The sequence below is a fragment of the Adiantum capillus-veneris genome, chromosome 28, assembly GCF_014529385.1.
Source record: "Adiantum capillus-veneris isolate H3 chromosome 28, ASM1452938v2, whole genome shotgun sequence".
Classification (NCBI taxonomy): domain Eukaryota; kingdom Viridiplantae; phylum Streptophyta; class Polypodiopsida; order Polypodiales; family Pteridaceae; genus Adiantum; species Adiantum capillus-veneris.
Window position 1 is genome coordinate 24812178 of NC_140958.1, and position 60948 is coordinate 24873125.

The 60948-nt window shown below is 40.9% G+C and overlaps 1 protein-coding gene across 1 annotated transcript; it reads left to right on the forward strand.

Annotated features, from left to right (window-relative positions):
* The first annotated feature begins 42165 nt into the window (after positions 1-42165).
* Positions 42166-52918, forward strand: LOC147420189 (RNA-binding KH domain-containing protein RCF3-like). Its single transcript, XM_086503854.1, has 8 exons — positions 42166-43452; positions 50328-50720; positions 50800-51051; positions 51128-51412; positions 51505-51599; positions 51769-51877; positions 51971-52119; positions 52487-52918. Exons 1-7 carry the CDS (start codon positions 42310-42312, stop codon positions 52103-52105), a joined length of 2412 nt encoding a protein of 803 aa, XP_086359980.1. The 5' UTR covers positions 42166-42309; the 3' UTR covers positions 52106-52119; positions 52487-52918.
* Positions 52919-60948: the final 8030 nt, after the last annotated feature.

Below are 60948 nucleotides of genomic sequence, written 5' to 3' on the forward strand. Positions count from 1 at the left end.
CACAGTGGTGCAACACGTACGGAGTTATGCCATGAAAGGTAAAGCAAGCTTGTCTTTGGGAGGAGACCAAGGCAGTGCGGTAGAGGATGATTCTCTATCTTCTTTGGTCGAGGATGAAGTGGAAGAGCAGGCAAATGCAATTGATAAAGCGGTGATGCTGATTGATCTTGAAGGGCCAATCAATGATGAAGGGCTTGATGATGCTAGAATTGAGCTCAAAAAGGAGGTGCAAGAGAACACGGATCCAATGGTGGAACCAATGCAGCGGGTGTGCTCCATGGCAGATGAAGAAGATTCCCAAGATATGTTTAAGCTTTTTAAGGAGGTATACAACTCATGGTGAAAGATATGGTTGTAAGTGTAGCTATGCAGTATGTTATCCATTGGATACGGGGTTCCCTTGAGAGGAGCTCTATTTTACATCGTTGGGAGGGAGTGTCAAGAGTGTTGGTTGGTATAGATGATGTGGTTGCAGAACCAGATGCATTGGTTGGTTCGGGTAATATGTTTGTAGAGCCATATATGTTGATGAGACAGGGTGTTATTCGAAGAGGTGCTAAGGTATTGTGGGCCTATTGTGTGCATGGATGGTTACGTTTTTTAGTAAATCACTATTGGAGGTTGATGCCGGCACATGAAAGTGAACAGAGCCAGGTGTGTGATCCAAGAGGACATACTATGTGATGCAGGGGGTGGGGCAAACCACTTAAGGTTTGGTAGCAGCAAGCAAGACATAGGGCCTTGTACATACAGTAGTGTTTTTTAGTTCTCTCAAGGTTTCTTCTAGTTTTGTAGTTTCTAGGGGAATAAAGGCTTTTTTTTTTGTTGAACATGAATTTTCAACAAGGGGGTTGGGCAACGATGGTGTAGCCAAAAAGTGTCGATGCCAGAAAGCGTAAAAAGAAGTACCAAAGGTGCTTTCAGATGTGTGTCCGGATGTCAAAGCATATATGAAGATCTAGTGCCAACAAAGGAGTTCGTGATGTGTATGACTTATGTGGGTATGTGAATCAAAGTAGAGGTTTGATGCTTTGAAGAAGGTTATTCATATGGAAAACCTCTCTGGACATGAAGAGTAAACAGTTAATTCAAGATTGTGTATGACTTATGTGGCTATGTGAATCAAAGTAGAGGTTTGATGCTTTGAAGAAGGTTATTCATATGGAAAACCTCTCAGGACATGAAGAGTAAGTCAAGGAGTGAAGGCCATTTGGTTAGTGATAAAAAACGAAAGTGGATGTGTGATTGAGCTTCTCTGCAGGAGGACATCCGAAAAGTACTATTTTGTAAATGTTCTACAAAACCGTTTTTTCTAAAAACAGTCCGAGCGATTTGAAGGAAAACGTCATTTTGGACGTTTTTGCATCTCATGCACATAGATTAGTTCAGCACCGTTTGGAATATATTTTAGTTTTCTTAAACTGTTGCTTTTTCAGGCTGCAGAAAGGAAAGAGAAGGAGATAGAGCTCTAAGAGAGCCTTCTTTGTATGCTCCATCATAGCCAATCAATTGTTGGGAAAGACACAAGCTTCGATTGCATCGTCTCTGATGTGGTCTCCCCCATCCCTTCTTCTATTCGCTTCTCTTCTGCACAGGTTTGTCGTCTGGTGTGTTTCTTTGTGGATATGGGTGTTGTGATTCCATCTGAGCTATAGAGAGGTGTGTGTGTGTGTGTGTGTGTGTGTGTGTGTGTGTGTGTGTGTGTGTGTGTGTGTGTGTGTGTGTGTGTGTGTGTGTGTGTGTGTGTGTGTGTGTGTGTGTGTGTGTTGTCATGTGTGTTTCCCTTTCCCCCCTTCCAACGTGTCTGATAAGCCTCCAAAAATGGGCTAGAAGACAAGAGAAAGGGATGTGTACTATAATCAAAGTGGCTTGAGAACCATTGCTTATTGACACACGCACGCGCGCGCACACACACACACACACACACACACACACACACACACAACCCTTAAAAGAAAGAGGTAGATTTTCCACATATGAGTAAGAGTTATAGAACCAAAGAAAAGTTCTAAAATTGGATAAATTACCTAAAGAGAACTGCTGAGAGAAATTTTTAAATATCTCACAATAAAAGACCAATTGCAAGTGGTTATCAAAAATGGAAAAATCAACAACTTTTGTGTTGTGATGAGTAAAAGAGGCTCAAAATCGTAGATTTTTTGCTGCATAAAAGAAGCACGCACACAAGCTGTAGAGCAAGGCTTCTTGCTCTCAAAAGGCTTGATCTTGTACATCTCACTCATGAAACTCTCCATAGCTATCATAGTTTCTATACATCACCAACAACAAGTACTATTCTTGTACACATTTTTTCCCCTCTCTCTCTCTCTCTCTCTCTCTCTCTCTCTCTCTCTCTCTCTCTCTCTCTCTCTCTCTCTCTCTCTCTCTCTCTCTCTCTCTAGTTCTCTTGGCTCAATGAGCATTTCAAGGGCTTTGAATTGAGATCATGGAGCACATGTTATGATAACAAATCATAGACTATAATTTCTCTTCGATTCTGAAATTCCATTGTGTGTGGCAAATTTGTATTGATCAAAGCACTCTCTTCAGAGAGGTAACAAATACAATGCTTTTGGAGGGGGGTCGGCTGCAACCTCAAGTGGTGTTGATTGTCTTGTCTATCTCTCTCCTTTAGTTATCAATATTTGTGCATTCTTGTGTGTAGATCTAGATTCACATGTGTATCAAAGGAATCAATAACCATGCAAGGAAAACAGATAAATCATCTATTTTAATCTAGTCAATTTTCATTGTTGTGACCAAATCTTTGACACAAGTAGCCATCCACTAGGGTTGCTATGTGTTTCAAGTAATTATAACTTGCTACATTAACAAGTCTTAATGGATACTTGACCATTTTTTGCCACCAAAAAATATTTCTGATACACTATGTTAAATGGTCGTTAAAAATGGACTTGACCAACACCTTGGGACTTGCCACGGCACATATTGAAATTTTGTTGTAAACCTAGGGGGTTCACCTTTCAAAAATACGTACAAATGTGCATTCAAGAGGTGTTTTTAAAAGCCTTCTACCTACCTAGACACACACACACACACACACACACACACACACACACTTTATCACAAATTAAAAGACCCCTCTTCCTTCATAAACTTGTAATATTTTTTAATTTTCCATTTTTAAACTCCTCTTGTACATGTAATTTTGTAATTGTTTGGTATATAAAAAACCCCTCCGGGAACTCATGAGCTACACTTACATATTACTTATGTGTGGACAGATCTTGATAACATTCTACAACACAAGTAAGAAGGACCTTCAGGTGCCTTAGCTCCAACCCTTGATTTGTTTAGTCTAAACTTTGTAAGTTTTGAGACCATATTATTTCACCCATGGGTCTCACAATATGTGCCAATTGATTTCTCATGCCACTTTAGATTAGCCTTTTTCAAGCGGTAGGGCCCACCTTGGATGAGGTCTAGAGTGTGCCCATTGTCAAGCTTTTCTCTTCTTTCCTAGTGATGCTATGACTATTATCATTTATCAAAATTTATAATGATGGCACATTATCATTTTTGGATATTGATATATGTTAGCTATTCTCACATTTGGCTAGTGCTATCTCTCATTCAATCAAGAATACACATACACATTTGGCTAGTGCTACCGCTCATTCAATCAATAGTACACATACACATATTGATCATGCGGCATCTTTTTGTTCAACCTTTGCTTAATTAGCATCAAGAAAACTTCTTCTTGCTACCAACAAGCGGATCGAGCTCAAGAGGGAGTTCAAGTTATCTAAGTTGTCAACACCTACTAATAAAGGAGCTATTGGTTTTGATTTGATAGGCTTGTGAGCCTTGTAATAGTGTTGTTGCTAGAATTTAAATAGTGTTTTCACTCAAAGGTTGTTTCCATAATGGCTTCAAGAGGTTGTTCTTGCAAGTCAATGTCCGACATATCCAATCCAAGTTTTGCTCCCATGTGAGAGTAGTATAAAAGGTATTGGCGAGGTAATTTGGCACCAAAAAGATCCAAATAATGAGATTAAATGCATTTTTGGAACCTACCAAAGAGAAGAGTAGTTGAGCATCATGTAGATCAATTCGAGTTTCCATAGGGGTTTGAGATCAATGAAGAGAAAGAGAGGAGGTTGTCAAAGATCTATATTTCAAAACTATTTTAAAGATACAAGGGGCTCTCATCTCTATGAGGTCCAATTTAAGCAATTCACCACCTTTGGTGTCCTCCATGTGCAACAAAGATGGGTCTAATAACCATGATATTGCTCTCCCCCTTTCAAATACAAGCCCAACATTGTCCGACAACAAGGATTGGAACTTGAATGGAATGTCTTGCAACCTTTCCCGTGAACGTTTGTAAGAAGCATGGAATATACATGCTCTCATCACATGCACACAATTGAATATTTTCATAGGTGCATTGGGATATTTTGTGTATATCTTACTCTCAATTCAACGTGACACCCATACCTTGCATGTTGAGAGCCTATGCATCCTATGAGGTGATTGCATTGCAATATAACTTAAGTGGAATAAGCATGGAAAACCATGAGACAATAATCCTCGATAATAAAAAGAATATCGTGTTGCCAAAATCTTGATTTACCTCTTACATTCTCTAATCAACATCAAGGAGTGGGTCTGCATTTGAGCCTTGCTTGGCTAGTTACATGAGTAACTTTCATGTGCATCTATCAAGTATGCATCATGCAAAAATTAATGAACAAGTTGAATCACCTTGACTTCTTTTTGAGCCTTGCTCTACTCTAACTAATGGAATGCATTTTAGACCATTTGTGATTTGTATTGCCTTGCTCTACTATTATCATGACTTGCTTGATGACCGATTGGTAAGCTTGGAAAGCATTGTACTTAAATAAATTCATATTATATGAGATTTTCACTTATGATAATCACATATATATTGTCATTGATAGCCAAGATGTATATGCCAACCATTAAAACTTGTCAATAAACTCATCGCATCATTCATGGATGGCCGAAGGCCTTGCCAACCATAAAAACTTAAAATTTGAGTTGCATATTGCAAGCATAAACACATTAGACCTGAGTGCTAAGAAACCCTCAATCTAAGAATTAGAGCATGCCTTGCATATGCATAAAATGCAAATTTTGGGTCTTGAATTTTGATTTCTCACATGCACTTGGGTGCTAAAGCCAAATTAAAGAATTTGTGACTTGTAGGCATATGAAAGTTTTCTACTATGAAAAATGGTCCCTTCCTTCCATTGCAGTGTGTGTGTGTGAGAGAGAGAGGGAGAGAGATTTTATTATCATCCTTTGAGGTCAAATATGACCTATGGGGCCAAAGTTTTATGTGATGTAGTATGTGTGTGGCTAATGAGTGATTCTTGATAGTCTCAATGGAGAGCCCACACTGTGGCTGGGAGAGGAAAGTGTGTAGGTCTAAGTCATGGTTAAAAATGTGACGGAAGCACGTACAGATGTGACCAAAAGTTGAGCACTCTAGTAGTGTGTGGTACTCAAATTGTCGAATTTGCAGTGAGCATAGTGTGCACACTTGATTTGACTCTTCTCCATTTCCCCAACGCCCTATGGGAGCTAAGTCGAATGGATAGAATAGTGCATATCACAGACAAGGGGATAGGCTCAAGCATGTAAGGGTGAATACGGTTTTCTCTTTCAGCAAAGAACATGATTTTGTAGTTGGGGGCAATATGGGTGGTGTAATGTATAAAGTGTGAACCCCCATATTTGTCCCAAGCCGTAATACATTGGCATTGTAGAAAAGCTTCATTCACTTGGGAGTCTATTGAGGCATCATGTAGCAAGTGTAATGCACCCCATTTTCCAAACCACTTCTTTATATCTTGCATCCATCCCATGCTCAAGATCTTGCTTTTATGTGTCTTTTGAACTTTTTTTTCTTGCTTCCCATGCAATTGTAGGAAGTTGATGCGAGGGGTTTTGACACATCTTTATCATGTACTCCACAACCCTTTCCATTCCCATAACCTCAATTGGAAGAGATCCCGACTCAAGAAGTAGGAACAATACAATCTCTTGCCTTTCAATTGACTTTCCTCCATGAGAACACGAAGAGTAACAAGATGATCAATGATGCTATGGCATCGACAAGAACCCGCTTGTCTTTTTGTACGCTTTTCCATTCTCTTCAGCCCAATCACTCAATTTTATCTCCATTATGCACCCAAAAACTTTTCCATAAGAGACCCAATCATTATAGTCCGATAGCTATTTACACCCCCTCCTTTATGCAAATGCTTGACCCAATTAGTACTCCAATCACAAGGCATACCATGTTGGTTGATATGCAAGGTTGAACATATCACACATCCACTCATGTGTAAAGTCTCCTATCCGTTTAATAATTTTGGCTTGATACCTTGAAGATCTCCCGCTTAGCGAGTGGCTAACTTTTCAAGCCCACATCACACATCCTCAATAGTAAAGAAAGAGGGCATACATGGGATTGAATCATAAAAAATGGAATTCTTCCAACATTTTGCTGCTCATAAAGTTGCCTACAAGATTCAAGTTACCAAAAATCTCAACCCTCTTGGCCCTCAAGTTTCTCCAAAATCTTCCACATACATGTGCCTTTTCTTGGAATTGAAAAAATTGATGTTTTACTTCCCATCTTCTTCTCTTCTTTTGAGTCATTTCCTTGTTGCATGCAAATGACTTTGATAGTTGTCTTTTCCCATAGTTGCATCAAGATTTATCAAGCATCTTGACATTCTTTGTCAAACCACTTTTTGCGTGATCTATCTTTGTTGATACCATGGACATGCTTATGGAAAATCATTCTTCAACACAAGAGCAAATGACTGTTGAAATCTTCCCGTTTAGATTCCACTGATGCATGTTCAAGCTTTGTCATCCATAACTTTTACTCAACCATCCATCAAAGCTAGAGGTAATAAAAGGATGGCCTAAGCCAAGGAATCTACTCGAGCTACGAAGATTTATTGGTATGTGTGCATACTATAGATAGTTCATAGAGAAATTCTCTCTAATAGCAGGACCATTACATAACTTAACGAAAAAGAATGTTAGGTATACATGGACCGCAAAAGAGCAAAAATCTTTTACAAGCTCAAAGAGAAGCTTATCCCCCAACCTGTGCTTACACTGTCAAATCTCTCAAAGCCATTTGAGGTCCAACGTGATGCTTGTGGCAATTGCATTGCATCAGTTTTTCTATAAGAAGAGCATGCCATAGAATACAAGAGTCAAAGGCTTAACTCTGATGAGCGAGTATTGGGCATATATTAAAAGGAGCTTCTAGCTGTTTACATGCCATATACTCATGGAAGCACTATCTTTTGGGGACTCCATTCATCCTACGCACTGATCACCAAAGCCTCAAGTATTTTATGATGCAACCACCCTCTCCGCCAAACAAATGACGTGGATAAATTTTCTTTCGCAATTTAATTTTCATATTGCTCACATTGCTGGCAAACACAATCAAGTGGCCGATGCACTATCATGATGGCCAAGAGAAAATGTGGTATCTATAGCAACTCACAATCATCTATGTTTTATGATAGATGAGTATGCTACTGACCCCCCGATATCAAGGATGTGATTTCAGCCCTTGCATTAGGGAAGAAAGAGGAACCATTAACCTTGGAGGATGGTTATCTTCTCTATGACAATAGGCTATGTGCTAGTAACTCACTTTGTGAAAAAGTAATGTATGAATCCCATGCTTCTCCTTATGCAAGACATAGAGGGATTCAACCTACTCTTTGAGGAGTAGAGACCTACTTCTATTGTCCCACAATGAAAATAGACATACAAGAGTATGTTTCAAAATGGGTGGTATGCCAAAAGTATGACAGGGGGAAGCAACCTGGATTATTCCATCCATTGCAATTCCTGATTCAACATGGTAGAGAATATCCATGGATTTTATCTTTGGATTGCCCAAGTCTATCCATGGGAATACATGAATATGGACAATAGTTAGACATATTTAGCAAACAAGTACATTTTATACATGTCAAAAAGACTATTAAGGCACACCAAATGGCAACCCTCTTCATATCTCAGATATTCAAATACCATGGCTTGCCAACATCTATAGTGTCGGATCGAGATCCTAGAATGACTAGTAATTTTTGGAAGGGTCTCTTTGAAAACCTAGGCACAAGGTTAAATTTCTCTTCGGCCTATCCCCCACAAACGGATGGTCAAAGTGAGATAGCTAACCTTACAAATCTAGATCTACTAAAAACCTATGTCATGAAAGTAGATTGTAATGGGAACGGCCTATGAACTTTGAGAATAGTGGAATGAAGATAATTAAAGTGAGCATTTTTGGGAGATCACTTTAAGAACATAGAGGATGAACTTAATTGATGGTAGCGACATAAACACAGTACTTAATTAACTTGGCATGAACAATACTTTTGCAAGAGAGAGAGTATTAGAGAACATGACAATAGTTGACCGGATTTACTTGGAGCCGGTCCCCCCTCCAAAAGGCGTTTATATTATAGATTGTCCCATCAAGAGAGACTTTGTTACAATACAATCTTTGTGTTCCCTGTGACCTTGGTGATGCTATGAAGATGGAAAGCTTCATGCATCACGAGCTTAACATAAACTTTGCAAAAAGCATTAACTATCCCAAGCCTTAGTCCCAAGGCCTCAAACACCTTCGAAGGTGGAGAGAGCTAGCGGGGAATGACGGTAGGGAAGAGGAAGAAGAAACATTCCATAAGAGAAAGAAATAGTTCCTCACTTATCATCACTCTTCTTGCTTAGCATATCATAATAGAATAGTAATGAAGATGAAGAAGATGGCAAGATTAAGCATTGAAGCATGGCTCTTGGTTGGATTTTCATTCCATAGCCAAGAGTGTTGGTGTAGGCTCTCCACTTCTCAACAAGCTTGGAGAAGGATATGGAGCTCTTGCACTTTGCACTCCACACAATGAGAGAATGTGTATGTGTGTGGGAGAGTATACCCCCCTCTCTTGCTTGGTCCACACATTTCTCTCTCCCTCTCTCTCTAGTAATATTTAATTATATCATTTGGGACATGTGTTCTCTTTTTTCTCTTTGAGACAAAAAACTTAATTATTTATTTTTATGTATCTAAATTCTCATTGGACCTCTTTAAAACCTATCCAATAGCATTCAAGCACATCATGAGGGCCACATGTGGAGGATCATTTAAACATGTGTCTTTTATGCTTAATAAGTCATTTGGTTGAATTCAATACTTCAAGGACCTAATCTATCAACAAGCAAGCATGTGTCTTTTATGCTTCTTAAGTCATTTGTTTTGAATTGAATACTTCAAGCCTTATTTAATCAAGCATGGAAACGTGCATGCCTCATGAGAATTTATCTTTGAATCTAACATTTAAAAAACCTATTAACATGTGTCTTTTATGTTTATTAAGTCATTTGGTTGAATTCAATACTTCAAGGACCTAGTCAATCAACAAGCAAACATGTGTCTTTTATGCTTCTTAAGTCATTTGTTTTGAATTGAATACTTCAAGCCTTATTCAATCAAGCATGGAAACGTTCATCCCTCGTGAGAATTTATCTTTGAATTTAACATTTAAAAAACCTTAGTCATTTTGGCATAAAAATCACCTCAAGCTTTGGGCAAAGTTCCCACAACCACTTTAAGCATCTTAGCACTTCATGCTTGGGTAGAATTCCCACCTCGAGGTTAGCCCTAGCTTGCGTAAGGTCAAAGGATTTTTTAACACTAACTTTTGGAGGTCTTTAATGAAGCTAACCCTAAGGTCTTTAAGCTCCAATAGATGCATGTTCCTCTTTGATAGACTACCTCCTTTTGGATCCCTATTGAGATGTAACCATCTCTCCTCTTGGTCCCTTGTTGAGGTAAATCTAGAAGCACTTATTGCACATTGCTCTTTGATAGAGCGTCTCCTTTTGGACCCTATTGAGATGCAACCATTTCTCATTTTGGTCTCCTATTGAGATAGGTCTAGAAGCACATATCTGTATCCTAACTCTTGTTCCCCTTTTATCTTCCCATATTCAGTGATCAGTTTAATATGAGAAAATAATTTGGTAAAGTTAAATATTATATTTTATGACAAGATCAACTCTCACAATGGAAAAAGTACTTACCCCTTGTAGAGTATGCGTACAATAACACCGTACACACTTTCTACAAGGAACTCACCTTTCGAGGTCATAAAGGGAAGATCTAAAAGTCCCTTGCTACTTAAGGTACATGGAAAGATCTTCATTGTGCTCATGAGTATAGTTGAAATCTTGCTGCTAAAAAGCACAGAACAGCATTAGCTTTTAAGAAAAAAAATTGGGTCTTGCTAAATTTCCCAAGGCTAGATTAAGGCAAACTACGGGCAAGAATCCTACGAGCCACTAGAAGTATTGTACTAAGTTAGATAAAGATACTACGGTCCTTTTCAAATTCTTAAGCCAATCAACAAGAGGACTTATCAATTAAATTTTCCCAATCATTGGCTCATACAAAATGCTTTTCATGTGAGCCTACTCAATCCTTGCAATGGAGAGCCACCAACATAACCAATAAATGAAGACCCTCCAGAGATCAAGAATCAAGAAGAGGTGCTACAACCCAAATCCATCCTTTGACATAAAAGACAAGGTGCTAAGACATGGTAAGATTATCTGACAGTATCTTATCAAGTTCAAGAATTATCCTTTTGAAGATGCTAGATGGATGCAAGGAACACAGCCTAAGGATGATATGAACCTTGTCAATGCTTACAATGCTACACTAGAGTAAGAAAATGTAAATTCATTTTAAATGAACAACGGTTTTTTCTTATAAGACTCTCTCTTTTCCTTTTTTTGTGCACAAATTTAACAAGTCCCAAACATCAAGCAGAATTTGTCACTCTACTTTGGAAGTATGATATGGACTAAAGAGAAGACATGCTTGCGGCAACTGAGTCTCTCAAGCACCAAATGGATTAGTCATCCATTCTAGAATGATGTCGTAGGGACAAAAGGGATCCTTTGCCCGCTAGCAAATCATGGACTAATGACTAGGTTTACCTTCTCCACCTCATTGTCGAGGATGACTATGATTTCAAGAGAGAGGTAATGTTGTCATAAAACTTAATATCTAACTATACCAATTTATTTTCTCATACTAAACTGATCATTTAAAATGGGAAGATAAAAGGGATCAAGAGTTAGAATATTAATATGTGCTGCTAGATCTATTCTCAACATGGGACCAAGAGGAGAGATAAAGCTTAACTCAAAAGGGTCCAAATGGAGAGGGGCTACCAAAGGAGCAATGTGCACTTAATGGATCTTTTAAAGACCTTGGATTAAGCTTCATTAAAGCCTACAAGGGTTAGTGTTAAAAGCCCTTAGGCTTAGGACCAAAGGGGTACTATTGCCTATGGTAAATATTTTAAGCCTTTGTAGATTTGGACTATGGTCACCAACTGGATGAAAGTGGCCAAGTGGACACTCCCACTTGCATGGGGCAAGCCTCATTGCTGGGGATGAGAGAGAACACACAAACACACACACACTCTACAAGAGCTCCTCATTTTCAAATAAGGCATATAGGACACATGTCAAGCTCCTATGCCCCCAATGAAGCCTGAATCCTATTGGATGGCCTATGGCAAGGACCAATGAGAATTAAGCTTGAGTAAATTGTTCTTTAACAATTTAGAAAAAACCTAGAACTGATGAGATTTAAGACCCCTAATTCCTATTGGATAGTCTACCAAGGGGTCTAATGAGAATTAAGCAACCCTTAAGCTAACTTAATTCCTATTGGCAAGTTGACCTAAAGGACCAATACAAATTTAGGCTCATTTAATTGATAATCTAAGTTCTCTCTCAAAAGGGGAAAGGAGGATACTTGTCACAATTCTACACCCCTTGCTTGAAATGAACTTAGTCTCTCATTGGCTTGGCCCTGGCATGGACCAATGAGGTGCAAGCTAGAGCTAGGAGAGAGAGCGGTCCACCAAGCAAGAGAAAGCTCTCAAATTTTTCACACACACACACACACTTTCTCATGTGTTGAGCAAGAACTCCATCTCCTTCTCCAAGCTTGAGAAGTAGAGAGCCTACACCAAGACCTCTTGGCTATGGAATGCAAATCCAATCAAGAGTCAAGCTTCAATGACATGCTCATTTTCTCTATGATCTTTATTACTATGCTAACCTAAGCTCTAAGAGTAATCTATGGTAAGGAGAATACTTCTTTTTTGTATGCTACATCTTATTCCTCTTTACTTCCCTAACTCCTTGCCAGCTCTCTCCACCTTTGAAGGTGTTTGAGGTCTTGGGATTGAGGCCGGGGACAAGTTTATGCTATTGCAAGTGAGTTTAATTGTTGTTTTGGGCATAATATTGGTGCATGAAGCTTTCCATCTTCATGGCATCAACAAGATCTCAAGGAGCACAAAGAATGTATTGTACAAAGTCTCTCTTTATGGGAGAACATATAATACAAAAGCCTTTTGGAGGGGGGATCGGTGCCAAGTAAATTCGGTCCTCAACTATTGTCAATTTCTCTAATTCTCTCTCTTTTACAAGTATTGTTCATGCCAAGCTAATTAGGTGTCATGTTTATATTGCTATATTTAATCAAGTACTTCCTCTTTATCTTCATGAGGAATTCTCCTAATGAAATTCTCACTACTATCATTTTAATTCCACTACAATCAATTTTTTTAGCCTAATTTTGCTACATTGGTATCAAAGCTATTGGTTTTTCTTTTCTTATCTAAGAGGAGAGGTCCTAAAAGCTTTTCACGAGAGGTTTCTAAGCTACCAAAGCATAAGTTAGCGTACACCTAAATTTTGCTAGCATGGCTGACAATAATAAAGAGAGTAGAATGAATATTGATGACTTTGATTTTGCAAATGAAGTTTCTACTAATGATGCCCCTATGCTTGTGGATTATTTTTTCACCAGGCTACAATAATACATGAGCAACCCCGCTCTACAAACAACTTTGCACCCATGGGATTCTCCAAACTCCCCAAGAAGAGAGACTACTTAGGAAGCCTCCCGGTAAGACTTCCAAAAGAAGACTTTTTCCGGTGAGAGAAGAGGAGGAACCCTATGAAAGAGAAAGAAGTGAGTCTCCAAACCCTTTGAAAGATGTGGCTCCATGACGACGATAGTCACGAAGATCTCCAACTCCTCCTAAGAGGAAAAGATCACCGCATAGTCCCTCTCCTCGAAGTCCCAAGAGGGAAGAGAAGAGTCAAAGGAAGAAAAAGGAGAGAAAGAGGTCACGCTCTTCTCCATCTTCATCACCTTCTTCCTTGAAGAGAAAGAGGTCACCATCTTCTTCATCCTCATCACCTTCCTCTTCTTTCGATGAAAGTAGTGGCATATCCCATAAAGAGCCTAGAAGGAGAGGGCATCGGAAGTCTTATGCAGCTTGGAAAAGTTCCAAGAAGCTCAAGAAGTTTAAGGAGGAAGAAAAGAATATCTATTTTCTCACCTATGATGGCACCTTTGGTGCTACGGACAAAGTCTTGGCTTTCATCCAGCAATTTGATGCGGCCTTTGGAGATCATGGCTTCATGGAGCCCTCTAAGCTAGACATGTAGCTATGCATTTTCAAAAGTCCGCCAGACAATGGTGGGCTAGTCTACAAGCTAATGGCAAAGCTCCAAGGATGAGGATAGCCCTAAGAGCTTCCATAATGAAGCAGTTTCTTGCAAGCGATGCCAAAGACAAAGTTCTTACCGAATGGCAAAGTTTGAAAGTGTCTCCCTATGAGTCTATCTAGAAGTATGTGGACAAGTTTTGAGATTTGCATCTCAAAGACACTATCTACAAAAAGATAGACTTTGGAGAACAAAACCAACAATTTTGCAATGGGCTATCTAAAGACATGCTCCAATATGTCAATTCTCAAAGGCCTAGGACCATCTGTACGGTCATACAGCATACTATGGTCGCTTCACGAATTAATTTCCAACAAGGGGCTAAAAGGAATTCTAAGCCAATGGAAACTAAAAACCAAAATGAGCCTAAAGAGAAGAACGATGCTCAAAATTCTTCTAAAGGCAGCTCTAGCAACAACAACAAAAAAGGTAATGTGAAAGGAGTCTACAAAGATAAGAATAGACTCTCCCTTGAAGAGCTAGAGCGGTTTTCCAAAGACAATAAGTTCTTGAAGTGCAGGGAGCAAGGACATGACTATCGCACTTGCCTCCAAAAAAAGCGTGCAATGAGCCAACAAAAGCTTTTATGGATTGAAACTCCAAAAGGAGGTGCTCATTGCAAACGATCTCCCCTTTCCTATGCTTGAGGAAAGGTGAGAGAGACTGATGCCTTTATCCTTTTTGACCCTGGCTCAACGAACAACTTTATATCAACGCAATTGGCTACCAAGTTAGGCATACAAACTTTTGAGATGGGAGACACTGGGACTACCGATGGGGCTTTCAAGGGACAAAATGCCTCCATTACTCCCTTGATTGGGAAATTGAAGCTTCATGTCCAAAGCTACATCGACAAAGAGGACTTTTTCATCTCCCCTCCCCAGCACGAGGAGTCCAATGAAATTAAGTAGCCCACAAGGTAGCTTAATTCATTGGCCAATTGACCTAGAGGACCAATAATAATTTAGCCTCATTTAAATGATAATCTAAGTTCTCTCTCAAAGGGGAAAGGAGGACACTTGTCACAATACTACACCCCTTGCTTGAAATGAACTCAGTCTCTCATTGGCTAGGCCTTGGCATGGACCAACGAGGTGCAAGCTAGAGCTAGGAGAGAGAGAGAGAGGGGTCGACCAAGCAAGACAAAGCTCTCATTTTCACACACGCACGCACACACACACACACACACACACTTTCTCATGTGTTGAGCACGAAATCCATCTCCTTCTCCAAGATTGCGAAGTAGAGAGACTACACCAACACCAATTGGCTATGGAATGCAAATCCAATCAAGAGTCAAGCTTCAATGGCATGCTCAATTTCTCCACCATCTTCATTACTATGATAATCTAAGCTCTAAGAGTAATGCTAAGGAGGTTGCTTCTTTCTTGTATGCTACATCTTCTTCCTCTTCACTTCCCTCACTCCCTGCCAGCTCTCTCCACCTTTGAAGGTGTTTGAGGTCTTGGGATTGAGGCCAGGGATAAGTGTAATGGAATTGGCCTATTTAACTTGAGAGTAGCGGAAATTAATGAGAGTACTTTTGAAAAATGACTTTGTGAGCATAGCGGGTGAACATAGTTGAAGACAGCAACATAATCATAGCAATTAGTTAACTTAGCATGAACAATACTTTTGCAAGAGAGAGAATTTAGAGAACATGACAACAATTCAGGACCGGATTATGTGGAGCCGGTCCCCCCTCCAATAGGCATTTGTATTATGATTTCTCCCATTAAGAGAGACTTGTTACAATACAATCTTTGTGTTCCTTGTGACCTAGGTGATGCAATGAAGATGGAAAGCTTCATGCATCACAAGCATAACATAAACTTGAAGAAAGATTTAACTATCCCAAGCCTCAGTCCCAAGACCTCAAACACCTTCGAAGGTGGAGAGAGCTAGCAGGGAATGAGGGTAGGGAAGAGGAAGAAGAAACATTTCATAGGAGAAAGAATTAGTTCCTCACTTATCATAACTCCTGTTGCTAGCATACATAATAGCATAGTAATGAAGAAGAAGGAGATGGCAAGCTTAAGCATTGAAGCATGGCTCTTGGTTGGATTTGCACTCCATAGCCAAGAGTGTTGGTGTAGGCTCTCAACCTCTACTTGATTGGAGAAGGAGAGGGAGCTCTTGCACTTTGCATAGCACACAATGAGAGTGTTTGTGAGTGTGTGTGGATGAGTATACCCCCTAAGCAACCCCCTACCTTGCTTGGGTCAACCCCCCCTTGTAGCTCATGCTTGAAGCTCATTGGACCCCTCCAGGCCTAGCCAATCATAAGCAGGAGGCATTACAAGCAGCAAGGGTAGCCTTGAGACAAGTGTCCCCCTTTCCCCTTTGAGAGAGAGGGCTAGATAAATGCTAAATCAATTAATTAAATCTCCTAATTTATTATTGGACCCCTTGGGTGGCCAACCAATAGGCTTCAGGCACACCATGAGGGCAACATGAGGAGGAACTTGACAAGTGTCCCTTTTGCTTTCTTTGTACCATGCATGCCTTGTGTGAGTGTGTGGGTGTTCTCTCTCATCCCCCCTCATGTAGGGCTCGCCCCCTCCTTGTAGGGATTGAATCTTTGACTTTTTGACACCTCAAGCCCCTCATGCATAGGCCCAATTCCCACCACAAGCTTGGCTCCTAAGCACTTTAAGCTTGGGCTGAGTTCTCACCTCAAGTGCAACCCTAGCATCTTAAGCATGTGAAGCACCTCAAGCACCTTAGTCATCAAGCATGACAAGCAGGACAAGCATCTCGAGCTGGGTCGGGTTCCCGCGCCTCAAGCTCAGCCCTAGCTTACCTAAGGTCAAAGGACTTTACACACATTATTGGAGGTCTTCAATGAAGCTAACCCTAAAGTCTTATGCTCCATTGGTTAGCCTTGCTCTGTGATAGACCATCTCTCATTTGGGCCCCTTTACCATTGGCCCCGTGTTGAGATAGATCTATAAGCACATGTCTATCTCTTAACACTTGTTCCCGTTTATTCTCCCACATTAAGTGATCAATTTAATATGAGAAAATCATTTGGGTTAGTTAGATATTAGATATTAGATTTTATGACAATAAGTTTATGATGTTGCAAGTGAGTTTAATTGTTGTTTTTGGCATAATATTGGTGCATGAAGCTTTCCATCTTCATGGCATCAACTAGCTCTCAAGGAGCACAAAGAATGTATTATACAAAGTCTCTCTTTATGGGAGAACATATAATACAAAAGCCTTTGGAGGGGGGACCGGCTCCAAGTAAATCCAGTCCTCAAATGTTGTCAATTTCTCTAATTCTCTCTCTTTTACAAGTATTGTTCATGCCAAGCTTACTAGGTGTCACGTTTATATTACTATCTTTAATCAAGTACTTCCTCTCTATCTTCATTAGGAATAATCTTAATGAAATGCTCATTATCGTCACTTTAATTCAGCTACAATCAATGTTATTAGCCTAATTCCGTTATGTTGATGTTAGAGATATTGGTTTCTCTTTTCTTTTCTAAGAGGAGAGGTCTTAAAAGCTTTTCACGAGAGGTTTCTAAGCTACCAAATAATAAGTTAGCATACACCTAAATTTTGTTAGCATGGCTTACAATAATAAAGCCTAGAATGAATATTGATGACTTTGATTTTGCACATGAAGTGCTACTAATGATGCCCCTATGCTTGTGAATTATCTTGTCACTAGGCTAGAACAAGCCATAAGCAACCCTGCTCTACAAGGTGAAGTTGTCCAACAACTTCGCACCCGTGGGATTCTCCAAACTTCCCAAGAAGAGAGCCTACTTAGGAAGCCTCTCGGTGAGACTTCCAAAAGAAGACTTTTTCCGGTGAGAGAAGAGGAGAAACCCTATGAAAGAGAAAGAAGTGAGTCTCCAAACCCTTTGGAAGATGTGGCTCCACGATGACTACAATCACAAAGAGATCCGACTCCTTCTAATAGGAAAAGATCACCGCATAGTCCCTCTCCTCGAAATCCCAAGAGGGAAGAGAGGAGTCAAAGGAAGAAAAAGGAGAGAAAGAGGTCACCCTCTTCTCCATCTTCATTACCTTCTTCCTTGAAGAGAAAGAGTTCATCCTCTTCTTCATCCTCATCACCTTCCTCTTCTGTCGATGAAAGTAGTGGCGTATCCCCTAAAGAGCCTAGAAGGAGAGGGCATCGAAAGTCTTATGCCGCTTGGAAAAGGTCTAGCAAGCTCAAGAAGTTCAAGGACGGAGAAAAGAACATCTCTTTTTTCACCTATGATGGAACCTTTGGTGCTACGGAGCACAAAGTCTTGGCCTTCATCTAGCAATTTGATGCGCCCCTTGGAGATCAGGGCTTCACGGAGCCCTCTAAGCTACAACATGTAGCTATGCATTTTCAAAAGTCCGCCAGACAATGGTGGGCTAATGTACGAGCTAATGGCAAAGCTCCAAGAACGAGGATAGCCCTAAGAGCTTCCATAATGAAGTAGTTTCTTGCACAAGCAATGCCAAAGACAAAGTTCTTACCGAATGGAGAATTTTAAAGGTGTCTCCCTATGAGTCTATCCACAAGTATGTGGACAAGTTTTGGGATTTGCATCTTAAAGCCAATGTCTAAAAAAAGATAGATTTTGAAGAACAAAAACGATATTTTGCACTAGGCTATCTAAAGACATGGTCCAATATGTCAATTCTCAAAGGCCTAGGACCATCTCTGTCGTCATACATCATACTATGGTCGCTTCACGAATGAATTTCCAACAAGGGGCTAAAAGGAATTCTAAGCCAATGGAAACTAAAAACCAAAATGAGCCTAAAGAGAAGAACAATGCTCAAAATTCTTCTAAAGGCAACTCTAGAAACAACAACAAAAAAGCTAATGTGAAAGGAGTCTACAAAGGTAAGAATAGACTCTCCCTTGAAGAGCTAGAGCTTTTTTCCAAAGACAGTACGTGCTTGAAGTGCAGGGAGCAAGGACATGGCTATCGCACTTGCCTCCAAAGAAATGCGCGCAATGAGCCACCAAGGGCTTTTATGGATTGAAACTCCAAAAGGGGGTGCTCATTGCAGACGATCTCCCCTTTCCTATGCTTGGGGAAAGGTGAGAGATATTGATGCCTTTATCCTTTTTGACCCTATCTCAATGAACAACTTTATATCAACGCAATTGGCTACCAAGTTAGGCATACAAGCTTTTGAGATGGGAGACACTAGGACTACCGATGGGGCTTTCAAGGGACAAAATGCCTCCATTACTCCCTTGATTGGGAAATTGAGGCTTCATGTCCAAAGCTACGTCAACAAAGAGGAATTTTTCATCTCCCCTCTCCAGCATGAGGATGCCATCCTAGGGGCACCATGGTTCCATCGCATGGATGCCAATATGAAGTTCCCTGAAAGGAGAATATATTCAAGTACAGGGAAAAGAACAAGTACATAGATGCTAATGAGTTGGGTAACACCATACCCCTTGTAAATACACCTACTTTTGATAAGTCAATGAAAAGCTGAATTTCCATGTACATGATTTTTGTTAAGGAATCTCTAAATTATCCTAATGTTTTACTATATAAAAATGGTCACAATCAAGAGAACTTAGAGTTGTCTAATTTCCTAAGTAAATTCCAAGATGTTTTTATTGATGATATCCCTATAGAGTGACCTCCAAAACGAGGGGATGATGATCATGCAATAGAGATTCTACCAAGAAGCTCACCACCTAATAAGCCTCCTTATCGAGTTTCACAAGCTCAACAAGAGGAGATCATGAGGCAAGTCCATGAACTGGTAGAAAAAGGGATGGTAATGCCTAGCTCTTCACCATTTTGTTCACCGGTCCTCTTAGTCCAAAAGAAAGACGGCACATATCGTATGTGTGTCAACTATAGAGCACTAAATAGAATCACTATCAAAAATAGATTTCCCATGCCACAAGTAGAAGATTATTTGATAAATTACCAGGGTCTACCTACTTTAATAGGATTGACCTTAAAAGTGGCTATCATCAAATAAGGGTAGTCAATGAAGATATTGTAAACAACACTTTTTGCGCAAAATTTGGTCTTTATGAATATCTTGTCATGCCTTTTGGCTTGACAAATGCTCCGGCCACATTCAACCACTTAATGGAGAAAATCTTTAGGCCCTACTGCAAGTTTACTGGAGTATTCTTTGATGATATCATTATCTACTTCAATTCTATCGAGGAGCATAAGCAACATCTCCATATAATTTTTCAAGTTCTGAGAAAGAATAAAATTTTCATTAATAAAAAGGAAACTGAATTTTTCCCACAAGAGATTCAATACTTATGTCACATTATCTCTCAGATGGCATCCGAATGGACCCATCAAAGCTAGAGGTAATAAAAATATGGCCTAATCCAAGGAATCTACACGAGCTACGAAGCTTTATTGGTATGTGTACATACGATAGATGCTTCATAGAGAAATTCTCGCTAATAGCGAGACCATTACATAACTTAACGAAAAAGAACGTTAGGTATACATGGACTGCAAAAGAGCGAAAATCCTTTACAAGCTCAAAGAGAAGCTTATATCTCAACCTGTGCTTACACTAGCGGATCTCTCAAAGCCATTTGAGGTCCAACGTGATGCTTGTGGCGATTGCATTGCAGCAATTTTGCTATAAGAAGGACAAGCCATAGCATACGAGAGTCAAAGACTTAACTCTGATGAGCGAGTATTGGGCATATATTAAAAGGAGCTACTAGTTGTTCTACATGCCCTATACTCATGGAAGCTCTATCTTTTGGGGACTCCATTCATCCTACACACTGATCACCAAAGCCTCAAGTATTTTATGACGCAAACCAAGCTCTCCGCCAGACAAATGACGTGGGTAAATTTTCTTTCACAATTTGATTTTCATATTGCTCACATTGCTGGCAAACACAATCAAGCGGCCGATGCATTATCATGATGGCCAAGAGCAAATGTGGTATCTATAGCACCTCACAATCATCTATGTTTTATGCTAGATGAGTATGCTACTGACCCCCCGATATCAAGGATGTGATTTCAGCCCTTGCATTAGGGAAGAAAGAAGAACCATTAACCTTGGAGGATGGTTATCTTCTCTACAACAATAGGCTATGTGCTCCTAACTCACTTCATGAAAAAATAATGTATTAATCCCTTGCTTCTCCTTATGCAGAGCATAGAGGGATTCAACCTACTCTTCGAGTAGTAGAGACCTACTTCTATTGGCCCACTATGAAAGTAGGCATGCAAGAGTATGTTTCAAAATGCATGGTATGCCAAAAGTATGATAGAGAAACCTAGATTATTCCAGCCATTGCAATCTCTGATTCACCATGGGAGAGCATATCCATGGATTTTAGCTTTGGATTGCCCAAGTATATCCATGGGAATACATGAATATGGACAATAGTCAACATGTTTAGCAAACAAGTATATTTTATACATGTCAAAAAGACTATTAAGGCACACCAAATGGCAACCCTCTTCATATCCCAGATTTTCAAATACCATGGCTTGCCTACATCTATAGTGTCGGATCGAGGTCCTAGAATGACCAGTAATTTTTGGAAGGGTTTCTTTGAGAACCTAGGCACAAGGTTAAATTTCTCTTCGGCTTATCACCCACAAACGGATGGCCAAAGTGAGATAGCTAACCTTATGATTCTAGATCTACTAAAAACCTATGTCATGGAAGTAGATCAACTCTCACAATGGGAAAAGTACTTAACCCTTGTAGAGTATGCGTACAATAACACCGTACACACTTCTATAGGAAAGGCACCTTTCGAGGTCATAGAGGGAAGATCTAAAAGTCCCTTGCTACTTAGGGTACATGGGAAGAGCTTCGCGGCTAGGCGGCTGAGTATAGTTGAGATCTATAAGAATCTTTTAGAAAGATAAAAGAGGCTATATCCATCTTACAACAAAGGCAAAAGGATGCTGCTAATAAGCACGGAAGAGCCTTAGCTTTTAAGGAAAATGATTGGGTCTTGCTAAATCCTCCAAGGGTGGATTAAGCATACAACATGCCAAAATACCAATGAATATATCTAAATCAAGTTTTTTTTTGGGTATGTTAATTTCTATCAAAGGCAAGAATCCTACAGGCCACCAGAAGTATTATTCTAAGTAAGCATAAAGATACTACAGTCCTTTTCAAATTCTTAAGCCAATCAACAAGATGGCTTAAGAATTAAAAGGTATTCCTAATGGCTTCAAAAAGATTAAAAGGTGCTCCTAATCAAAGATTCCACTAAAAAACAAGAAACACAATGCGTTAATCTATAGCACGTAACGACAGGCAATGACAAAGCACATAGATTTGCAACAATATTACCTAAGAAAGATGAATACAACACTGAGAGAGAGAGAGAGAGAGAGAGAGAGAGAGAGAGAGAGAGAGAGAGAGAGAGAGAGAGGAGAAGGGGGGGGGGGGGGGGGGGTGGAGGGGAACGCTAAAGAGAACTTAGAAGAAAATGCTAAAGGAAAAATGAAAGAGCAGAGAAACACCTATTTATATGGACACAAAATGTCTTTTGACTTTCAATCTTCATTTGTCCTTTGACTTTCCACCTTCATCTGTCTTTTCATTTCCTAAACTCACCCTTCACTTATGCACTTAATATGTTTTAAAGAATTTTTATTTTTCTGAGATTGGGGAGACCTAATGGATTATCAATTAAAGTTTCCCAATCATTGGCTCATACACAATGCTTTTCATGTGAGCCTACTCAATCCTTACAATGGAGAGCCACCAACACAACCAATAAATGAAGACCCTCCAGAGATCGAGAATCAAGAAGAGGTGCTACAACCCAAATCCATCCTTTGACATAAAAGACAAGGTGCTAAGACATGGTAAGATTATCTGACGGTATCTTATTAAGTTCATGAACTATCCTTTTGAAGATGCTAGATGGATGCAAGGAACATAGCCTAAGGATAATACGAACCTTGTCAATGCTTACAATGCTACACTAGAGTAAGAAAATGTAAATGCATTTCAAATGAACAATGTTTTTGTCTTAAAGGACTCTCTTTTCCTTTTTTTGTGCACAAATTTAATGAGTATGCATGCTTAGGATCATGTTCGTGGCGACGACGTCTCCCAAACACCAAGTAGAATTTGCCACTCTACTTTAGAAGTATGATATGGACTAAAGAGTAGACATGCTTGCGGGCACCTGAGTCTCTCAAGCACCAAATGGATTAGTCATCCATTTTGGAATGATGTTGTAGGGAAGAAAGGGATCCTTTACCCACTAGCAAACCATGGACTAATGACTAAGGTTTACCTTCTCTACCTCATAGTCGAGGACGACTATGATTTCAAGAGAGAGGTAATGTCATAAAATCTAATATCTAACTATCCCAAATGATTTTCTCATACTAAACTGATCATTTAATATGGGAAGATAAAAGGGAGCAAGAGCTAGAATATTAATATGTGCTGTTAGATCTATTCTCAACATGGGACCGAGAGGAGATATAAAGCTTATCTAAAAAAGGGTCCAAATGGAGAGGAGTCTAGGAAAGAGCAATGTGCACTTAATGGAGATTTAAAAGACCTTGGGTTAAGATTCATTAAAGCCTCCAAGGGTTAGTGTTAAAAGCCTTTAGGCTTAGGACCAAAGGGGTGACTATTGCCCGTGGTAGATATTTTGAACCTTTGTAAATATGGACTATGGTCACCAAGTGGATGCAAGTGGCCAAGTGGAAACTCCCACTTGCATGGGGCAAGTCCTCATTGTAGGGGATGAGAGAGAACACACACACACACACACACACACACACACTACAAGAGCTCCCGGTTTTCACCTAAGGCATACAGGACACATGTCACAAGCTCCTAGACATGTTGTCCATAATGAAGCCTGAATCCTATTGGATGGCCTATGGCAAGGACCAATGAGAATTAATCTTGAGTAAATTGAGACTTAACAATTTAGAAAAAACCTATCAAAAGTACCAATGAGATTTAAGACCCCTAATTTCTATTGGACAATCTACCAAGGGGTCCAATGAGAATTAAGCAGCCCATAAGCTAGCTTAATTCCTATTGGCCAGTTGAGCTAGAGGACCAATAAGAATTTAGCCTCATTTAAATGATAATCTAAGTTCTCTCTCAAAAGGAGAAAGGAGGACACTTATCACAATGCTACACCCAACTCAGTCTCTCATTGGCTAGGCCCTAGCATGGACCAATGACATGGAAGCTAGAGCTAGGAGAGAGAGAGAGGAGTCGACCAAGCAAGTGCAAGCTCTCATTTTTCTCTCTCTCTCTCACACACACACTTTCTCATGTGTAATTGAGCAAGAACTCCATCTCCTTCTCCAAGCTTGAGAAGTAGAGAGCCTACAGCAATACCTCTTGGCTATGGAATGTAAATCCAATCAAGAGTCAAGCTTCAATGGCATGCTCAGCTTCTCTACCATCTTCATTACTATGCTGAGCTAAGCTCTAAGAGTAATCTATGGTAAGGAGAATTCTTCTTTCTCGTATGCTACATCTTCTTCCTCTTCACTTCCCTCACTCTCTGCCAGCCCTCTCCACCTTTGAAGGTGTTTGAGGTCTTGGGATTGGGGCCGGGGACAAGTTTATGCTATTGCAAGTGAGTTTAATTGTTGTTTTGGGCACAATATTGGTGCATGAAGCTTTCCATCTTCATGGCATCAACAAGGTCTCAAGGATCACAAAGAATGTATTGTACAAAGTCTCTCTTTATGGGAGAACATATAATACAAAAGGTTTTTGGAGGGGGGACCGGCTCCAAGTAAATCGGGTCCTCAAGTGTTGTCAATTTCTCTAATTCTCTCAAATTTTACAGTATTGTTGATGCCAAGCTAACTAGTTGTCAGGTTTATTTTGCTATTTAGAATCAAGTACTTCTTCTAAATCTTCATTTGGAATTCTCTTAATGAAATACTGACTATCACCATTTTAATTCCGCTATAATCAATGTCATTAGCCTTATTTCGTTACAATGAAGATGGTTGTAAGGTGTGTCTTAGGCCTTATGTGCCAAAAGGGTGAAGCAACGTTTAGAAGTGCTCATGGAATTCTTTTGGGAATCAAATGTTCTTTTATGGACTAAGATGAATTAACAACGAGCCATGAATGCTTCTGAAAGTGTGCGGGATGCCAGCTAAACGGGAGATGTGGGCTAACTCGAACATGGCTTGATGACCCCTAATTATCCACACACACACACCTCTTAAGGAGGAATGGTGGATACTCCTCAAGAGGGAAGTAGTGTGTAAAGAGCTAAAGGAGAGAAGCAAAAGAGGGTAAAAAACGTGAAATATTGTTGCAGTGGAGGTCAATCACATCCTACAGATCAAGGCTTCTTCCTCTCAAAAGGCTCACTCCTCTCTCTCTCTCTCTCTCTCTCTCTCTCTCTCTCTCTCTCTCTCTCTCTCTCTCTCTCTCTCTCTCTCTCTCTATGCTCTGCTATGGCTCTCTTGAGTCTCTTTGAACTCTACGCATCTATGCTATCATTTTCAGTTAGAGCATCATATTGTTCTTAAGTGCTTAGCTTTTGATTGTAATGAAGCTTTGTTTCCTTAAAGTTTCAGTCAAGACCTTTCTCTTTTAGCCACATCATGGACTTTGAATTGCTAGCCTCAACTATATAATCTTCAAGCATTGAGGTAATGATTAGCTTAGCACACATAACACGTGACTTGACCTTCAAAGACCATATACCATCTCTCTCTCTCTCTCTCTCTCTCTCTCTCTCTCTCTCTCTCTCTCTCTCTCTCTCTCTCTCTCTCTCTCTCTCTCTGAATTTTGTTTACATTAATCACATCATATCAAATTGCACTTATGTCACAATTGTGCCATAAATTGCAAACATCTCTCCCTCAGCTTCCCATCAGAGACACTGAGACAATTCTCCATTATCTTTTTCTTAATGATCTCCCAGGGATAGTGACTCTACAAAGTGAGACTTTTTCAAAGCATGCATAATTCCTAGCATTCCAAATGAAAAAAAAGTAACCATACTCTCAAAGACTGCATACAGAACTGCATAGCATCATCAGGATATTTTCACAAACCAAAAGTCATAGAGAAAATAGACAATTTAACAGGGACCCAATTCTGCACATGCTGAAGAATCCACAACCACCATTGCCTTACATTTTTACAATTCCAAAATGTATGTTTAAGAGTTTTCGTAGCCTTACAATTAGGACATTTCCCATTTGTAATACATTTTTAAAGCAGTAGTTCTCCATAGGGAAGAGAACCTGTGAGCAGTCTCCACATGAACACTTTGTGCTTGTTTGAGCAAGGGAGACTCCGTAAGGTAGCTAGTCTCTGTATCCACCGGTCTTGTGATTTGTTAAATCTCCAGTATCTATTACATCTGACCGATATGTCCACATCTGGTATAAGCAAATTGCAAAATAGAGTTGTAGAAGACTTCCACCAATCGTCTGCATTCCCTAGGAGGTGCCAGTCTCTGAATCTCTCCCATAGGTTCTCTGTAATGGGAAATTGCAGCCTGAAAGTTAAAATACACAAATTGTCCAACTTGTTCTAAAAACATTGGAAAGTCTGAACTGTCTTCTGGCTGCAGAAAAGGGAACAAACAATCCCTAAGAGTCCAACATTTGTTCAATGCATGCGATACCTTGTGTAAACATCTGAATGGATGGTTTTTTAATAATCAAAGCAGGAGGATCTCTAAAGACAAAACTCCAAAAGACATTTTCTTTGGCAAGAGAGTTCCCTGTATACCTAAGTCGACCTCGCCATATCAAGTTAGAGCATGTATGTTTCCAGGAGCTGATCATCAGCTGAGCAGTGAGACATTTTGTCTTAAGAGGAGCATGTGAGAACAATTTATCCCAACCACACATATTCCATGTCCCATGAAAGTACACCACTGACAAAGATATAATTTCCCATATACATCTAGACCAAATACTATCTCTTTTGAACATATGTTTACCATAGTAGCTCATCTAGCATGATTGGGTGCTTGCAAGTTTAGTACTCCCAAGCTCCCTTGGTTCTTAAGACATACAACAAAGTCCCATTTGATAAAGGCACGGGTTTCCCTTTATTCCCCTAGAGAAATTTTGTTAGCAAAGTTTGTATCTGACCTAAATGAGTCTTTTTCCAGTCCAGCAATGGCAAGTAATACAATAGATAGGGAACCAAAATAGCCTGTATAATTCTGACCCTGACATGCAACGGCCACTCATCACAATACCATGCAACCATTTTAGTTTGGACTCTAAATAGTACCCACTGAACCAGCTGATTGTTGGGTGTGCGTGTTACCATATACATGTGGTAGTGATGTGTGTGAACACACTAGGACCGCCGGGGCATTTTTTCCCTCTTTAGGAGGTTTTTTCCCTCGTGCATTGTATATACGCCCATCACTCTAGGGCTATCTATCTTTCTATTGCACACTAAGTAACACACTCTCTATTGTGTGCCTTGAGCTTCCTTCGTCTTCTCCAAGCTGTGTGTGTTTCTCTGCAACGCTAATTCCAACAATTGGTATCAGAGCAGGTCAAGTCCTCCCGGGCTTAGTCGCCAGCTGCTCCAGCACACGCCTGCTCACTTTCTCCGATTTCAGTGAGCTTTGGCGAGCGTTCGCAGGTTGACAAATATTTTGGGTAAGCTCAAAGAGCTTGGTCTGCTCAGAATTTTGATTTGGGCTCATTTCGGCCTCCGTTTCCACTACGGGCAGTACTGCACAGGCTATTTCGTCATTTTGTGCAGATTTTCTGTCAGTGTCGTTTTCTGCATAACAGGTGCCTTATAGTCTTCTACGGTTTGTGCTATATAGCACAAGTTGTTCCCGCTCCATTTCTCCAATTTTTGGGCAGTTTTCACATCAGGTGCAGCATTTACCATGGCTGACAACAACAACACAGATGTGTTCAAGATGTTTGCTGCTGAGGACAGGTTGGATGGGGACAACTACCCTATGTGGGCTTATATGATGCAACATGTTCTTGTGTCAAAAGGTGTCTGGAACATTGTGCAGGGCATTGATGTACGTCCTGGTTCTGAAGATGTAGGCGATATTGAGGATGTTGCAGGTCTTGCTGCAAGGATTGCAGCTGTTAGAGTTGTTTTGCCTACGGCAGAACAAGCTCGTTGGGATGTTAAGGATGCGCAGGCTCATGCATTGATTGCGTTGTCTGTGAAGCGCACCATTATTCCTCACATCCGTTCAGCAAAATCTGCAAAACAGGCTTGGGATATTCTAGCAGGTCTTTATGCAAGCCGCAATGAGGCTAAAATTGCTTTGCTGCGTAAAGAGCTAGAGTCGAAGATTATGCATGAGGAAGATGATATGGACACTTTCCTTGCTAGTGTCAAGGATATCAATGAGCAACTCATTTCTGCAGGTGAAGTCATTTCGGACAGTTCCCTTGTGCAGACTGTTCTTGATGCCTTACCAGATTCCTACCAGACTTTTGCTAGTACTTGGAGACTGATGACCCAAGGAAATCCTGAAGTTGTCAAGTTTGATGCATTATGCACATTGCTGTTGCAAGAGTCACTTTCTAGAAAAAACAGGACTAGGCAGTGTGCAGTTGAACAGGCTTTTATTGCTTCTCAAAGAAAGGGTGGTAACAGTAATGCAGCCACTTCTTATGGTTCTGCTGCGAGTGGCAAAAATTATGTTCCTAATGCTTCTGCTGGCAGCACTTCGTCTGGCAATTCTGGTGATAAGGGCAAAAAGAAGATGCGTTGCCATTATTGTAAAGCCAATGATCACTATATCAAGTCGTGTCCTAAGTTGAAGGCCAAAGAGGCTAAGAAGAAAGAGGGTGGTTCCACTGCAAATGCTGGTTCCACTACAAATGCAGCCATTGTTGAGTCTTCTGTGAAAGGAGATTGTGATGCTGATGTTGATGCAGAATGGGCTTTTGACGCAGAGTGCACTTACAATCCTGTTGTCCATGATGCATGCTTGTCAGTTGCTGCAGATTCACATTTGTGGTATTTCGACAGTGGTGCTACAAAGCACATTACCTCACATCGTGAATTGTTTACCTCTCTCGAGTCTGTCCCTCATGGGAATTCAGTCACTTGTGCCAACAACGCCTCTTATCCAGTTCAGGGAGTTGGAAAGATTGTGCTCACTGCTGCTAATGGCAGTTCCTTCACACTTGTTGATGCACTTTATGTACCTGGGATCAAGAAGAATCTCTTGTCTATATCCGCACTTGCTAGACTTGGACTTGTAGTCAAATTTGTGGATGACAGATGTACAGTTCATGATCTCAGTTTTGGTGATGAAATTGTTGCATCTGGGCTTTTGTGCCGTGGGCTGTATAAGCTCACTTTATATGACAAGTGTGGACAAAATTTTGCAAATGCTGTTGCAGATTCAAGGGCTATTTCAGATGCAAAACTTTGGCATGCACGTTTTGGTCATCTGAATTTTGCCAGTTTGCTGCGTTTGCAGAAATCTGATATGGTTGCTTCTTTGCCGCCTCTTGAAGCACCTGTCAAACATGTTTGTGAAGGCTGTATTCTGGGTAAAATGCAGCGTTCTAAGTTTCCAAAGGATGGTTCAGTTAGGGCCACATGCAGGTTGCAGCTTGTGCATAGTGATGTTTGTGGGCCCATGCAAACTCCGTCCTTGGGCAATTACCTGTACTTCGTGACTTTCATTGATGATTACTCCAGGCATGCATGGGTATTTCCGCTTAAAGCGAAGTCCGAAGTTTTTATGTGCTTCAAACAATTTTTGGCTATGGCTGAAAATGTCTCAAAATGTACTATGGGCACCCTCCGTTCCGATCGAGGGGGGGAGTATATGTCTCATGAATTTAATGCATTTCTGGCTAGTCGTGGGATAAAACACCAATGTACAGTGCCTTATACACCTCAACAAAATGGTGTTGCTGAGAGGAAAAACAGGTCACTAACGGAAATGGCACGATGTATGGTCAAAAGTCAAGCTTTGCCGCATTCTTTTTGGCTTGAGGCCATCATGTGTGCCACTTATGTACTTAACAGGTGTCCTACGAAAGCTTTGCAGTCTATTACTCCATATGAAGCATGGCATGATAGAAAACCTTCTATTGAGCACATGCGTGTTTTTGGATGTTTGGCATATGCTTTGGTGCCACAAGTGCAGCGCAGAAAATTGGATGATAAGGCTGTCAAATGTATTTTTGTTGGTTATAGTGCTGAAAGCAAAGGTTACAGGTTGTATCATCCGCAAACAAAACGTATTCTGGTTTCACGGGATGTAGTGTTTGTGGAAGACTCTGTTCAGCCCTTGCTGTCATGTACTAGAGACAGTAATGTAAGCTCACAGGACATTTATGACACTTTGTTGCCTCTTTTCAGTGGTGGAAATACGAATGTAAGTTCCAATGAGGCAAATGTACAGCCTATGGGGGTTTCTGAAAATGTTTTAGAACAGCCTATTACTGATGCAGATGTACATGATGTACTTGATGAGGAAAGGGCTGAAAATGAGCAGGCTAGAGGTATGCCAAAATGGCTGGTGCACACTTTGCGTGACAGTAAATTGGATGCACCTTTATCTAGTCGTACTCGTTCAGGCTCTCGCCATGCATCTTATGCATCAGATTGTTATGCTTTGGCTGTGTCTAGTTTACATGATGTTGAGGAGCCTCTGTCTTTTGATGAAGCACAGAATTCAGAAAATTGGATTGCTGCCATGAAATCAGAATATGATGCACTTATAGAGAATGACACATGGACTTTATGTGATTTGCCTCCTGGCAAAAAGGCCATTGGTACGAAGTGGGTTTACAAGTTGAAACGCAAGCCGGATGGTGAGATCGATCGCCATAAGGCTCGACTTGTTGCAAAGGGTTATGCACAACAAAAAGGCATAGATTATGAAGAGACTTTTGCTCCCACTTGTCGTATGACTACTGTGCGTTTTCTATGTGCATTGGCAGCTCATTTTGGTTGGGATGTACATCAATCAGACATTGTTACTGCTTTCTTGAATGGTGACATATTTGAGGAAGTTTATGTAACGCAGCCTCGCGGTTTTGTCATAAAAGGACAAGAGGACAAAGTGTGCAAATGTAAGAAGGCTTTGTATGGGTTGAAGAAATCTCCTCGTGCTTGGTATGAGAAAGCTGACACTCATTTGGTTAAACGAGGCTTTCGTAACAGTCCAACAGAAAGCACATTGTATGTAAAGCGTGAGGATGATGTATTTCTCATTGTGGTTCTTTATGTTGATGATTTGCTGATCACCGGACCAAATGAGAGACATATTGCTGAATTTAAGACTGATTTGAATGCTACTTTCAAGATGAAAGATTTGGGGATGTTGCATCATTACTTGGGTATACAGTTTAAGCAGTGTGATGGTGGTATTGCCTTGTGTCAGAAAAGTTACATAGAGACATTGCTATGTAAGTTTGGACTTGAGGATTGCAAACCTATTGCCACTCCCATGGAAACAGGTTTGAAATTGAGTCTACATGATGCTGGCGATCCTGCTGATGTCACTCTTTACCAAACTGCTATTGGCTGCCTCATTTATGTATGCAACACGAGGCCAGATATTCAGTTTGCAGTCTCGCAGGTCAGCAGATTTATGCATAGCCCAGGGTCTAAGCATTGGCAGGCTGTCAAGAGGATTTTCCGCTACCTTAGTGGCACTTTACATCTTGGCTTGTTTTATCCCAAGGGGGGATCATTGCTGCCAGACTTACATGCTTTTTCGGACTCAGATTGGGCTGGTTGTTTTGACACGCGAGTGTCCACAAGTGGTTTTTGTTTCATGCTTGGCAGTTCATGTATATAATGGTTGAGCAAGAAGCAACCTACTGTGGCCACTTCGAGTTGTGAGGCTGAGTACAGGGCAGTCTTCACAACTACGGTTGAGTGTGTATGGCTCAGACGCCTTATGGCTGACTTGGGTGTTGGACAGGACACTGCCAACACTATCTACACTGACAGTCAGAGCGCATTGGCAGTTGTGAGGAACCCAGTTTTTCATGCTCGCACAAAGCACATTGAGGTGCATTACCACTATGTCAGGGAGAGGCTCTCAGCAGGAGAGATCAGCTTGGCTTATGTGCCAACACAGGACAACCTTGCAGATCTTTTCACAAAGGCATTGTCTCGTGAGAAGCTTGAAGCTTTCCGCAAAGCTTTGGGCTTACTCCCCTTTGTGGACTGATCCTGTCCTCAGGGCATGGCACTTCCCTTTACTCATGTGCCAGCTCTCGTTCACCGCATCACTCCAGGGGGGATTTGTTACCATATACATGTGGTAGTGATGTGTGTGAACACACTAGGACCGCCGGGGCATTTTTTCCCTCTTTAGGAGGTTTTTTCCCCCGTGCATTGTATATACGCCCATCACTCTAGGGCTATCTATCTTTCTATTGCACACTAAGTAACACACTCTCTATTGTGTGCCTTGAGCTTCCTTCGTCTTCTCCAAGCTGTGTGTGTTTCTCTGCAACCCTAATTCCAACAGTGCGCACCCCTATAGGGTACTCCAAATAGCTGACAATATGACCTTTGTGAACTCTCTTGCCAGCCCAAATGAGATTGTCAAACTGATCAGCATTTATATCAATAAGTACATATTTCTGCAGGTTCAAGTTCATAGCAGCAACCAGAGAAAACAGAGCGAGGTTAGACATGCATTTAGTCAAGTTTAGATTTGTAGCTTGTAAACAGATCACAATGTCATCAACAAAACCAAGAGCCAGCAGTTGTTCTTTGGTCAATTTTAGACCAATAATCCCCCCTAAAGCTGCTTGTTTCTCTAGAAAGCAGAAAAATGGATGAGTACTAACTGGAAAAAAAAGAGGACTTAATGGGCACCCTTGCCTCACTGATATTTGAATATGAACAAGGTTTGAAAGTCGACCATTCACTATGATCCTTGACCCAGCAAGAAGATGCAGGCACTCATTTTGGCCCCAAAACCCAACTTTTGCATAATGGCATGAATGAAGTCCCAAGCTATACTATCAAAGGCTTTGGCATAATCCAGTTGTAGCAATACTGTGTTGAGGTTATTCTTGATAGCATATTCAGCCCCCAATTGTACATCCATAATGTTATCCATGATAGATATGCCCCCAATAAACCTAGTTTGATTCATATGAATATGTTTCCTTGATAGAGGAGACAGACTTATGGCCACTGACTTAGCCAGAATCTTATACAACAAACCCATCATGGTTATGGGTCTCCATTGGGAGAGAGTTGAGCATAACTTTTTCTTAGGAATGAGTTTTAATCCTTTCTTTGAGATGGGGGTCCATAGATTCTGATGCCCAGATAGCATCAATGGCTTGCTTAACCAAACATTTGAGTCTAGGCCAAAAATACATCAAGAATTCCTTAGAAAGCACACAGGCTCCGGGGTTTTTATCATTCCCCAACTTGGTGACATCATAGTCAAAGCAGCCCTCAAGCCTCTGGGCATATCAATTATTAATGCAAGAATCCACATAATCTAACATCACTTCCATTGCCTACTGCCTTTCCTTGGAAGCATCGGCTGATTTATTGAGAATGGCATTAAAGTGATCGACACAGGTTTGCATAATGTTCTGGTTGTCAGTGATCTCAGACCCATCTTCTGTTATAATTTTAGTGATAGCTTCGCTATTATGCTTAGCCTTAAGCTTAAGAAAAAAACCCTTAGAGGTGTCATTCACATAAGATAACTCTCTCACTCTACATTTGAACGTGCACTTAGCAACCTCAGCCTCAGCTATTGAGAGAAGGGCACCCCTTATGTCCTCAATTTCTTTACATATCTGTACAATAACATGTCCTTTGTGCACCTGGTCCAACAAGGGTTTTAGTTTGTCATTCAAATATGCCAGTCTCTGTCTTTTTTTTATAGCCACCATCTTACCATGATGTCTTATGCATTTTTGCATTTCAGAGCATAGGTATTAATAGGTCATCATTCAACCTTTTGGCATGGCTAGCACAACTTAATACATCTTCTGAAAATGTTTATTGTGTAACAACAGATTATTCACCATTAAAGGCCTTGCTTTACCAGTTTTGACAGACATAGCATTAGCATCAGAAAGATTCATAACGAGAGGAAAGTGATCAGACATACAAAAGTCGACATGAACCTGCATTTGACAATTAGCAGATAGCCATACATCCTGCATAAAGTAAAATCTATCCAACCTGGACCAAGATGACATATAAGACTTAAGAGTGGAAAGTGAACCCATTTAACCAGGCATGTGATAATTGGTGCAACGATTCAAGCTCGTGCCAACAAGCAGCTTCTTCCTTGCACATGATAGTGCCCATGGAAGTGGTATCCACCAGCTTAGTTACCATGTTGAAATCATTGCCAAAGATACCATTTCCTAGATTCATCACTTTCAGCCATGACCAGAGCTCCATTCTATGAGTCCATATGTTAGCCTCATACACATTGACAATATGCAGAGGTCCCCATGCCAAATCTATTTAAAAACAGAGCAAGCACCCTCTGAGGGTTGAGAGAGTTTTTTATAAAGGTCAGCACCCCAGAGTACACCCCTTTGAGTTAGATCTTCAAGATAGCTCAACGAAGGGAGCTTTTTTTTTTTTCTTTGGAGTGCCGCCCTCCCTACCTCCCCTTCCTCCTCTTGCCGCCCATGTGCTTCCTCCTCTTCCCTTCCTCCTCCTCCTCCAACATCCTTCCTCTCCTCCACCTCCTCTCTCCATCTACTCCTCTAACCACCTTCCCTTCCTCCAGCTCCTCCTCTAGAAACCACTATCCCTTCCCTAAAGTCCTCCTATCTCCTACTCCTTCTTCCTCTCTCTTTTCTTAGTCACTCTATAACCCCTCTCCCTATCCCCCCCCTCTCTCTCCCCCCCCCCCCCCCCCCCTCTCTCTCCCCCCCCCCCCCCCCTCTCTCTCTCTCTCTCTCTCTCTCTCTCTCTCTCTCTCTCTCTCTCTCTCTCTCCACCCCTCTCTCATGATGTCTTCCCTCTGTTCGTGTGTCTCTCTCTCGCCCACCACCCCCCTCTCTCGTTGTCTCCCCCCCCCCCCCCTCTCTCTCTCTCTTTCTCTCTCTCCATCCCTCCCTTGCCTTCCCTCCCTTCCTGGAGTGAGCTCCACCCCTCTCTCTCTCTCTCTCTCTCTCTCTCTCTCTCTCTCTCTCTCTCTCACACACACACACACACACACACACACACACACACACACACTAACACTAGGACGAGAGGGGAGGGTGGCAAGGGGAGACTCTCTCTCTCTCTCTCTCTCTCTCTCTCTCTCACACACACACACACACACACACACTAGGACGAGAGGGAAGGGTGGCAAGGGTAGAGAGAGAGAGAGAAGGTGGAGAGAGCTATTTTAAAAAAACAAAGCACTAGCAGTATCTCTAGTGCCTCCCTTTTTTGTAAAAGAGGGAGAGAGGGGAGAGAAAGAGAGAGTGATAGCGGGAGGGGAAGAGAGAGGGGGGCGATTGGCAGGGAGAGAGAGATAAAGAGAAGAGGCGTGGCAGGTGGAGAGAGAGTAGGAGAATGGGAGAGAGAAAGAGAGGGAGCGCGCGGGGGGGGGGTGTACAAGGTGAGCCCGTCTTTATTTAAAAAAAAAACAATACACTTCCCCTTTCTCCCTCACAATTTTGTCGCCCCCTTTTCTATTTTGCTCTCTCACTCTTTCTCTCTCTCTCCCTCCCTCTCTCTCTCTCTCTCTCTCTCTCTCTCTCTCTCTCTCCTTATCCATCTCTCTCCCACTGCATCTTCCTTTTTTCTTTCTCTGCCTCACGTCACATTTTCGCTTGAGTCTCTCCAATCCCAATGAGAAATGAAATGAAATGGAATGAAATGCTATATTAACTATCTTCAAAAGACCAGAATGACCCATGCAACCAAACTGATACAATCTTGGTGGATCTAATACAATGTCTAGGTACAAAATAAAATGAGAGAGAGAGAGAGAGAGAGAGAGAGAGATAGAAGGGGGGCGAGGGTCCACAAGGGAAGGGAAGGGTTGGGCGGGAGGAGATTGTGAGAGGGGGAGAGTGGAGTGTAGTTCTTTTTTTTTTTTTTTAAAGACAAAGAAAAGGAATGCAAGGGTGCTTAGGCCAAAAAAAAAAAAATCGCTATTGCTTGCTTTGGATGACTTTTTTTAATAAAAAATTTGGCCTAAGCACCCCTTGCACTCCCTTTCTTTCCCTTAAAAAAAAAGAAGATACTACACTCCACTCTCCCCCCCCCCCCCCCCCCCCCTCTCTCTCTCTCTCTTTCCCTTTCCCTTTCACTGCAAACTCGAGAGTCTAAGTACCACACACTTCTAGAGTGCTCAGCTTTTGGTCACATGCGAACTTACTTCCTTCACATTTTTAGCCATGACCTAGACCTACACACTTTCCTCTCCCAGTCATAGTGTGGGCTCTCCATTGCAACTCTCATCACCACAATTTTGGACCATCAAGAATCACTCACATCAGCCACACAAACACTACATCACATGTAACTTTGGTCCCATATGTCATATTTGACGTCCGAGGACGATAATAAAATCTATCTATCTACCTCTCCCTCTCCCACTAGCCCCTCCCTTCTCTCTCTCTCTCTCTCTCCTCCCCTCTCTCTCTCTTTCTCTCTCATTTTACTTTATACCCATGCATAGTATTAGATTCACCAAGATTGTATCAATTTGGTCTCGTAGGTCATTTTTGCCTTATGATAGCATTTCATTCCATTTTAGTTAGTATAACAATTTAGTCCATTTCGTTTCATTTCTCTCTAGTGCTGGAGGGACTCGAGGGTGGTGTGGTGGGAGCAAAGAGATAGAAAGGGAATAGGGGGTGGGGAGAGGGGTGGCAAGTGGAGAGAGAGAGAGAGAGAGAGAGAGAGAGAGAGGCGAGGGGGGAGAGAGGGATAGGAGGACACACACACACACACACACACACATATATATATATATATATATATATATATATATATATATATATATATATAGAGAGAGAGAGAGAGAGAGAGAGAGAGAGAGAGAGAGAGAGAGAGAGAGAGAGTTTTACTACATAGGCTAAATTAATACATGAGACTTCAACAGAAGTACAAGAACCACAAGACTACAATTTCTATAAAAAGTAGACATATCAATTTAGTCATTCACACTAAAATGATACATCTTTGTAGAGAACATGCCAGAAGAGAGTGTTTCTGGGGTCCTGCTAGTGGTAGAGAAAAAGGTAACATCAACTTCTTCCTTTAAGCAGAGCCAGAGAGAGAGCACCCTTACCTGCATCCACAGTAAGAAAACAATCAATTGATTAGCTTCCAAACATCATTACAGGTAACTCGGGTAGCCCTAGTTGTTATCCATGTCACCCTAACTTTGCTAAGAAAAGAGAATAAGCAGTAAAGGACCAACAAGTCCAACATCTTTTCATTCAAGTAATGGAAGCTTTAGTTTCACAGATCATAAAACCTATTAAAGACATGTTGCTTTTCACTACAATAGACCATGCCATTATTGCTAGCCAAGTGTTGCTAGGGATAATCTTTTTTCAGCCAGCAAATCCTAATCAATTGGATTTTCAAGCCCAAGCATGTAGAAGTATCCCATTAATGAGCCTTCCTGGTTAGTTATATGTTTAATACCTATCTCACGTTTTTTGGACTAGAACATAGGTTTTTACTTCTAGTTTGATTCCAGCATACGATCCGAAGGAGCCAGACCTCTTTATGCTGGTCACTATTCGTGTGTCATTGCCAAACCTCATTTCGCAATATATCAAACAAAACAATCATAACATATTACTAAAAGTGTTATCAAAGCTTTGTTCACCCTCCTCAGCCATACCATATACCAAATGAAAAAACCGCCTCTGTATCATTTTCTGTAGATATACTATCAGTTCCCTGCCAAAACATCAGTAGAAATGCTACCTTCCAATAACCAAGCCCTGTACTGCTATCAGTACTGTATAACATTTCAATGTAAACATTTGTCTTCCACCAACAATATCTTATGCCCACACTTGATATATGGTAACCGGGAATAAGAAGGGGATCCAAAATATGTGTACTATCATCCAAGCAGAGTGTTATTAAATCATACCAGCAAAGCTCTTATTACAGCAGAAAAACTGCATTTAAGAGCTCAACCATTTCTACCAATACCCTTAGTAGGGTACAGTCCCATACCCAGTATCGTGGTTTGTCATCAGGAAAATGGCCTTTCTCTGGCAACTATTTGAGAAGACAAAAGAAAAAAAGAAACCTGAGTTGTCATTTCTTGCTCATAGATCGCGTGAGAGTGTTTTTGTTCAGAGATTTATAAGAAAAATACTCTTTTAGAAGTTCTTCTTATATCCGACAAAAAACCTTCATAATAAAGTGCAGGATTTGCAGCTTTTCAACATATATACTACTGTTAGTATCCGCATCCTGAAGCATAACCAGATCAAGGGGGTATAGCCATATATTTGCCATCATTTTTGAGACATCATTCGGAGCAAGGTATTCAGCATTTCCCAGCATCCTATATATTTAACTAGTTTCAGGTCTAAGTTTTATCCAAAAACAGATTTAAAATCCGCTTTAAACTGTCCCAGAAAGGATTGTCTTATCACTATACCTAATGGTAACTGGTAGGCCAAAAACCTATCATGGCTTATATCTTTCATATAGCAGGCTCTCAACTAGTCAAAATAGAAGTATAACTGAAGCAGTCGAAAAACCTAGATGTCTGAATCTAATCGAAAACAAAAAACGTTTATTTCAGTACAACAGCGTTCATGGCATAGTTAGCAAGGTAAGCCATATGCCATAAGATTAGGGCTACTGCACTTCCAAAAAACTATCAGAGAAGCAGTAAGCAGCAGCATTAGAGCGTATATTCAAGCAAAAAACAGGCAATTCTGAAGGTCGTTCAGTGTATCTAGTATATATTAAAAGTAGGCAAATCTGAAGCAAGTTAAGTGTATCCTTGTAGTATTCAATATGCATTCCCTTCTTAGATCATAGGATATCATTAGTTCAGAACTCAAGAAAGATAAGCCTGAGGTATCATCTCCATGACTGATCATTACAACAAGAAGTAACAATCCACCCATTCCCATCTCAGAAAAGATTACTTATCATGTCATACAAGGTGTTTATAGCTGATAGATATAGGCAATCTCACATAAATATAGACAGTGATCTGCATGACTGGCTCTCAATCATTCAAGTAGTAGTGTCTCTAATGCAGCATAAGCTTCTAGATATGTGAGTCTAAATTTAAAAAAGTGCCTATTTCTGTCTATACAAAGGTCCCTGCATAGTTTCTAGGGTAGTCCATGTGCCATATCATTTTTAGATAGACTTAGATCTACTATACTGTTAGATAAATGCCCACGCCTTTAGCATTACAGTAAGCTATACAACCACCAATATCAACATTAGTGTCTACTTTTACGCAGAAAAGTATGCAAATCTGAGAAAAGTTTAGTGCAACCGTTTCCTATCTAGCATTTACTATGCATAGCACAGACTTCAGAATATTTGTAAGCAGTATAACACTCCTGTAGCCAATTTAGCGTGTATTTTTAAGCAAACAGGTAGGCAAAATAAGTGTATCCATTCTTTATGTAGCATTAAATATGCATTCCATTCTCAGAATATACGATCTCATGGGTACAAAAAAAACAACCATAGTAATTGTCTAGGTACCTCAGAGGTCTCGATAGCGCTTCCAGTAGCCATGCTCGTGGTGAAGATTATCACTCAAGTCCAATATGATAGTTATGTGTGTATATCTTAGAATAGATAGCAGTAACACTAAGAGGAAACTAAGTGAGCGACAAGGATATCATGAGTATTCTATTACCAGTTCCCTGATAGAGTACTACAAGCCTTTATTACCAGTTCGAGAGAGAGTACTACTTCTTTAAATGCTCAGAGACAGGCAAATAAACATGACTAATTAAAATTCTTCATACCTCAGAGGACCCGGCAGAGCAACCAGTTGCCATCTTTGTATTAGAACTTGATACTACTACCCACAGTATGGGTTATAGATAGGTGATATAATCACTAAATAACAGAAGGTAAACACAAGCGATGCTGCAAGGAAACTAAGTGAGCATAAGAAAGCTCACCTTTTTATAGTGCTAGGTCTTCAATACCATGTTCCAGAGAGCCGACAGCCCCGCACAACCCTTCTTCATGGAGACCATACTGGCCCTTCGCCTTCTATTCAGGCTCATCCACGTCATATACGGACTCAGTGGCCCAAGCGAATACAGCTGCCCATCAAGCGTACGTTTCCCCATCAGTTTCTGTATGTTGACGTCAAACAATTCCTCCCAACTGCGCAGACTCAGCACTAACCCTTCCTCTTTCCCAAGCTTCGCCCACTCACTTGGCGCTCGGATCCGTGCAGGGTGTTTATGGCTTAATGTACTGGTCACAGTTTATTTGTGGAAAGTCGTTACCCCACTGGGCATTAGATGTCCCTTTTTAAGTGTCCTACCCCACTAGACATTATATGTCCCTACACACACTCTATGTGTCATAAGTGACTATAGCCATGCTACTCATGAACAGAAAGTAATGCCTATGTGGGAAATGTTTATAGCAAGAATTCTTATCCAAGTTTTCCTATGTGAAGGTTTTTCTTTCATCAAAATTATAGTCATATAGCTGTAAGAGGTAGTGTAATATTATGAAAAGAGAGAGAGAGAGAGAGAGAGAATGGGTTGGAGGGATCATGAGAGGGAGAGAAGAGGAGCCGTGAGAGGGTCTGATTTAAAAAAAACACCGAAGGCACTAGCAAAATCGCAAATGTTTTAGGTTTTTTTAGAGAGATAGAGAGAAAGAGAGGAGAAATTTAACGTCATAGAAAAGTGTGTGTGTGTGTGTGTGTGTGTATATATATATATATATATATATATATATATATATATATATATATATATATATATATATATATATAGAGAGAGAGAGAGAGAGAGAGAGAGAGAGAGAGAGAGAGAGAGAGGGAGAGGAGGTCCTTGGCTACTCCATTGGAGGGAGGGGCAGCAATGGGCGGTAGTGGTAGGAGTAGGGGTGGCACATGGTGGTAGTAAGTTAACACCACTAACCACCAGTGGTGGGTGGTGATGGGTGCTAAGGGGCGACAATGGGAGGTAGTGGTGGTGAAATGAAAAAAAAAAGCTCACTCCAAAGCTCACTTCATCAAGCTCGCTCCATAACCATCCCCCACCCCTTCCCCCGCCCCCCCCATAAAAACAAGAGTATCCTTTAAAGTGATAAATTTATCCGGCTCTTTTATGCCACTTATGTTCCTGTATGAGCACTACATCAAGATCTTTTTGCAAAACCCATTTATTAAGCATAGCCAACCTAGTGGGTTCGTTAAGACCCTTAGCATTAAAAGTTGCAATTTTCATGAGGGAGTATTCATAACAACTTGGGTGTTACCCCCCTAGTGAGAGCTACCATCACTGTCCACCACGTTAACCTCAAGATTTATAGCAGGAGCCTCCCGATTGGTAGGTACTTTTTCAATAGTAGTACAAGCTGCCTCAATAGCAGCCAAGGTATCAGGTGAGGCCATATCATGTAGAATTTACATTTGGGCTAATGTACCTCGAGGATTGTTGTCGTGGTTTGAAAGACTTCCTAGCAGAGACTACCTGGAACCCCTCAGCATCAATAGGCCTTTTCCCCTTATCCATGGTTCTAATGATACCATGAGGGTTAGTAGATAAGGAAGGACCTTGGTGCCCACTACCAGATTTTGCCTGGTTCCCTGCATGACTAGGGTTGAATAGAGGTCTAGAAACCCCTTTAGCATGGCTAGCTATCGTGCCAAGTGCATGAGCATAAGCTGGAGAGACATTTACAGATGTCTGATCCACCACAGGACTACTGCCATTGCCTGGCTGAAATGTACTGGGAGATTTCCCAAATATTTGTTCCCTTGGGACCAAATTCTTACTGCCTGATCTTGGGGCTTAAGAAACAGTACCTCGAAAAGTCCCTGTCCAACATAAAAGATTTTGTCTATAACATGAGCACCAAAGCCCTTATCAATGGCCATTCCTATACCATTGATTTGAGGCAGTCTACCATTAAAAGAAAAGAACAACAAATCTGGCTTTGAAGACAGAGATTTGTTGCCAAACCATTTCAGAATCCAAAGATACTTGATGACCCCCCTTGATCTGAGGATCGTTAGTGATGGAATCTTGTAAAATATCAGACAGAGCTGACGCATCAAAGGAGGGGGTGTTATCCAACTGTTCATGAACTAAGCTCTGAACTTCTTCCCTAGGGTCTACTTTAAAAGCCAAAGGTAATGAAGAAGAGGCCATTGCAGAGAACAAAGGAAGGACCTGTTTATGTAAGTGACAATCGTCGAAGCCGGGTTGAAGCCAAGCGTCGAGGTGGGTATTGCAGGGTCGCGCGCCAGTGTGCTGCCCGGCTCATAAGAGGCTTCGTGCTTACGGCGGCAGGTCTTAAGCAGGGTTTCATCCTCTCTCTCTCTCTCTCTCTCTCTCTCTCTCTCTCTCTAAGTTGGTAGTTTGGTTTAGGTTTTAGGGGGAGCTGGAGGATCGAACGGCGAGGAATCGTTTGTGCTCGATTTGAGGTCCCGTTCTCGAACACAAGGATACTGATATACAGCGCAGGGGCGTTAAAGTGGGGGCGCGCAGAAGCTCGCCAAAGGAAGCGTAGCTGAAGCCTGAAGCACAGGTTTTTGTAGGTTTCCTGCTTCGTTCAAACATGAGCGCCCTTCCTGCGGGTAAGCGCCCTCTTTCCGACATCGCTAGAGAAGCAGAAGCTAATGGACGAGCCAGCAAGAGGAGAACACCTCAGAAAAGAGCTGCTTCTCCTCCCTCTTCTTCGCCACTATCCCCTCTCAAGCGAGGAGAAACTGTGTACAGAATCCTATGCCCAGCTTCCAAAACCGGCAGCATCATCGGCAAGGCTGGGAGCATCATCAAGTCTATCCGGCAAGACACGGGGGCAATGATCAGGATTGAAGATGCTGTCTATGGATGTGATGAAAGGGTGGTCACAGTGTCTGCCAAGGAAGAGGGTTTCCGACCACAAAAGTTTCGTGGCCCAGGCAATTATCAAAAATCTGGGGATGGGGATGAAGATAAGGACGACCTTATGTCTGATACAGATGAAGAAGAGGAGCAACCGGCTGAAGCTATAGGACAGGCCTCAGAGGAGAAAACAGAAGGGACTACAGGGTTGGTCGAGGAGAAGTTAGATGAAGAAAAGCTACTGCAGGCGGAATCAGATAAGGAGAAGCTCAAAGAGGCAGAATCAGATAAGGAACAACTTCCAGAGGCAGATTCAGATAAGGAAAAGCTGACAGAGGCTGAACCTGAAAAGGAGAAGTCCATGGAGACAGAAATGGAAATGCCAACGGAAGCAGAACAGGAGAATACAGACGTGAAGAATTCAGCAGGAGACGAGAAATTGGCAGAGGCAGCAGAGAAAGAACCAACGGAGGTGATAGCAGCCAAACCAGAACAGGTTGAGGGGAATTCTAATGAGGTGATATCTGAGTCGATGGAAGGTGGCAAGGAGAATGGCAAGGAAGAAGTTACCCACCTGCTGGCTGAAAGTGGAATGGATCCTAAAGAGAGAGGGCTCTCCCCTGTCCAAGAAGCTCTTTTGAGAGTTCACCTAAGAATATTAGAAGCAGACCCTCTAAAGCCAGAGGAGATTGATGCGGAGAGGGGGCAGGAGATAGTAACCCGACTTCTTGTGCCCACTTCTCAAGTAGGTTGCCTGCTTGGAAAGCAAGGGAAAATTGTTTCACAAATGCGTGAGGAATCAGGGGCCCAAATTAGAGTTCTTCCTAAAGATCAACTTCCGATCTGTGCCTCCCGAGCCGATGAAGTTGTCCAGGTAATTTTCTCATGATAAGCATGTATGGTTTTGTTTACGCAAGGAGGTGGTAAGTAATACATCACAGATTAATAATGTTCAATTGTGAACTTACTTGTACGAGGGGTTTTAAATGTCACATCATTTTGGGATATGCACACAGTGTCAAGTTTAAGAAATTTAGTTTGCATTTTGATTGGTTAGGAAGTATGAAGGGGTTATGAATTCTCTGGAGTCATGACATAATCTCAGTGCGCTAACTTTGTTTTGATGTATGCTCATGTGTGTGTCTGTGTATGGTGTGTGTCGTGTTGGGAGCAAATGTTATACCTAGTCTATTGGTAGGGGGGATGTAGTAGTATTTAGTCAATACTATGCATGATGAAGTTGCTGGTTCTATCGTCTTATGGATGACTACTATGAATCGATAGCTGCACTTTGTTTCATAGGTGAATTTTGGATTCATCTAGGTATATGTTTTAGTTGTATTATGCAAATTTCATACTTTAAAGTTTTTGTCCGAGTTGCGCTAGTTGATATTGTGGAAATTCTTTCTATTCTTAGTCATTCGTAATACATATGCCCTATTAACTACCTTTTTTGTTGCATAAATACTTTCCATCTTTTTCTTTTTTCTAGTGCTATGCTTCATCGTGATTGAGTTTACTCTTGATCTACGGCGTCATGATAGAAACTCAGTACGCTGAACTTTGTGTTCATGTATGGTCACATATGTGTGCGTGTGTTGTGTTGTGTTGGGAACAAATGTTTGTACCATAGCAGCTAATATATGCGAATTTCATTCAGAATATGGGATGTCCGATATCAAAACGTACAATTATGTGTGCTATGGTTAAATATTGGAGAGTCATTGAGGAGGTGCACGATTGTGCTTCAGTTGTCCTTATTAACGTATCATATCTAAAAAAATTGACGTATTTTATTTTTATTTCTCAAAAATACGTCGAGTACGCATATTGTACGTTGTGTACTAAGCGTCTCGTCTCGTACCTTGGTTGCTATGGTTAATACCTAGTTCTACACCCACTGTTGGGCATTGATGATGTTAGTGGGGATGTCGTATTTAGTCAATACTATACATGATGAAGTTGATAATTATATTGTCTCATGGATAACGACCATGAGTCTACAATTGCACTTTCCTTCATAGGCGAATTTGGGCTATTCCTAGATTAGTGTAGGTATATGTCTTAGTCTTATTAGCAGACATGCAGATTTCACATTGTGAAGTTTTCGCCCGATTTGCGACCAATTGATATTCTGGAAATTCGTTCTATTCTTAGTGGTGCGTATGTCCTATCAACTACTTTTGTTGTGGCATTAATACTTTTTTTTTTCTAGTGCTAGGCTTGATCGTGGATGAGTCTGCCCTTATTCTCTGAAGTCATGGCAGAAACTTAGTACACTGAACTTGGTGTTGATGTATGCTCATGTGTGTGCGTGTGGTGTGGTGTTGGGAGCTTATGTTAGTACCTAGTTGTACGACGACTATTCAACATTGGTGACGTTAGTGGAATGTAATAGTATATAGTCAACACTATGCACGATGAAGTTGATGGTTACAACTTACATTGTCTTATGGATGACCACCATGAGTCTATAGTTGCACTTTCCAGTGAGTCTATAACTGCACGTTATAGGTGAATTTGGGCTATTCCTGGATTCATTGAGGTATAGGAAGTTTTAAGGGGGATACGAATTCTGGGATTTGTATATGTAAAAATAGAAGGGAAACTGGGAACTAGGTTAGTATTGGGTGGCTGAGTAGTATAAGTAGAGTATGAGAAGGAACTACTTACTTGACATGGAGATGTGAGAGAAGAAGTAAGAATTCTTGCGTCATGAAAGAAATGGGGTTTTGAAAGATGGGTAATATAGGCCTGGTTGTCTCAAATATCTTTCGTGAAGTTTGTGCTTCCACCATCTATAGTTTATCTTGATTCTTGACTGACTGTATAGTGCCTCTTCACTTTTTTAAATTAGTAATGCAAAGCTTCATAAAGTAAATGCAAACGTGTGGGAATTGCGAGCAAACAATGTTTCATTTTCTAATGATCATACAGTAGATTATGCCATTTTGCTTCAAATGTGCGGTGTAGCCTTTTAGCCATTCTTAGTCATTTATCTAATGCTTGTACTTTGTGGTATGATTCAATAATTCTAGACCCAAAGTGGCATGTCCTCATTTCAACACAATTCTAAGATGCGTTATCCTAGTGGTCTCTTTTATATCAATATCATTTTGGTTCATCGAGTTATAGAGTTACTGGTGTCAGAATAGCACGATATTTAGATGTAGACTTGGAGAGATCTATTTAACGTCCACAAGAGGCCGAACTCGGCCTATGGGACCAAGATGTTTTGTTTACATTCCACTTTGGGCATCGATGAAAGAAAATCCAATGAAAAACGGAGCTTTTTCGAGACTCTTATGACTCATAAGAGTTTACATTACAATGGAATTCATTACATGGGGGTGAAAGTAGATAATTGAAGTGGAATGTGGATTCGCCCCTTTCGGGGGTGGGGTGTGGACTCTCCAATGATTGCTCTCCCACCTATGTATACTGCCCATTTACCATTCTTCCTTGCTTTTCTGACTTTGACCAACTCTACCAACCTGTTCTTAAGCTGCAGTGGGATTAAGGTCCTTGGCTATCCATACCTTTGTTCCTTGAAGGGACCTTGTCTACTTCATGATTGCTATTTTTTCAGATTTGTTCCAATAGGACCTTTGCTTGTGTGCCTTTGATTGTGATGAAGGTGGGTTCCCCTAGGTCCACAAAAGGTATGACTTTGCTTAACTGTTCTTTAAGAACATCTATTTCTAGTACATAGTCATCTTCAAGCTCGGAGGCAATGTTTTCCCTTTCTGAGCCTAAGTGAAACCCACCTATTCTGACTTGTTTCTGACCCTTTCCTTTTATTTGATTATTGATATGACCTCTTTAACAAAATGTGCCGAGTTTGATGAATTTACCTTTAATACATAATCTGTCATTTCTTTTTGTAACGTCTCTGTCATGGAACTGTCTCTTGCTTCTTGCTGTTGTGTCTTTCATGGTCAACATTTGTTTTTGCAACTCACTGATCTGTTCATCTTTCTTTATCATCTCCTTCTTCTTGTTTGCCATTTCTTCTTGGAGTTCCTTTAACTCTTGCAAGCGATATGCCTCCCATGCAGATGGCTTGGCTAATGGTATTGAGCGGCGGCTAATGTCTTCTTCTTCTCCATCTCCGTCGTTTGCTGCTATCCAAAAGAAGGGGAGGCTAACATAAGTGGCGTCCTAAGGGGGTCTCCTCTCCCCACCTAGGGCAGCCCCCGCTGCTGCTGTGACCTAACCCGAAAGGGTCGGCTATGCAGGCAGATACAAAAAGCGTGGGCGGGGGGTGCAGAGTGTCATGTTAGGTGTAGCGGAATTGAAATGTTTGACAAGATCTAGACTTTATATCTCCACAAATCTTTACTTCTTTTGTTGTAAGCTTGGACACTCCAAATGAGAAATCAGTAGGAACACATGAACAGAAATTGCAATTGACTGAACTGAACTTGAATAGAGGGAGAGAAGGAGAGTTGACATTGCACAGTGGAGCTTCGAGCCAAGGCGCAATGGCCCCAAAGACTGGCGCCGCTTTCGGTATTTCTTTATTATTGCTACGCAAAGATACAACTCCCGAGGGTCCAACTCTCTCTGAGACTCTTCGTTCGAGTGCTCTTGTCACGTGCACATCTAACAGTATGTGTACGTGGACCAGCTACTTCATGACATGGGTTCAGTTCAGTTAGCTTAGGAAGTGTTCTGACACTTTTGTGAGTCTGTTCGTAGACCGTGCATGACCAAGCACTCAGAGTAGATGCATATCCTCTGGTTGCACACAGCATGATCATCAGATTACAATCAGAACCCATCAGGAGCATTTTTACAATGCATAGACCTATTTTCCCTATTTTAGCCAATTTTCACTTATTATTTTTAAGTGACTTTTGTTGAGAAACTGGGTAGGGCAAATTGAGTCGGATGTATATAAGAAAACCTAGTGCTAGCAAGATCTGGCAGAAGAGGCAGCAGGAACCAAGGTTCAACAGACACCTTCTCAACAAGACTTCCCCCCATCAGCAAACCTAGCGTTTTGCAACTTGCAAAGCGTAGCGTTTTTCCCCTACAGTAGCCCTGGCGTTTTTGCATAGCAGATCAGCCTGGCAGTAGCAAAACAGCAGAGCATTTAGCGTTTTGGCATCAGATAGCAGAATCAGCCTAGCGTTTTTGCGTCAGCATGACCTACCAGCGTTTTGTAGATTCATGGCAACAAGACCCCCGAATAGCATCAGTGTTTTCAGTATTAAGCCATGGAATTCCCAAAATAACATCTGCTCTGTCTAGGCGTATGATGTGGAAATCTTGTGATCAGCTAGCTTGGGCGACAAATCAAGAACCATCTAATTCCATACATCTGTATCTTCGCCACGAGCCATCTTCACATGATACTCATGGTCACTGTCTTGCGTCTGCAGGCGTAATTTCTGCACCAATTTTGCATCCACAAAATTGTGTGAGCTTCCATTATCAAGGAGTACGGTTACGTCATGACCATCAATCTTCTCGGGGAAATAAAGAAGATCGTGCTTATCAAACATTCTGGTGCTAAAAGTACATGTAGTGCATGAACTATCCGCTAAGTGATGGATTTTAACTTGAATAACATTAGAGTTACCTGAGATCTCGTGAATCTGAACTGAAGGGTGACCTTGCGGTGTTCTTCTTGGGGCAATCTTTGATTTGGTGGCCCTTCTGGACACACCCCAAGCAAGCCCCCTTCTTTACTGCATCAGCAACCGCAACATTCCTCTGAGAAGACCTCGACGGTGATTTTGAACTTTGTTAAGTTCGAGGTCGCTTCCTCAAAGTGCCTTGGCCGGATTGGTGGTCTGAACCTGATTTTTCTCATAAGTCGCTCCATTTATTAAATTAAACGTCTTGGCTTTTGCCATTGCATCCTTGACGTCAGTCGAGGCTTTATATTTGATCAAGGCCCAACTGCAATCCTCATGTTATCTCAACAGGTATATGTACACACGTGTGGAATCCACCTTGCAGAAGGTGAGCGCTTCTTTGAAAGCTGTCGTGTTTTTTTTGTCAAAAGACAGTGTCTTCATCGAAAGACTTTGTAATTTTGCGTAAGCTTTCAAAGGATCCATCTTGGCGAAATCCTTCTTGAATTTCATACAAAAGTTGACCCACGTCTTAGGCTTCTTTGTTCTATCGCACCACCGCCTTACTGCGTAGATAAAGAGGAATCGTCTAAATCCTCCATTCATCATCTCCCCATAGAGATCAAAATATGTGGTCCATTGATGAAGTCAATTATTCATGGCCAGTTCCGTACACTCCTTTTCTCTGAGAAATTGGTGGTTTTGTACAGAATCATGGCAGTAGGACCACCCTATGAGCGCCCAAAAGCAGCAATCTGCGTCCGCAATTGTTGGAGATGGGTATTGTTCTTGGAAATATGCGCAGTTGTCAATTGAGCTGTATTTTCAAGAGCAGCAATACGGGCGTTAAACGGTACTTAAACCCTTGCACGACCCCTTCGAGAGAGATCAAGCGAATGTTCCTCTGAACGTTTGTGTTTTTCAGAGCAAATATACGTTGGTCGAGGCTCTGGAAAGTGCTTGTGATCCATGTGTAGAGAGCATTTGTGAACGGAATTTGAATGTGACCTGGTGCGTCGTCACGTTGTGCATCCGAGTTGGAGGAATCCATGGCGAAGGTCGGGAAATTTCACGCGAAAACGGTCCCTTTTTGTACTTTTTAAGTTTTTGGTTACAAAAAGTTTAACTTTGAGGAGCTTACGTGTCGGCGTGAGGGTCCGTAGGCCAGCAGGTGATGGCATGAGTGCGTGAGCGCGAGCAGACGGGAGAATGGAGCGATAGGAGAGGATGACGGAGCTTAGAAAGTGAAGCTCTGTGGAGTTCTCACTCTCTGTAAGATGTTTTTTAAAATAACATGCAGGTTTTAGACTTTATTTAAAAAAGTCTTGGCCACTTCAAAAATAAAAGGGCAACTTATAACTTAATAAAAGGGTGTAGCGTAAAAAACAAGGCAAGAGAGAGGAGCGTTAAAAAAATCGAATGTAGAGAAGGCCGTTTGTAACAAATTGTTGATGTGTCAAGCCACTGAAGAACGGAGCCAACCTATAGATCCCGACGGAGGGGCCTAAACCCTAGAAGCAATAGAAGAAGCAAAAGCAGAAGAAATTTCATCAACTTGCAAAGTCTTGCCGAGTGGCCTATTCCTAAAGAGGAGTTCCTGCCAACTTATGGGACCCTGTCCGATGGGGCCCAAGTGACCTAAAGAGATCAAGTGAAGCGGGACCTCTACACATATACACACACAAATCAATGACATGGCAGCTGTACGGACGCCTGCAAAACGCGTTGACTTGCTGATGTGGCAGCCTATACAGATTTCCATGATTTACGTTGGGCAGTTTTCAACGCGAGCTTTTGAGGCTAGATGCTTTTCATGTAATTGCTTTTCAAAAGGCCAAGGGCCTTTAGAAATGTGCAGAGGGCTTATTCTCTGGCATGCTTCTCTCTGAAGGTGCAGGGATTGGAGTACCGGCGTTGTACTGAGTTCAAGCAATATAAAGAAATACCGAAAGGGGCGCCAACATTTGGGGCCAGTGCTCTTGGGGTGTAGTAGTACTCGGCAAATCTTAATAATTCAGGCAGTTGATGTGAGAAGGCTGCAGCTGTTAAGTATCGTTTGTCTCTTACCTGACTGTGTGACACTGATTCTAGCTAGTTTATTTTTGCTCATTTCTTTTGCTTTAGTTCTGGATGGGCATATTGATGTATGGTCTTCTTATGTCAGATCACAGGTGACCTGACTGCCGTTAGAAAAGCTTTATTAGCCGTCTCCACACAGTTGCGAAATAACCCCCCCAAAAAGCCAGGTGAGGATCCCAAAGCAGTGTCTCGTCTTCCAGAAGAATTTTCCAGAAAAAGCGGGGGTCTTAGGGCAAAAAAAGCATTGGGAAGGTCTCCACCTAGGCATTCTTTGGGGCAGTCAGCAGGTCTTTCATTATCTCTTGGTGAAGGGGAAGTGACATTTCGCATAATGTGTCCAAAAGAAAAGATTGGTAGCATCATTGGAAAAGGAGGCAGTATTGTACAGAGTATTCGTGAGGAAACAGGGGCAAAGATCAGCATTGATGTGTCTTCTAAAGTTGGAGATGAGCGTGTGATCCGTGTCTCAGCACTGGAGGCAAGTTCTGTTGTTTTCTTAAACATATGATGCTATGCGCCTGTTAGCTGGGTGTTTTAACTTATTTTGAGTGTTTCAGACACTTGACGATGCGTTCTCCAAGGCACAAAGAGCAGTCATGATCCTTCACAGCAGGATTTTGGCTGCGGATCAAGATAAGGATGGGCTGGTTACTATAAAATTGCTGGTCCCTGCTGATCAGGCTGGGTGCCTGCTTGGTAAAGGTGGGTCGATTGTGATAGAGATGAGGAAGTCGACACGTGCAAAGATTCATATCTATGGAAAGGAGCACCTTCCACCTTGTGCTTTGAGAACTGATGAGCTTGTAGAGGTAAGGGTGCTTCAGAGATGTTAAGACTATTTGTGAACAAAGTAAGATGTACAGAATGGACCTTGTATCTTTGCAGGTTGTAGGCAAATTTAATGCAGCACATGAAGCTCTTATGCAAATAACAACAAGGTTACGCAACAATTTGTTCCATGGGGCTGCTGCTGGACCTGGGTTTGGACCTGCGTTTAAGGATGCCAAGCTACCTTCGTTCTCAGGACTAGCTTCACCAAACGAAGGCCCACTGGCTTCGAGAACTCAGATGATGCCAGCACCCGCACCATATGAAAGGTATCGGGCACCTTATCAGGATGTTTTGTCAGGTCTTACAGGGCCTTATTCACATGGAACTTGGCCTTCTCAGGTGAATGTTTGCTCTTGTGAGAGCTGTGAGCTTTGCTGCTTTTCTCAGCTTTACTCAGGTGTGAATGGGTTGTGTTATTTTATTTTCAACAGCCGGTTCAAACCTATGCCCAAGAGGTTCGAAGTAAAGCTTTGCCCGATCTTTTAGGGCTAGGGCACACGAGGGAACTAGGTGTAGAACCGAAGAGGTTAGCATCCACACAGACCACTATCTCAATACCTGCTGTGTGATTTGTTATGAAGCGTGCTAGTAGAAATTTACTGTAGGATTCTTTCATGACACTTTGTTATTGGAAGTAGTACCATTAGGTTTCTTCAGAACTGAAGCGGTTTTATTATTGTTTTTGTGGGCACTAGAGCAAATACAGCATTTATAACATCTCAAACAGTCGAAGTTATTGTGCCTGAGCATACAATTAACTCTATTGTGGGAGAGAGTGGCAGTAATTTGCAGCAAATTTGCAAGGTTAGCCACATCAACTAGCATTGCGCTTTTAATTTTGGAGGATATAATAACTGAGTAAGTCTCTAAAGAACTGAATCCCCTTCCATTTTGCAGATATCAGGTGCTAGAGTTAAGGTGAATGGTGTCACACCAGGAGCATTAGAGAGGGTTGTTGAAATTTCTGGGACTCCAGACCAGACTCATGCTGCACAGAGTCTTTTACAAGCATTCATACTTAGTGGCCAATGATCAATCATTGTGTGGTGAGTGGTTTTGGGATTGTATTATCTCTTGCTTTGTTCCCCTCAACCATCTGCCTGGCATCCACTGATGCTATGAATGTAAATGATTTGTAAGATGCGTGCATGATCTGTTTTTCATTGGAAAGCGTTTTTGCTTCTTGAAGAAAGATGGTTTCTGGAAAAGTAGCCTTGCTAAACTTAGAATCTTAGAACATGGAAAACCAAGAGACGAGCACACGTTTCTGAGCTACATTGTAACTTTCTGGAATAGAGGCCATCGTTGCTGAAGGAATGATTAAATACACAATGGTTATATTGTTGGGGAGACCCAGTCCTTAGCTGTGAAAACTTGAAATTTGTCTTCAAATCTCTCAAATGTCCAAAACAGGTTATGCGGGAGCTGAAACATCCACACAACGTAACCGGAAACTACCTTCGATGTGTCTTCAACTCTGAAATGCACAAAACAGGTTATTCACGAGCTGAAAGTGAAATTGGAAAACTATCTCGAAGTTTGTCAAGAAAAAAACTTAGAACCCTCAACTCTTTGTACGACTTTAGAGCTCGATGTACTGAGATCTATTTACCATGGGTACAAGCTTAACGGCAGAGTGGAATGTAAAAAGCTCTGGCCTTCGGAGTCAAAGCTGCATGGCAAGTCCTGGCCTTCGCTCGGTGAGTAGTAGAGGACAAGCTGTAAAGTTTATGAACAAAGAATCTAGCCAAGTGCCTCTGTTTTAAAGAATTTGATCCGTTCTGGTACTTCGATGTGGTTTTTTATGAAACATTTTAACAACCAGATCTTTTTTTCGAGTTTCCACTTCACAGTTCGAAGAGGTTCTCAATTAGGTCCAGTCATCAGAAGGTTTCCTTTTTGTTTTGTGCCGCATATGGGCAGGAAGCCGTTGCTTACTTTGCCCATTGCTTACTTTTTGTCTGTTGTGCTGCACATGGGGTTTGAATGGGTTTTGCTTCTGTTGTGTTCTTGATGCGGGTTTGAAGGGTCTTCTAATTTCAAGAGTAGATTCTGGGGTCTTTGGTTGGGACTTTTCCAAGGATGTAATGATGGGATGCATCGAAAGTGGAATGCAGGCGTAAAAGTGAAGATTGTGGGTGCCTCACTGTAGTTAAGTTTCCAGGATGCTGTGATCGAGTTTTCTGTTAGATTTGAGAGTCAAGCTAAGGAGACGAGTATGCCCAAGCATTGTGAAAAATGTATCTAGGTGTTATTAGTTAGGTGCTCCTAGCGGGGACTGTAGCATGTTCTCTTTAATATAGTGAAAAGTTTTTGAGAGTAATCAGTATGAAGGAGCTTTTAGAGGAGAGCCTGAACAAGGACTGCTGTGTTGGCTGGTTGGAGTCGATATGTATCATTGAGGTACTGGATATGAGGACGTGAGGTAGTGAGGACAAGGCTCTTACAGAGAACAAGAAGAAGAATACGATGATCAGTCTGTCGGTGAAGTTTGCCACATGCTGTGGATCACATATCTAATGTGGGGAATCTTTTGTGGCGTGCCAGAGAGGGTGCATGGTTATGTAATGACTGAATGCCTGGTCTAGACTTGGGTCTAGATGCACTCAAGATCCATAGAGTGGATGTCCCTGTGGTAGTGGGTATTTGTTAGTGGAGAATTTTGCTTGATTGTGCGCTGATGAAATTTAGGGGTATTGTATATATATGATAAATGATATCCGATTTTGCCTATCCAGCTTAATGAGGTGGTTTTCATGGGCATTAATTAAGTCAGTTTTATCAGAGTTTGTACGTATTCCATTCTATGGAATATGTTGGGCCTTGTTGGTCATTGGCCCTCTTGTGTCTTTTGGCCGTGTCTTATTCCTTGATGATGGATGATTTTAGGTTGAAGTCCCAATTTTTTTTCATGGTGGTTTTGGTGTGCTATAATCTACATCAATGTTTCAAATTTTGGCTTAATATCGATGTATATAATGTGAAATTTGAATGCACGCGATTCCATGTCCTTTCAGAGTTTGGAGTGCAGGGTATACTTGCCTATCCACGGTAGTGTTGCCCTGTATCCTAGAGTCATGACAGAAACTTGATGCATGCGTGCGTGTGTGTGTGTGTGTGGGAACATAACATTGGTACCTAGTTCTACACCCACTATTGGGGTCTGACGACATTTGTGGGGATGTCGTTGTATTGAGTCAATACTATGCATGATGGAGCTGATGGTTTTATTGTCTTGTGGACGACTACCATAAGGACTTTCTTTTAAAAGGTGAATCTGTGCTTATTCTAGATTCATCTATATATACATGCGTGCCTATATAGGTGATGTGAAATTCATGGTTGTATTATGAAATGACTAAGTATGATGGTGAGAATCATGGTCTAGGTGAGATTAACTTTGCCTTGAATCCTTAGAGAATGCTTTTTCTTTGAAATGAGACCTTTAACACTTATACTGAATGTGTCATATAGGACGATCGAATGTTGGTCCAAGGGCCAAGCCCTTTTCAAATACAAGGTTTGATATTTTTTTGAGTTAAAACATGTGATTTGGTTTTCAAATAAGAAGGCCATTGTGGATGGACAGAGTTGCTTACAACAAACCAAACCACGCTTGCAGGCATTACCATCTATATGATTTATTGATGTAGCTTGTAGGAAAGTAATCAGGGAGTAGGCTTAAGAGCTTTCTGAGAAAAGCTTCATTAAACGGAGAGTGACAGAGCTCGCTGAGGTTTAGTTTGGGTAGTAGGGGTTAAGGACAAGCTTTGAAGTGGGTAGTGTGTTTTGAGGATACCAATTACCACCCATAATGAAACATGTACCTGTTGTTTGAGAAAACAAACATTTATTGATAATGAGTCACTATCAGCTTTTAGGTAAGATAATTTAATGGGAGAATAGTGCTCGATAATTCTTGTTTAGCTCATTTGCACTTTGAAACCATTGCTAATGCCTTGCTTTATTATTGGGAAAAGTACTTAAATACCTACCCCTCAAATTTTAAATACTCCCAAAATACCCCCAATATTGTTATTATTTCCCAAAATGCCCTTCAAATTTTCCAAAATTCCCAAAGTTCCTCCAAAGACGGTTTTTTTTTTCATCTTCTGATTGTTTAGGTGCTAAAACTAGAATTTGAGTTGGTTGTGTAGGCTTTGGAGATGAATTGCTTCATTCTTTTAAACACATCTTTTGTTGCGAGGTAATTTGTGACAAGTTACATGCCAAGCTCTGATATAGGGATTTCATTTCTCAAAAAGGAATAAAATCTTGATCAATCTAGCCAAAATAGATACAAGGGTTTTTACTTTTTTCTCATAGGAGTGTGGCTCTAAATCTTGGGCCATTGCTTTTTCTCACAGGACTGTGGCTCTAAATCTTGGGCTATTGAAGAGCTCCATTTTGTGCATAAAAGGGTATCCCCTATTACATTAGACTCCATCGCTTGCTTTCATTCATTTCAAGTAGCTTTTAAAAAAAATGCTCAATGATGTTAGGAACATGCATGTTCTTGTTGATACATGCGATATATTTGCTAACCATGAAATTGAGTGATAGGAATGACATAACAATGCCTTTTTGTTTTTGCAATAGCTTTTGAACTCATGACATTTAAGAGGATCGATTTCAGTAAGCTTTCCTTAACACAAAAAGTGACCCTAAGAATGAGCGTCTCTCACATCTCGGTGCTTTTCACTAGTCTCATCTTTGTAGGTGTTGCCATGCAGTAGGTTCACTGAAATAAGTAGGTTCACTGAAATAAGTAGCTCCTTTGTGTGCAATGTACTGTTGGCAGACAATGGTCGCCTGTTAGCACAAAGCACATTTTGAAGCTCTTTTTTGGATATGGTGCATGGTTGCTTTCTATTTTGGTATTTGTGTTCTGGCTTTCACATATATTTGCACTTTGCACTAGTGATGGGCTATTTATCTATGCTTTTCTTTGGATGTACATAAATAGATGGATTGGTTAGTCCATAGCTAAGCTGTCCATTCTATTTATGTACATTTGTGTAATTATTCAGAATATATTTATTAAACTTTTTGTGACAGGAAAACGGATGTAGAATAAGATAATGTATATAATGGAGGAAGTTTCATAGTATAAGGCATACAAGATTGCCTCACCAAAATACACCTCTAGTTGAGCCATTAGAACTGAAAGGTTGTAAGTTTTGGAACTCACTTGAATTGATTACGCCAAAGTTAATATGCTCTCTCTCTCTCTCTCAAGCACAAAAATCATAGAAAGTCGATTCATACTAAATGTTGGAAGTGTTTTTTCGACATTTGATCACATGAAGTCATGTGCTTGAGTGTGCATCATGAATATAGATCGCTCACCATAGGACTGGAAATAGGCTTGCACTCAAGGCCAAACCTATGTCTCAATATCTCATTATACTTTGTATGACAAGTAGTTTGTCCATCACGTTGTAAAAATAGGCTTGATGCCTCAATGATTATACTTGGTATGACAAGAAGTTGTATGCCCATCGCATTGTAAAAATAATGAAGGACTGACACCTAAAACATTAGTCAATTTTGCATACAAATTAGCAATATGAAAATTTCAATAAAAGATAAGCTTAGCATTCGCATAGAGAAGATTTGTCAATGTAATTCATTCTTTGTTTGCTTAACACACACAATGACGTGTGTGGGACTATTTTGCAAAGGATGTTTAGTAATATAAGCATGTATCTTCTTATCCCAAGCACTAGTAGCTTGCTCAAAACCATACAAAGCCTTGTGCAATCTTTATTTTTGTCCACAAATAGACCAACGCCACTCATGTAGCATCATTCTTAGTTTGCATAAGAACTAAACAATTTAACGATTTTTTCCACTTGTCTAATTAAATAGGTTTCTCCTCTGAATCCATACTAATAACTAGAAGCGTCCATATTAGGATTAAATACAATATGCACAAGTTTCCAAGCATCAAGCAAAAGACACACAATTGCCATAACAAGCAACCCAATCTAAGGCCAAAAAGGCATGTACATTTGGTGTCAATGATCCCTTGTTAGGATAAAAACACCCACAATGTATAATGCAACTCAAATAGAAAAAAGCTTTTGATCCTTGGCTTGCCAATGCTTAGACCCTAAGCTATGCATAAATGTACTCACATGTGAGACAAAATTGGGAATATTGGGCCTCATGTTGCGCGCATAGAAATTGCAACCAACAATGTGATGATGGAGAGTGACAAAAAAGTAATCTCTAGAATTATGAAAACTTAGATTCAGTCTCGTCTCCATAGCACTTCACCAGAGTAGCAAGCCATCACCAACATGTAGCCAACATAATGATTGGAACTACATTATCACACTTGGCATTCAAAATGCACTCAATTGGACTATTTCAAAAACCATGTATAGCCATGCAAGCACCCCATCGTCTAATACCAAGCACAAGGTGCTTTCTTTAAGCCATATAAATCTTATAAGCCATACAAGGTGCATGCCTTGCTTTCCCTTTTGAGCATATCCTTCCTCATACAAATCTCCTTTAAAAGAACAAAGTCTTTATGTCTAACTTTTGCTCATTCCAACCCATTATGAGGTGCCATTGCACAAATGCTACAAATTGTCGTCATACACAAGAAGTGGAAGAAAAAGTCTCATAAAAAGTGAATTCATTTCTATAGAGTGTAAGTGTTTTCCACAAGTCTAGCCTTATAGAAATCAATGCTATTATTTGGCTTATGTTTTAGATTCTAAAACATTTAGTAATATTGGCTTTTTTTTAAAAAAGGAGGCAAATCACACACCGTGCCATTCTTCATAAGAACATCATGTTCAGTTTGCATAGCAAGCAACCAAATTTCAAAAGTATGTGCCTTTGACTAGTCAAGATACACCTAGATCAACTATCATTTGAAACTGACATATGATTGTTTCTTGCCTCAAATTGTTATATATGTGGCTAACCACAACCTTAAAAAAGAGCCTACAAAGTATCATACATATATTGTGAGTAAACATTGGTCTATTTGGTACTTGATGATAATGATTGCACAACATCCTCCACAAAACCACATCTTGACTAACCAAGATACACTTAGATCAAGTATGGTACAACTTGTAGCCCTTTATCTTTAAATCGTAACAAAAAATACACATCTCATAACCTTATCTTGAAATTTTTTGCACTCGAACTCAAGCATTAAGGCACACTCTAAACAACCAAAGACACAAATGTAAGCAATAAAAGCCTTGGTGCAATGCCAAGCTTCATATAAAGTGAGAGACTATAAATATTTAGTGGGAACCCTATTGGGATAACCATAGCACATATGAAAGCCCTCGGGCAAAATTCATGCTGCAAAAGCTTGACATTTGACTATACATCATGCCATCTTCAAAAGTGATTTTTATTGTCTAACAACTTTTTGACGCGTATATGACACTCTACATTGGTGTTTCATCTCACAACTAGCCAAAAGTTCTTCAGAAATATACTTCCACCCTCAATCTAAACAATACATCCACATACATTTTCACCCACTATAAATAGAGTTGATTGAAGCATATAAACACTGTAGACTTTGCCTTACGTGGATTTACCAATGTCAATCTTGAGTAATTATAAACAAAAATCATAGTTTAAAAAATATGGAAAATGCAATGGACTACAAACACTTTAGACTTTGGCTTAAGTGGATATACTAGTGTAAACCTTGAGTAGTTATGAAAACAAAAATCATATAAACACTTTAGAATTTTCCTTAAAGTGGATATACCAATGTAAATCTTGAGTAATTATGAACAAAAATCATAGTTTTCAAACTAGGGAAAATTCAAAGGACTACAATTGTCTATGGGGAAGCTACAACTAAGTTACAAACATCTTGAACTAGGCTATAGATGGGCTAATTATCTCAAGCCACCTAAAGCATTAAAAAATGCATAGTGACCACCAAATGGAAAACCCCAAAAGGCTAGACCTTGAGAACATGCAATAGCCATGTCTTTACAAATTGTGCATGTGCGATGCGTGCATGTGGAGAGGGGAGAGGAGAGATAGGTGGAACTACACTGCAATGGAGTGTGTATCCAGGGTTCTTTTATTGTATATGAAGGAGAATGAATAGAGTTAGTAAGTGAGTGTAGGGTTGGTTATGACGGGGGTAGCCACTATGTCCCTTTACCCCAACAATCTCCCACTTAAAGGCCAATGCGATCATAAGTGGCGAGATTAAAGTTAGTATGTACAATCGCGAAGTACGACAATAGCTTCATCCTTCTACAAATGTGTTCACCCTACATCCATTAACTCAATGCAATGTGAAAATTGCTCCATAGTTTTTTTATAAGAGCATCCACTTGGTTTTCATTGGTGTGGGCCTTAAGCCCCAACAATCGCTTATCCATCAATGCATTTCAAATGAGATGATACCTCATCTCAATGTGCTTTGACTTGGAGTGAAACACGAGATGCATTACCAAAGCAAAGACACTCTGAATATCAAAATGCAAAACTAGAACTTGATGAATTTCTAAGTCTCCCTAAGATGTGCTAGCCATATAGCTTCCTTGTTTGCATCTAACGTCGCAAAATACTCAACCTCTATAGTAAAAGAAGAGATTAAATTCTAGAGAGATGACCTCCAAGAAATGGTTGTCTTGCAAATAGGAACATGTAGCCAGATATAGAGCTCCTACTACCTTTGCAACCCGCATAATCTGCATCCATGTAACCAACCATAGATACATCTCTATAGTGCTTACTAAAGCGTAAGCACTTGCTCGTTGTACCCTTCAAGTACTTGAGTATGTGTTTCACTGCTATCAAATGCTTATTGCAAGGATCAATCATCTATCACTAACCACTCCCACTACAAATGCAATGTATGACCTCGTTGCTACCATAGAATATATGAGGTTGCCTACAACTAAAGAACATGGCACATTTATTATTTTTTCTTTCTCAGCATTTGACTTGGAAGAATTTTCCTTGCTTAGTTTCAAATGTGACGGTAGTGGGATACTCGCTGCCCCTCCCCCCGGGTGGATATTGAAATGGTGCAAGACCTTGTGGATATAAGATTCTTGAGACAACTCAAGAACATAGCTTTCTTGTCTCTCGATGCACATAACAAGTAAATGATTTTCTTCTCCCAAATCCTTCATAGCAAAGTTTTTAGTCACCATTTGCTTCAATTTGACAATCTCCTTAGTGGAGTTTCTTGCAATTAACATGTCATCTACACATAAGATGAAAATAAGCAACGAATCGGTACTAAGTTTTTGTGTCATAAATCCTTCTGAACCCATGGGTCCTCGTAAAGTATCAAACACGGGAAGCTTTCATCGCTGCTTGAACCCCTTAGCAACCAATCTAGCTCCGCTACTTAGGCTTAGGGTCCTCAGATGTAAAATTCTTCTTGTAAATCTGTTTGCAAGATAAGACCTGCTTGCCTTTTGGAAACTCAACTAAGTCCCATGTCTCCTTATTGACAATCGAGTCATACTCTAATTGCATGGCATACTCCCACTTGACGTTGTCATCCATTTGCATGGGTTTTTTGTACCAAGATGGCTCACCATAGTCAGTGACCATGAAAAAGTCCAACCTTGGTGTACGCTTTGCCGTACATGTCGAAGCTGGGAACTTGTCTGTGCACTGTATGCAAGCCTCGAAAGGCTGTAAACACACAACTAGAAGATCCTAGCAAGCTCAAAGGGTCAGGGGTGTGTCACTCATTGCTCAATGCTTCCGTCGTGAAGGATCCTGTGCTGCGAAGAAGGAGCCATCGCCGATGCCACGCTCAACCGCCTCACCGCCACCGATGCCGCCGCAATGCTCGATCACACACACACACACACACACACACACACACACACACACACACACACACA

What these genes read in the sequence shown, in the direction of transcription:
- LOC147420189 (XM_086503854.1), top strand. Translation starts at nt 42,310, where the DNA reads ATGAGCGCCCTTCCTGCGGGTAAGCGCCCTCTTTCCGACATCGCTAGA. An exon ending in GAGCCGATGAAGTTGTCCAG is followed by an intron (nt 43,453 to 50,327) that starts GTAATTTTCTCA and finishes TTCTTATGTCAG; the next exon opens with ATCACAGGTGACCTGACTGC. An exon ending in ATGGAACTTGGCCTTCTCAG is followed by an intron (nt 51,413 to 51,504) that starts GTGAATGTTTGC and finishes TATTTTCAACAG; the next exon opens with CCGGTTCAAACCTATGCCCA.